At 42.8% G+C, this 72,089-nt stretch overlaps 1 protein-coding gene and 1 long non-coding RNA gene across 2 annotated transcripts in view; both read right to left on the bottom strand.

Moving 5' to 3' along the window:
• LOC115151130 (uncharacterized) overlaps positions 1 to 722 on the bottom strand; it is a 5,821-nt gene extending 5,099 nt beyond the window's left edge. Inside the window, exon 1 of the long non-coding RNA XR_003867220.1 lies at positions 399 to 722. This is a non-coding gene — a long non-coding RNA (uncharacterized LOC115151130). The remainder of the gene's footprint in view (positions 1 to 398) is intronic.
• Positions 723 to 9,169: 8,447 nt separating this feature from the next.
• Positions 9,170 to 51,715, bottom strand: LOC115151131 (charged multivesicular body protein 4b). The gene is made up of 5 exons (XM_029695140.1): positions 51,360 to 51,715; positions 21,521 to 21,698; positions 13,048 to 13,162; positions 12,617 to 12,749; positions 9,170 to 10,852 (listed from the first exon to the last, which is right to left on the bottom strand). The coding sequence occupies exons 1-5, from the start codon at positions 51,541 to 51,543 to the stop codon at positions 10,788 to 10,790; spliced, it is 675 nt and encodes a 224-aa protein (XP_029551000.1). The 5' UTR covers positions 51,544 to 51,715; the 3' UTR covers positions 9,170 to 10,787.
• Between the last annotated feature and the right edge of the window lie 20,374 nt (positions 51,716 to 72,089).

The raw sequence follows: 72,089 nt of genomic DNA on the forward strand, positions 1-72,089 counted from the left end.
AATCCCCTATGGGAAAAAGAATGGTGGAAAAATTATTGAAACCGTTTACTTGTTTGAACGATAGGTTTTATGGGTATTATGACTATTATGACTCTTACTGTGGTAGACTATATAGTGGATAATCTGTGCATTAACAACACGGATAGAACCATGAGCCAGATGTTTCACCCAACGATTTATATATACACTAGAGGACTGATAGGCTTGTTGTGTTGAAGCCACTGTGCCTCCATCTTGGCACTCACCCACCATTGTAAAAAATATTTTGAAAGCGACAGGAATGCATTTATTAATGTCTATATTTGTTTTTTTAACACTTGTATTCTATTACAGATGTAGCAATATTGATGTTACTCATATTGATGTTACACAGGAAACGGAAACCAGTTGTTACTTACTTTATTAATGTGCTGGTCGACAACATGCCAAGTGAAGTTTGCTTAACAATATATCTTTGTCTGTCATGACTACAACACAAAGCATATTGAAACATGGTGGCAGCGGTACTCAAAAGAACCTGTATCTCATCGATGTAAATGAAGAATACATCCCAGGCGACAGTTTGAAAAAGTGCCGCGTTTACAGGCTAGTCATCGCGCCGAACGTCTACGTTAACTGGCTATCGTGAGTGACTCTGTGCTAAAAGCTAGCTGGCTATTGGATACAAGCAGATTCGTGAGTAGCTAACGTTCCATTCTACAACTAAATCGCCATGGAAAATGCACTGAAACCTCCGGGAAAAATAGACTTCGATGATTGTAATTTAGCACTGACCTGGAAAAGATGGAAAGAGGAATTGAATTTGTACATGGCTCTTACAATGAGAGAAAAACCTGATGACTACAAAGTGAAGCTACTGTATTATCTCATTGGAGAAAAAGGCAGAGAGATTTGTGAGACCCTATGTGTGGGCAGTACAAAAGACAATCTCTTTGTTGAAGAAGTAATTGCAGCACTGGATGCATTTTGTGATCCCAAGAAAAATGAAACAATTGAGAGATCATTTTTTAATGCGAAGTCAGGGCCAAGATGAGAGTTTAGACAAATATCTCACTGAAGTGAGGACTCTAGTGGCCACCTGCAAGTTTGGAGTAATCACAGACTCTCTTATCAGGGACAGGATTGTGTGTGGCCTAAGAGAGCGCTTGCTCAGAGAGACTGATCTCAGTTTAGAGAAATGCATACAGATTGGAAGAGCTGCAGAACTGTCATAAATGTGCAGGGCCCTGTAGCAGTGCATGCAATAACACAGGAAGAGAGACCAAAAGGGAGAGGAGACCCTACTGAGGGACAGAGCATTATACAATGCAGATACTGTGGACGGACACATGAGAGAAAAAAAGGAAAAATGCCCTGCATATGGACAAAAATGTAAATCCTGTGGAAAAAGCAATCACTTCTCTACGGTTTGCAAAAGTGCAGGGACCAGGAAGAGAAACAGAGTCCTGGCAATGGAAAATGTGTCAGCTGACTCAGAGAGCAGTGAGGATGTTCTCTGCATCACACTAGGGCCAAAGTCAGAGAGCATCAACGTGTTGCAGGAGAAAACCACAGACCCCAATGCAGCTCTCTTTGCAACCATGCTGATCAGCAAAAAAGTCAGTCAGATTTCAGCTAGATTGCTGTGCTAGTTGTAATGTTATCCCTGCAAACCTCATAAAAGCCAGTCACCCAGAGCCCTGCAGTCACGTATTGGTGATGTATAACAAGAGTACTATGATGCCACTGGGGAAGTGCACACTTAAAGTGATCAATCCACGCAATAAGAAAACCTACCGAGTTGAGTTTATCGAAGTCCACAAGAATATGCACAGATCCATTCTAGGATGCACAGCTATCCAGACAATGGTGTTGATTACTGTGTAACATCACAACATCCTGGCCATCGAGAAAACAACATGATCCTGGACTAAAGAGCAAATTAAACAGGAGTACTCTGATGTATTCCAGGGAGATGGATGCTTACACGGCAAACTGAAGCTCGAAGTGGATGATCGACTGGAGCCGTCCAGCTGCCAAAGAGAAGAGTTGGATTAGCAGCCTGGTGGTTGTAGACATCCCTCTAGTGGTGTGGGGGCTGTGCTTTGGCAAAGTGGGTGGGGTTATATCCTGCCTGTTTGGCCCTGTCCGGGGGTATCATCGGATGGGTCCACAGTGTCTTCTGATCCCTCCTGTCTCAGCCTCCAGTATTTATGCTGCAGTAGTTTATGTGTCGGGGGGCTAGGGTCAGTCTGTTACATCTGGAGTATTCTCTTGTCTTATCCGGTGTCCTGTGTGAATTTAAATATGCTCTCTCTAATTCTCTTTCTTTCTCTCTTTCTTTCTTTCTTTCTCTCTCTCGGAGGACCTGAGCCCTAGGACCATGCCTCGGGACTACCTGGCATGATGACTCCTTGCTGTCCCCAGTCCACCTGGCCATGCTGCTGCTCCAGTTTCAACTGTTCTGCCTGCGGCTACGGAACCCTGACCTGTTCACCGGACGTGCTTGTTGCACCCTCGACAACTACTATGATTATTATTATTTGACCATGCTGGTCATTTATGAACATTTTAACATCTTGACCATGTTCTGTTATAATATCCACCCGGCACAGCCAGAAGAGGACTGGCCACCCCTCATAGCCTGGTTCCTCTCTAGGTTTCTTCCTAGGTTTTTGGCCTTTCTAGGGAGTTTTTCCTAGGGAGTTTTTCCTAGCCACCGTGCTTCTTTCACATGCATTGCTTGCTGTTTGGGGTTTAGGCTGGGTTTCTGTACAGCACTTTGAGATTTCAGCTGATATACGAAGGGCTATATAAATACATTTGATTTGAATTTGATCATAGTGAAGAAACCGTCTGGAAAAGTAAGAGTGTGCATTGATCTGAAACCTCTCAACAGGGTGCTCAAGAGGAGCCATTACCCACATCCCACTATTGAAGACATACTGCCAGATCTGAACAGAGCACGCGTGTTCTCTGTGATGTAAAAAACGGATTTTGGCATGTGGAACTGGAGGAGGAATCCAACTATCTCACCACGTTCTCTACTCCCATGGGACGCTACAGGTGACTGCGCATGCCAATGGGAATCAGTCCAGCCCCAGAGACCTTTCAGAGGAAGTTAAACCAGGCAATGGAATGTCTTCCAGGAGGCCAAATCATTGCAGATGGCATCCTGATTGTGGGAGAAGGAGACAATGATGAAGCGGCGACTCTGGACCATGACAAAACCTGAAAATGCTCCTGGACAGATGCAGGAAGCTCAATATCAAGCTGAATCCGGAGAAGCTGCAGCTCAGGCTGAAGGAAGTGCCCTACATTGGCCACCTGCTAACATCAGAGGGGTTGAAAGTGGACCCAGGAAAAGTGACAGCCATCAAACAGATGCCTAGGCCTACAGATGTGCAGGGGGTGCATGGTAAACTACCTAGCCAAGTTCTGCAGCCACACCATGGAGCTCTGAGAGCCACTGCGACAGCTAACACACAAGGACTCACTGTGGGAGTGGTCAGAGAGACATGAGCAGGCTTTCAATAAAATCAGGGATACCATTGCACAGACCCCTGTGCTGAAATACTACAACCCAACAGAGCAGCTTGTACTACAGTGTGATGCTTCAGAGAGTGGGTTAGGAGCAGCCTTGATGCAGGGAGGACAACAGTCCCGTGTGGCTCAGTTGGTAGAGCATGGTGTTTGCAACGCCAGGGTTTTGGGTTCGATTCCCATGGGGGACCAGTGCAGGGGGAAAAAATGTATGAAATGTATTTACTACTGTAAGTCGCTCTGGATAAGAGCGTCTGCTAAATGACTAAAATGTAAATGTAAACCAATATCATACGCCAGCAGAGCCCTGACAGAGACTGAAAAAGGGTATGCACAGATAGAGAAGGAGCTGCTTGCAGTGGTGTTTGGCATGGAGAGGTTCCACCAATTCACACATGGACGAACTGTGGAAGTGCAGTCAGATCACAAGCCTCTAGAGAGCATCATGAAAAAGCCTCTCCTCAGCGCACCAAAAAGACTACAACGCATTTTCATGAGACTCCAAAACTATGAGGTCTGTCTCCGATGAGTTCCTAGAAATGCATCGGTGCTGGCCGACATCCTGAGCAGGGCGTATCTCACAAAACAAGAAAACAGAGGCCCTGTGGAGGTCGAAGTGGAATCAATCAATATGATACACTACCTCCCTGTGTCAAGCGAGAGACTAAAGCACATCCAGAGCTGGACCGGGAGCTCCAGACACTGAAAAATGGGATCCTGCAGGGGTGGCCTGAAGTGAAAGGACATGTACCCTTGGAAGTAGCCATAGGAACAGAGGGATGTCTGAGAAGAGCTTGCGAGTGTGTCTAGCACCTGCACTGCATGGGGTATGAAGCAGCAGAAAGAAACGTTGAGGCCACACGAAGCACCAAAGCTTCCCTGGGAAAAAATAGGGACCGACGTGTTCCAGTTCAACGACAGAGACTACACATGGTCCCAGTTGATTATCTCTCCAACTTCTGGGAAGTGGACCATTTGGAGAACGCACAGTCGAAAACGGTCATTCGAAAACTGAAGACACACTTTGCACGCTATGGGATACCTGACATCCTTTACTCAGACAATGGTCCCCAGTAGTCTTCAGATGAGTTCCGAAGTTTCAGTAAGGCTTGGGACTTTACACACAAAACAGCAGCCCTGCAATGGTGCTCATGGGAAGACGTACAAAGACTACTTATAATGAGTGAAAATCTTCTGAGACCGGGGATGGCAAACTGTCAGCTGGAGAAGTTCAAAGAAAGACAACAGAAACAGGCAAAGTACTACGACACCTCTGCTAAGGATCTCACAGAGCTGCAATGAGATGACAGGGTGAGAGTTCAGCCACTCACAGGACAGAAACAGTGGTGGCAGAGGGCCACAGTAGTCTGACCTGTGGAGCAAAGGTCCTACAAGGTGAAGACAGAACAGGGACAATTCTTCAGGAGGAACAGGCAACACCTGAGGAAGAGCAGAGAAATAGAGGGGCAGTTCCCCACTGTTGAGGAGCCTGGCACAGAACCAGTAAACAGAGCACCAGCTGACGCCCAGCAGCGTGCTGAACACAACCGAGAAGTGAACGCTGCACCTCAACAAGAAGATCCAAACATCTCATGTCAAGCACCTCCTGATGTAATCAACACTCCACACACAAGGTCTGGTTGGGCCAGCTGAAGACCTATACACCTGAAAGACTGTGTGAAGGTAAAAATAATAATAATTAATGGACAGTCAGAGACAGTAAACAAACATTCAGTTCACATTCCAGTTTATTGCAGACGTGGACTACAAGCCAAAGTTAGGTGGAGTCTGCCTTTGTTGTAAAAAAAAAGAAAAAAAAAAAGAACATGTAGCAATATTGATGTTACACAGGAAACGGAAACCAGTTGTTACTTACGTTACTAAATGTGCTGGTTGACAACATGCCAAGTAAAGTTTGCTTAACTATATATCTTTGTCTGTCATGACTATTACACAAAGCATATTGAAACAACAGACACCTTTATGCATACTATTAAATAATTTTATGTGATCTAGCTTTGTCCCTCAACTAGCCATTTAAATTACCATTAATATTAAACTTTTAATGTTAAACATCTGTAACATTAAAAGTAAAAGTCCAGATTTTTTATATAAATGGTCATTTAAATGGCTAGTTGCGGTACGTGGCTATATGTGACCTAAATAAATAAAAATATATATATTTACTTCAATACATGTAATTTTGTCCTTTTTTCAACATTTAATTGAAATTCCTACTTGGGAGTGCGAATATGTCTGACCGGCGGCTTCAAAGCCTCTCAATGGCACATACATAGTATCAGTAATCCAGGGTTTATATACAGTACATTTGAAAAGTATTCAGACCCCTTGACTTTTTCCACCTTTTGTTACGTTACAGCCTTATTCTAATGTATTAAAAAAATAAAAGATCCTCATCAATCTACACACAATACCCAATAATGACAAAGCAAAAACAGGTTTTTAGAGATGTTTCTACAACTTGAACCTTCCAGAAGGACAACCATCTCTGCAGCACTCCACCAATCAGGCCTTTATGGTAGAGTTGCCAGATGGAAGCCACTCCTCAGTAAAAGGCACATGACAGCCCGCTTGGAGTTTGCCAAAAGGCACCTAAAGGACTCAGACCACCATGAGAAACAAGATCCTCTGGTCTGATGAAACTGAGATTGAACTCTTTAGCCTGAATGCCGATCGTCACGTCTGGAGGAAACCTGGTACCATCCCTACAGTGAAGCTTGCTAGTGGCAGCATCATGTTGTGGGGATGTTTTTCAGTGGCAGGGAATGGGAGACTAGTCAGGATCGAGGGAAAGATGAATGGAGCAAAATACAGAGAGATCCTTGATGAAAACCTGCTCCAGAGCGCTCAGGACCTCAGACTGGGGAAAACGTTCACCTTCCTGTCACAAGACCCACTGGTTGATGCTTATTTATAAAACCATCTTCGGCCTAACTCCCCCCTATCTGAGATATCTACTGCAGCTCTCATCTTTCACATACAACACCCGTTCTGCCAGTCACATTCTGTTAAAGGTCCCCAAAGCACACACATCCCGGGTCGATCCTCGGCTAGCGACTGGGCTGCAAAAAACACTCAAACTGGACAGTTTTATCTCCATCTCTTCATTCAAAGACTCAATCATGGACACTCTTACTGACAGTTGTGGGAGCTTTGCGTGATGTATTGTTGTCTCTAACTTCTTGCCCTTTGTGCTGTTGTCTGTGCCCAATAATGTTTGTACCATGTTTTGTTGCTACCATGCTGTGTTGTCATGTGTTGCTGCTTTGCTATGTTGTCGTCTTCGGTGTTGTGTTGTCTCTCTTGTCATGATGTGTGTTTTGTCATATAGGATCTGCAGAGAATAATAGGAGAAACTCCCCAAATACAGGTGTGCCAAGCTTGTAGCATCATACCCAAGAAGACTGGAGGATGTAGTCGCTGCCAAAGGTGCTTCAACAAAGTACTAAGTAAATGTTCTGAATATTGTAAATGTGATATTTCAGTTTTATATTTAACAAGTTTGCAAAAATGTATACAAACTTGTTTTTGCTTTGTCATTATGGGGTATTGTGTGTAGGTAGATTGATGATTTAGAATTTTTTTAAAATCCATTTTAGAATAAAGTTGTAACGTAACAAAATGTGGAAAAAGTCAAGGTGTCTGAATACTTTCCGAATCCACTGTATGAGGACACCCCTTCAAATTAGTGGATTTGGCTATTTCAACCACACTATTTCACACACACTGTTGCTGACAGGTATATAAAATCGAGCAGCCATGCAAACTTCATAGACAAACATTGGCAGTAGAATGGCCCATACTGAAGAGCTCAGTGACTTTCAACGTGGCACCGTCATAGGATGCCACCTTTCCAACAAGTCAGTTCATCATATTTCTGCCCTGCTGTTATTGTGAAGTGGAAACGTCTAGGAGCAATACCACTCAGCTGCGAAGTGATAGGCCTCACAAGCTCACTGAACGGAACCGCCGAGTGCTGAAGTGCGTAAAAATTGTCTGTCCTCGGTTGCAACACTCAGTACCGAGTTCCAAACTGCCTCTGGAAGCAACGGCAGCACAAGAACTGTTCGTCGGGAGCTTCATGAAATGGGTTTCCATGGTCGAACAGCCACACACAAACCTAAAGATCACCATGCACAATGCCAAGCGTCGGCTGGAGAGGTGTAAAGCGTGCCGCCATTGGACTCAGGAGCAGTGGAAATACGTTCTCTGGAGTGATGCATCTGGCAGTCCAATGGACGAATCTTGGTTTGGAGGTTGCCAGAAGAATGCTACCTGCCCCAATGCATAGTGCCAACTGTAAAGTTTGGTGGAAGAGGAATAATGGTCTGGGGCTGTTTTTCATGGTTCGGGCTAGGCCCCTTAGTTCCAGTGAAGGGTAATCTTAACGCTACAGCGTACAATTACATTTTAGATGATTCTGTGCTTCCAACTTTGTGGCAAGAGTTTGGGGAAGACCCTTTCATGTTTCAGCATGACAATGGCCCTGTGCACAAAGCGAGGTCCAAACAGAAAGTTTGTCGAGATCGGTGTGGAAGAACTTCACTGGCCTGCACAGAGCCCTGACCTCAACCCCATTGAACACCTGTGGGATGAATTGGAACGCCGACTGCAAACCAGGCCGAATTGGCCAACCTCACTAATGCACTTGTTGCTGATGGAAGCAAGTCCCCGCAGCAAAGTACCAACATCTCGTAGAAAGCCTTCCCAGAAGAGTGGGGCTGTTATAGCAGTAAAGATGGGATCAACTCCATATTAATGCCCATGATTTTGGAATTAGATGTTTAACGAGCAAGTGTCCACTTTCTTTTGGTCATCTAGTGTATCATAGTAATTTGAGGGTCCCGTATTTACATTTACTATGTTATGTCTAGTCCATGAATTCATGCTGGCATTCTGCCTCAGAACTGCATTCCTTTACTGCATCTCCCATTCCTCTCAAGCTTCAGGTGACTCTTCAATTGATGTTTTCAAAAGATCAGGAACCAGCAGCCAGGTGTAACAAAAAAGCTGGTAGTGTCCAGACGCATCATTCAAACAAAAACAATTAGCCAGCTAGCTAGCTAGCTAGCCAGCCAAGCCAAAAATAGTTGATCTGCCAGTCCATCAGCAAATCTGTCAAAACCACCAGAAATATCCAGTAAAACTTAATGTCATCAGAAACAAAACAGCTGATTAAAAAAAATTATGAAACACTTCATCTAAAATAATTATATATGAACATATTTACAGGAGTGCTCTGCTTAGGCTGCTACTAGTGCACCATGGCAACTACAGAACTAATGACATGGATGCTTTATTTAAGGGCCTTATGAATATCACTTATCACAACATGACACTCATGGAGGTTTATGTCTGCTTTATGTATGCAACTTTCAAAGGAAGTGCTACCCAAAATGATACCTTGAGGTATATTACAGTAATGGAGCTTATAAAGCTGACACTGCCTCAGAGCTTTTTTCACAAGCAACACAGTGGTATGCAAACAAAGATATTGACAGGGCTGTGCACAAGCTCATTGGAAGACTGAACTAATTCTTTATATTTTGGGAAAATAAGGTTAAGGTAATAAAACATCAGTACTACTGTAGTTCCATGCCATTCCAAACAAAAATTGTATTAAATCTTTTCCATTTTTTCCATTTATTTTTTTATACATGCTACATAATCTCAGACTTTGTCAGCAGATGACTGTGGCCTAAGAATAGCCCTTGCACAACCATAACCCTTGACCTAACACTTACTATTACATGAACCTTGGCCCTCTCAATAGTATAGATCTCATCACAAGCTCTTGCCATAACTCTGACCAACAGTACTTGATAAAGGAATGCACAGATATTCTTAGTATTTTTTTTTTTAATTAACAAAAAAAGCACGTAATTTGTCAAAAGGTTTAATTTAGGCATACCATTAGAACAAGGGCAAGTTGTGATAGGCAGGGTAGGAAGACAGACCAAACAAAAAAAGGAACCAGACTGCAAAAAACAGCCCCTTATACAAATACACAGAGCATGTCAGACATAACAAAATGCGGTCATAAAACATTAGTTAAATTTAGACAGAAAAAATTGATTTGGGAGAAAAATGTAAAATTTGAAAACATCTGAAGCACCACGGTGAACTATAAAATAGTGGGGTAAGTTCACAAACTCAGAAAAGCCATGATGTTAGGTTTATTTGACTGCCTGGAGTTTAAATACAATCAATTATCTCTTCCTACACACAACAGCATATCATAAAACAAAAAAATTACATAACTCTGAAAAGCCCAAACCCTAATATATATTTTTTTTAAAACCTCCTCTAGTGTTAATGTCTCTTAAAGATGAAAGTGAACAAACACACTCAGAGGTACGCATACTGTCACTCACACAGTCACTTCAGTTGCACAAACCAGAACAGATATAGTACAAACATATTTCAAGAGAAATGTCATTGTGTTTGCAAAATGTAACTAGTTGTAGGTTCGGTTAGATTCATTCACTTCAAAGATACATAAACGTGTGAACCATTACCCAGAGAAGAACTTCAAGGACACCATGTGGAGTTTTCCTCATAGATATCTGCCTGTTTGAAAGCCAGAGTATCTGGAAGGATATAGTTAAATAAATCCAGTCAAAAGCTCATTTAAACCCAACAGCCCTGCAAATGGGAATCAAATTCTCCACGCTGGAAATTGATATTAATAAATATAATGTAAAATAGGTATATTTTAAATGTATATTTTTACAAACAGATTCAAGAACAGCTGATTGCCATTTGAACACATGACACTGATATTGTGCATAAACAACAAAAATGAATACAGGATATTGTAATATCTTGTTGCACTACACATTAACGGTATGAGGTATTAGAAATTCTACATGGAGGTTTTGAGGAGTCATTTTTATACTTTCTCTTCAAAATATATTCTGTGGGCTAAGAGGAGGAAATGCAACAATGCTTTACAGAAGAGAACGAGGTGAGGGACGCACAGAAAAACACACATTTTTAATTAGCCTTTTCTGTTTGGTTGCTCCAGAGATTTGGGGCTTTTGGTGGTGAAAGGTACAACATGCCATTGCCCCTCTATAGGAGACTGAGCTTGGCATTAAGCGAAAGGTTGTCAAGTTGATGTTTAGTCTTTTTTTTTTTTTAAGTCTCTGTTTATTCTATTCCTTCCCCAAATACGAAAACACATCACACTAAACCATAGTCTTTCTTTTCCACCTATAGCAGCTATGGAGTAACAGCAGTGGCTAGTTGGCGGCCCATGCTTCCAAATCCTTCATGTCTTCCTCGTCTTCCTCTTGCTTCTTCTGTACTGTAAGAATTAACCACATTCATTTAATAAAGTAAGTAAGATTTTTCAATCTGCCTATAAATAAAGACTGAGGTAGCATATGCTACAATGTCTGACAATTACATTGATTTTAAAGTGTTTCATGTTGGGTATCGCACCAAATTATTATTGTGTACATTTTCTCTCTCCCTCCCTCCCCATCTCCAGACAGTATTTTATAAACAAAGGCATTGCAATGGTACATTAAATTCCTGGCAGTGATCTTAAGGGATATTAGCTAGCTTTAACCTGTTTGGGGTAGGGGGCAGTATTGAGAATTTTGGAAAAAATATGTTCCCATTTTTAACTGCCTCCTACACCAACTCAGAAGCTAGAATATGCATATTATTGTTCAGGTTTGGATAGAAAACACTCTGAATTTTCTAAAACTGTTTGAATGGTGTCTGTGAGTATAACAGAACTCCTATGGCAGGCAAAAACCTGACAAGGTTTCAAGCAGGAAGTACCCTGTCTGACAAGGAGTCGTGCGTCTTGCATCTTTTTATTGAAAAGTAAGGATCTTAGCTGTAACGTGACAATTCCCAGGGCTCCAATAGGCTCTCAGAGCCCGCGAAATAACTGAAGGTTTACGAGGGAGCCTCAGGTTGAAACAGATTATCGCCTTTTGTAAGTGGATGCTCAGAGGACCTTTGAATGATGCGCGTGCATGAGTCGCTTCTGAGGAGAAATTTTATTCGGCTGTTTAGGCTCAATGCATACTCCCGGTCGGAATATTATCACTTCTCTACGACATAAATGGCATAAAAATTGGTTTTAAACAGCGGTTGACATGCTTCGAAGTACGGTAATGGAATATTTAGACATTTTTGACACGCCAATGCGCCATGCGCGAGACCGGGAAGAAGCATTCTAGAACTCACGAACAAAACGTCGCTGTTTGGATATAACGATGGATTATTTGGGACCAAACCTACATTTGTTATTGAAGTAGAAGTCCTGGCAGTGTATTCTGATGAAGAACAAGCAAGGTAAGAACATTTTTCTTATAGGAAATGTGATTTTGGTGGATGCTGACCTGGGTGGGTATCTAAATAGCTAGCCCTGTAATGCCGGGCTATGTACTTAGATTATTGCAAAATGTGCTTCATCCGAAAAGCTATTTTAAAATCGGACATATCGAGTGCATAGAGGAGTAATGTATCTATAATTCTTAAAATAATTGTTATGCTTTTTGTGAACGTTTATCGTGAGTAATTTAGCAAACTGTTAGTAAATTCAACGGAAGTTTGCCGGGGGTTATGCGTTTTCTGAACGTCACATGCTAATGCAAAAAGCTGTTTTTTGATATAAATATGAACTTGATTGAACAGACATGCATGTATTGTATAACACAATGTCCTAGGTGTGTCATCTGATGAAGATCATCAAAGGTTAGTGCTGCATTTAGCTGTGGTTTGGGTTTATGTGACATGATATGCTAGCTTGAAAAATGGCTGTCTGATTTTTTCTGGCTGGGCACTCTGCTGACATAATCTAATGTTTTGCTTTCGTTGTAAAGCCTTTTTGAAATCGGACAGTGGGGTTAGATTAACGAGATTCTTGTCTTTAAATAGCTGTAAAATAGTCATATGTTTGAGAAATTGAAGTAATAGTATTTCTAACGATTCAAAAATCGCGCCACTGGAATTTCAGTAGCTGTTACGTAGGTGGGACGAAATCGTCCCACATACCCCAGACAGGTTAAAGGAGGCTAAGCTTGAGTGGCTAAGCCAAAATATCCATTACCTGCTGGTCTTGCAGCAGAGGGTACATTTGAGGGTACATTTGGCAGCGGTACATTCTCTGTGCTTGCGATTTCTAGCAGGTTTTTGTCTAGTTCCTCTTGTTCCAGTTCTTCCAATTCTGCCAAGAGATCATCCTAAACAAACAAATAAAACATCATTAAGGGCTAGACAAGTCTATATATCCAAAGAAGATAAGGATACATTTAATAACAACAACGATAGTAGATGACTGCAGTCTGATTCGGTATGAGTTCTTGCTATCCGTGATCTTTGGGACGTCCCTACCCCATTGAAGTTGACATTTAAAATGGTTAAGGTTAAGGGTTGAAGTTAGGGTTCAGGGGAGGGATGTACCAATGATACCGAATTGCACTAACCCTTCGGTACGGAAAAATTGAGACATGCGCACTCAGCTTCTTAGCTTTAGCTTACTTCATCAAATTCCTCTCCGAACCCTACGGGTTTAGAAATAGCGTCAGAGATTTCTTGTGCCAGCTCCTGCTGCTCTGTGATGTCCTGCATTAAGTCGTCCACTTTGTCTATGTCCCTGTGGGCAAAAATAACAAAATACCATTTCATTTGCAATGGACATCATTCATAGCAAATTCAGGAAAGAAAAATAGTGGCATTCTGAAAGATTTTCTAGCACCAGCCATTTATGGACATTACTACACCATGAGCTGCAATGATGAAATTCCCAAACATTTACAAGATTTAGGATAGAGATATGGTAAATGAAAATCAACCTCACAGCAGAAATTGGTGTTTTATTACATTTTTATAATGCAAAGTGCCTGTCACAAATGTGAAGTATTAAAAGAAAGTTGCATGCTCTACAGTGCATCCAGAAAGTATTCACACCGCTTTATTTTTACAACATTTTGTGTTACAGCCTGAATTTGAAAATGATTAAATTGAGATTGTTTGTCACAGATCTACACACAACACCCCATAATGTCAGTGAAATTTTGTTTGACATTTTTCAGAATCAATATAAATGAAAAGCTGAAATGTCTAAATAAGTTCAGGAGTAAAAATGTGCTTAACAAACCACATAAGTTGCATGGACTCAATAATAGGGTTTTTTGAATGACTACCCCACACATACAATTATCTGTAAACCCTCAATCAATTATTGAATTTCAAGCACAGATTCAACCAAAGACCAGAGAGGATTTTCAATGCCTCGCAAAGAAGGGCATCGATTGGTAAAAATTCAAAAAGCAGACATTGAATATCCCTTTGAGCATGGTGAAGTTACTAATTAGGCTTTGGATGGTGTATCAATACACCCAGTCACTACAAATATACAGGTGTCCTTCCTAACTCAGTTGCAGGAGAGGAAGGAACATGCTCAGGGACTTGACCATGAGATCAATGGTGATTTTAAAACAGTGTGTAAGTGTTGTGATATGAGAAAACAACAACATTGTAGTTACTCCACAATACTAACCTAAATAACAGAGTGAAAAGTAGGAAGCCTGTACAGAACACAAATATTCGAAAACATGCATCCTGTTTGCAACAAGGCACTTAAGTAAAACTGCGGCAAAGAATGTTGGAAAGAAATTCACCTATTGTCCTGAATGCAAAGCGATATGTTTGAGGTAAATCCAAAACAACACATCACTGAGTACCACTCTCCAAATGTTATGCTTGTCATCAGCAAGGACTATGGAGATTTTTAGGGTAAAAAACAGAATACAGCTAAGCACAGGCTAAATTTTTCTAATTTTCTAAGTGCCAAAAAAAATGAGAGAACCATAGTGATTTCAATATTGTTTGGTTTTGTTGCACTACATGTAATGAGGACATGAAAAAGGGGTTCTTATGGTGTAACTGACCCTGTTCATTTGTGATTAATTTAGGATTTAGAATTGACCAAATCTCTGGACATTTTTCAGAGGAATATTATTTTAAGTCAGAGAGGAATTTTGCAAGAAACTACATAAGATTTATTTTGGTTAATATTCATTATTTATTTATAAAAATAAATAAAAATGTGTGTGGGGGGGGGTTGAAATTGGAATCCTTTGCTCCAGACAAGGGCAATTCCAGGCATACAGCTGACATCTGAAATCTTCATCCCTAACTACAACGTTTTCAGACAAGATAGAACGACCAAAGGGGGCAGTGTTGCAATCTACTGCAGAGATAGCAGGACAGAACTCTGCAGGCTATCCAGGTCTGTACCCAAACAATTTGAACTTCTACTTTTAAAAATCCACCTCTCTAAAAACAAGTCTCTCACCGTTGCCGCCTGCTATAGACCACCCTCTGCCCCCAGCTGTGCTCTGGACACCATATGTGAACGGATTGCCCCCCATCTATCTTCAGAGCTCGTGCTACTAGGTGACCTAAACTGGGACATGCTTAACACCCCAGCCATCCTACAATCCAAGCTTGATGCCCTCAATCTCACACAAATTATTAATGAACCCACCAGGTACAAAGCCACAAACACTGGCACCCTCATAGATATCATCCAAACCAACGTGCCCTCTAAATACACTTCTGCTGTTTTCAACCAAGATCTCAGCGATCACTGCCTCATTGCCTGCACCCGTAATGGGTCAGCGGTCAAACGACCTCCACTCATCACTGTCAAACGCTCCCTGAAACATTTCAACGAGCAAGCCTTTCTAATTGACCTGGCCCTGGTATCCTGGAAGGATATTGACCTCATCCCGTCAGTAGAGGATGCCTGGTTATTTTTTTTAAATGCCTTCCTCACCATCTTAAATAAGCATGCCCCTTTCAAGAAATTTAGAACCAGGAACAGATATAGCCCTTGGTTCTCCCCAGACCTGACTGCCCTTAACCAACACAAAACTATCCTGTGGCGTTCTGCATTAGCATCGAACTGCCCCCGCGATATGCAACTTTTCAGGGAAGTTAGAAACCAATACACACAGGCAGTTAGAAACGCCAAGGCTAGCTTTTTCAAACAGAAATTTGCTTCCTGCAACTCAAACTCTAAAAAGTTCTGGGACATTGTAAAGTCCATGGAGAATAAGAACACCTCCTCCCAGCTGCCCACTGCACTGAGGATAGGAAACTCTGTCACCACCAATAAGCCCACTATAATTGAGAATTTCAATAAGCATTTTTCTACGGCTGGCCATGCTTTCCACCTAACTACCCCTACTGCATTCAACAGCACTGCACCCCCCAGAGCTACTCGCCCAATCCTCCCCCATTTCTCCTTCTCCCAAATCCATTCAGCTGATGTTCTGAAAGAGCTGCAAAATCTGGACCCCTACAAATCAGCTGGGCTTGACAATCTGGACCCTTTCTTTCTAAGATTATCTGCCGAAATTATTGCAACCCCTATTACTAGCCTGTTCAACCTCTCGTGTCGTCTGAGATTCCCATAGATTAGAAAGCAGCTGCTGTCATCCCCCTCTTCAAAGGAGGTGACACTCTTGACCCAAATTGCTACAGACCTATATCCATCCTACCCTGCCTTTCTAAGGTCTTTGAAAGCCAAGTCAACAAACAGATTACCGACCATTTCGAATCCCACCGCACCCTCTCCGCTATGCAATCTGGTTTCAGAGCTGGTCATGGGTGCACCTCAGCCACGCTCAAGGTCCTAAACAACATTGTAACCGCCATCGATAAGAAACAATACTGTGCTGCCGTATTCATTGACCTGGCCAAAGCTTTTGACTCTGTTAATCACCACATCCTCATCGGCAGACTCAGTAGCCTTGGTTTCTCAAACGATTGCGTCGCCTGGTTCACCAACTACTTCTCTGATAGAGTTCAGTGTGTCAAATCGGAGGGCCTGCTGTCCGGACCTCTGACAGTCTCTATGGGGGTACCACAGGGTTCAAGTCTTGGGCCAACTCTTTTCTCTGTATACATCAATGATGTCGCTCTTGCTGCTGGTGAATCTCTGATCCACCTCTACGCAGACGACACCATTCTGTATACTTCTGGCCCTTCTTTGGACACTGTGTTAACAACCCTCCAGACGAGCTTCAATGCCATACAACTCTCCTTCCGTGGTCTCCAACTGCTCCTAAATACAAGTAAGACTAAATGCATGCTCTTCAACCGATCGCTGCCTGCACCTGCCCGCCTGTCCAGCATCACTTCTCTGGACGGTTCTGACTTAGAATTTGTGGACAACTACAAATACCTAGGTGTCTGGTTAGACTGTAAACTCTCCTTCCAGACTCACATCAATCATCTCCAATCCAAAGTTAAATCTAGAATTGGCTTCCTATTTTGCAACAAAGCATCCTTCACTCATGCTGCCAAACTTACCCTCGTAAAACTGACCATCCTACCAATCCTCGACTTCGGCGATGTCATTTACAAAATAGCCTCCAATACCCTACTCAACAAGCTGGATGCACTCACTCTGTACGCTCTCGTTGGCTGGCCTTCGCTTCATAATCGTCGCCAAATACATTGGCTCCAGGTCATCTACAAGACCCTGCTAGGTAAAGTCCCCCCTTATCTCCGCTCAGTGGTCACCATAGCAGCACCCACCTGTAGCAGGCGCTCCAGCAGGTATATCTCTCTGGTCACCCCTAAAGCCAACTCCTCCTTTGGTCGTCTCTCCTTCCAGTTCTCTGCTGCCAATGACTGGAACGAACTACAAAAATCTCTGAAACTGGAAACACTTATCTCCCTCACTAGCTTTAAGCACCAGCTATCAGAGCAGCTCCCAGATCACTGCACTTGTACATAGCCCATCTATAATTTAGCCCAAACTACTACCGCTTCCCCTACTTTATTTATTTATTTATTTTATTTTGCTCATTTGCACCATATTATTTATATTTTAACTTTCTTCAAATAACAAATATACCATTCCAGTGTTTTACTTGCTATACTTTATTTACTCTGCCACCATGGCCTTTTTTGCCTTTACCTCCCTTATCTCACATCATTTGCTCCCATTGTATATAGTCTTATTTTTTTCTATTGTATCATTGATTGCATGTTGTTTTTACTCCATGTGCAACCCTGTGTTTTTGTATGTTGTCGAACTGCTTTGCTTTATCTTGGCCAGGTCGCAATTGTAAATGAGAACTTGTTCTCAACTTGCCTACCTGGTTAAATAAAGGTGAAATAAATAAAAAATAAAAACATGGAAATGAATAATATTGAAAATATTTAGAAAATTCCAAAAGCTAAGCTTTCCCCTCATACAATTCCCCTAAATGTGAATTGTCCTGACATTCAAGAATCCCTGATGCAGTGCATTTGGAAAGCATTCAGACCAGTTGAGACCCAGTGACTTTTCCCCCATTTTGTTCATTTACAGCCTTACTCTAAAATGTATTAAATAATTTCCCCCCCATCAATCTAAACACAATACCCTATAACAACAAAGTGAAAACAGTTTTTTTGCACATTTATTAAAAATAAAAAACTGAAATACCTTATTTCCATAAGTAATCAGACCCTTTGCTATGATACTCGAAATGTAGCTTTAACTTAACAGGTGCATCCTGTTTCCATTGACCATCCTTGAGATGTTTCTACAACTTGATTGGAGTCCAGCTGTGGAAAATTCAATTGATTGGACAATGGATCAGATCAGCTTGGCAATGGCTGACAATAACCAGACCTTCTCTCACCCGCAGAGGGGAGGAGGGAACTGGTGTGGGGGTTTTGACACCTCCACACCCGGTCGTAAATTTAAGTAGAAGGCGCTTTCTCCCCCTTAAGTATCAACAAAAGGAATGACTATGTTTCACAGACAGTTTTCCCTTTTCAACTCTAACACGGTCAAACGTGGATAATGGAACAATATTTCTAACATAATGTGGGGAATGGTCCATGGGGAACTATAGAAAACTCATATGGGTTTTCATTTTGTGATGTCATAAAAAATTGTAGGGACAAAATACTGTAACTTGGAATGTATATCCCCTTTATCTGTCATGTTTCCATCCAATACGTTGTGCATTTAATATGAAAAATGATTAAAGTATTTTTGTTAAGATAGGAATGTGATTTTAGGGGAGATAAGAGAATCCATCTCAGAGAGCATGTCAGACTGACGAAACAATCCCCTTTTGACGAGGGTGCATAAAAAGCATTGCCAAGATTAGACCAGGAAATGTGAGGCGGGTCATGACACCTGTCTATATAAGGTCCCACAGTTCACAGTGCATGTCAGACCAAAAACCAAGCCATGATGTCAAAGGAATTGGCCGTAGAGCTCAGAGACAGGATTGTGTCGAGACACTGATCTGGGGAAGGGTACCAAAACATTTCTGCAGCATTGACGGTCCCGAAGAACACAGAGTTCTCCATAATTCTTAAAACCTGTTTGGGATTGGGGGCAGTATTTTCACGGCTGGATAAAAAAACGTACCCAATTGAATCTGGTTACTACTCCTGCCCAGAAACTAGAACATGCATATAATTAGTATATTTGGATAGAAAACACTCTAAACTTTCTAAAACTGTTTGAATGGTGTCTGTGAGTATAACAGAACTCATATGGCAGGCCAAAACCCGAGAAGATTCAATACAGGAAGCGCCCTGTCTGACAATTTGTTTTCCTTCTGTTGCATCTCTATCGAAAATACAGCATCTGTGCTGTAACGTGACATTTTCTAAGGCTTCCATTGGCTCTCAGAAGGCGCCAGAAAGTGGAATGAGGTGTCTGCAGTCTCTGGGCGAAGAACAGCAGGAGATTTTGTTGCTGGTCAGCCTGGGAACAGTGACACTGGAGATGAGGATTCTTCATTTTTTTCTTTCAGCCTTTGAATGAATACAACGTCGCCCGGTTGGAATATTATCGCTATTTTACGAGAAAAATAGCATAAAAATTGATTTTAAACAGCGTTTGAATGCTTCGAAGTACGGTAATGGAATATTTTGAAATTTGTCACGAAATGCGCTCGCGCGTCACCCTTCGGATTGTGACCTGAATGCACGAACAAAACAGAGCCATTTCAATATAACTATGGATTATTTGGAACCAAAACAGCACTTGTTGTTGAAGTAGAAGTCCTGGGAGGTCATTCTGACGAAGAACAGCAAAGGTAATCCAATTTTTCTAATAGTAAATCTGAGTTTAGTGAGCACCAAACTTGGTGGGTGTCAAATTAGCTAGCCTGTGATGGCCGAGCTATCTACTCAGAATATTGCAAAATGTGCTTTCGCCGAAAAGCTATTTTAAAATCGGACACCGCGATTGCATAAAGGAGTTCTGTATCTATAATTCTTAAAATAATTGTTATGTATTTTGTGAACGTTTATCATGAGTAATGTAGTAAATTCACCGGAAGTTTGCGGTGGGTATGCTAGTTCTGAACATCACATGCTAATGTAAAAAGCTGTTTTTTTTTATATAAATATGAACTTGATTGAACAAAACATGCATGTATTGTATAACATAATGTCCTAGGAGTGTCATCTGATGAAGATCATCAAAGGTTAGTGCTGCATTTAGCTGTGGTTTTGGTTTATGTGACATTATATGCTAGCTTGAAAAATGGGTGTCTGATTATTTCTGGCTGGGTACTCTGCTGACATAATCTAATGTTTTGCTTTCGCTGTAAAGCCTTTTTGAAATCGGACAGTGTGGTTAGATTAACGAGAGTCTTGTCTTTAAAATGGTGTAAAATAGTCATATGTTTGAGAAATTGAAGTAATAGCATTTCTAAGGTATTTGAATATCGCGCCACGGGATTCCACTGGCTGTTGAGTAGGTGGGACGATTTCGTCCCACATACCCTAGAGAGGTTAACATCGACGGGGCTGTAGTGGGCGAGAGCTTCAAGTTCCTTGATGTCCACATCACCAACAAACTATCATGGTCCAAACACACCAAGACAGTTGTTAAGAGGGCACGACAACACCTGAAAAGATTTGGCATGGGTCCCCAGATCCTCAAAGTTCTAGAGCTGCACCATCGAGAGCATCCTGACCGGTTGCATCACCGCCTAGTATGGCAACTGCTCGGCATCTAACTGTAAGACACTACAGAGGGTAGTGCGTACGGCCCAGTACATTATTGGGGCCAAGCTTCCTGCCATCCAGGACCTATATAATAGGCAGTGTCAGAGGAAGGCCCAAAAACATTGTCAAAAGACTCCAGTCATCCAAGTCATAGACTGTTCTCTTTGCTACCGCACGGCCAGCGGTACCGGAGCACCGAGTCTAGGACCAAAAGGCTCCTTAAATAGCTTCTACCCCCAAGCCATACGATGGCTGAACAATTAATCAAATGGCCATCGGACTATTTACATTGACACCCCCCCCCCCTGCTGCTACTCGCTGTTATTTATCTATGCATAGTCACTTCATCCCTACCTACATGTACAAATTACCTTGACTAACCTGTACCCCCACACATTGACTCAGTATCGGTACCCCCTGTATATAGCCTCGTTATTGTTATTTGATTGTGTTACTTCATTTATTTTTTACTTTAGTTTATTTTGTAAATATTTTCTTAACTCTTTCTTGAACTGCACTGTTGGTTAAGGGCTTGTCAGTCAGCATTTGACGCTAAGGTCTACACTTGTTGTATTCGGCGCATGTGACAAATAAAGTTTGATTTGATATTTCCGTTTTTTATTGACTTGTCATTATGAGGTATTGTGTGTAGATTGATGAGTGTGTAGATTTAATCAATTTTATAATAGGCCTGTAACGTAACAAAATGTGGAAAAGGTCAAGGGGTCAGAGTACTTTCCAAATGCACTGTATATAGTGTGTGACTTTCTTTTCATACAGTTTACTCTCTGTTAGTCAACACCTCTACAAACATTTGTGGGTGCATCACCTCGTGCTTTTTACTAGACAAATATGAAGTAGAACAATGTGGGCCTGGGTCAACAGAGGCACTCTGTTGCATTCTTGGAGGTGTGTGTGTGTGTCTTTCATGGAACATTTGTGAAACAGAAGTGGCGGTGGCCCTTACATGTTTTCATGGGCTGCCTTCATGGCCTTGGCAGCAAAGCCCATGTTCTTCAGCACTTCGGTGTTGGTGTTGGCGTTCTCTAGCGCCTCCCTCTGGAACTCGATGGTGGACAGCGTGCCATCGATCTGGCCCAGCTGCTTCTCGTACCGTTTCTTCCGTTTTAATGCCTGCAGAGCAGCTAGATACAAGAGGAGAGGAAGGAGAGACAACTGTGAGAGGATATGTGGGGTGGGAATACTAATAGAGCAGCATAAGCCTATAGCTCTGCAAGAGGAAATACAAAATATAACGCTGTTCATTTGATTTGTTTAACTCTGTATTCACTGGGAGACCTTGTATAGGCTTACAATAGGTATTTAATTGAGATGAGACATTATCTGAAGTATCTTAGACGTGATACGATGCTTTAACTGCGTAGCTTGTAGATTTCTGGATCACATCTTACCTTGAACCTCCCTAGAACTCATTTCAGACATGTTTCAAATAGCTGACTAAACTCAACAATATATACAGTACTAGTCAAAAGTTTGGACACACCTACTCATTCAAATGTTTTTCTTTATTTTTTACATTGTACAATAATAGTGAAGACATCAAAACTAGGAAATAACACATATGGAATCATGTAGTAAACAAATAATGTTTAAAAAAAAATCAAAATATATTTAATATTTGATATTATTCAAAGTGCCACCCTTTGCCTTGACAGATTTGCACACTTGGTATTCTCTCAACCAGCTTCACGAGGTAGTCACCTGGAATGCTTTTCCAACAGTCTTGAAGGAGTTCCCACATATGCTGGGCACTTGTTGGCTGCTTTTTCTTCACTCTGCGGTCCAATTCATCCAAAACCATCTCAAATGCGTTGAGGTCAGGCAATTGTGGAGGCCAGGTCATCTGATACAGCACTCCATCACTCTCCTTCTTGGTCAAATAGCCTTTACACAGCCTGTTTTTGGTCATTGTCCTGTTGAAAAACAAATGAGTCCCACTAAACCCAAACCAGATGGGATGGCGTATCGCTGCAGAACGTTGTAGTAAACATGCTGGTTAAGTGTGCCTTGAATTCTAAATAAATCACATTGTCACCAGTAAAGCACACCCACACCTCCTCCTCCATACACGGTGGGAACCACCAAAGGACAGATTTCCACCGGTCTAATGTCCATTGGTCGTGTTCCTTGGCCCAAGCATGTTTCCTCTTATTATTGGTGTCCTTTAGTAGTGGTTTCTTTGCAGCAATTTGACCATAAAGGCCTGATTCACGTAGTCTCCTCTGAACAGTTAATGTTGAGATGTGTCTGTTACTTGAACTCTGTGAAACATTTATTTGGGCTGAAATTTCTGAGGCTGGTTTCTCATGAGAGCCAGTTTCATCATAACGCTTGATGGTTTTTGCAACTGCACTTGAAGAAACTCTCAAAGTTCTTGAAATTGATTGACATTTCTTAAAGTAATGACGGACTGTCGTTTCTCTTTGCTTATTTGAGCTGTTCTTGCCATAATATGGACTTGGTCTTTTACCAAATAGGGCTATCTTCTGTATACCACCCCTACCTTGTCACAACACAACTGATTGGCTCAAACTCATTAAGGAAAGAAATTCCACAAATGAACTTTAAACAAGGCACACCTGTTAATTGAAATGCATTCCAGGTGACTACTTCATGAAGCTGGTTGAGAGAATGCCAAGAGTGTGCAAAGTGGTTATCAAGGCAAAGGGTGGCTACACTGAAGAATCTAAAATATATTTTGATTTGTTTAACACTTTTTTGGTTACTACATGATTCCATGTGTTATTTCATAGTTTTGATGTCTTCGCTATTATTCAACAATGTAGAAAAAAGTAAAAATAAAGAAAAATCCTTGAATGAATAGGTCTGTCCAAACTTTTGACTGGTACTGTAGATTGTTTCTCTCTCTCTGATGTCAGAAGACCGGTAGCCTTCACGTGTAGCATGTTGTTTTTGTCAGCCAATCAGAGCAGCACTACTGTCAAAATTTGTTCCATGTGTAGAAAGTGAAGTGAGAGCTCAATGAAAAATGGGATTAAAATTCAGTTAGCTCAGCTAGCTTCGTTAGCTCAGCTAGCTTCTCTAGGTTATTCGGATTTGATGTAGTCAGGACAGGCATTGTCAAATGGGATGATACAAAACATTAAATTGGCATGGCTTAGTTGGCTACTGCGTCTCTCCCTCTCCTGTCCACTCTGCTCCTCTCTCTCTCTCACACACACACACACACACAATCCCATCCCAGTGGTGTAAATTACTTAAGTAAAAATAATTGAAAGTACATTTTAGTCATTTAGCAGATGCTCTTATCCAGAGCGACTTACAGTAGCGAATGCATACATTTCATACATTTTTTATCCGTACTGGTCCCCCGTGGGAATCGAACCCACAACCCTGGCGTTGCAAACACCATGCTCAACCAACTGAGCCACACGGGACCCTGTTGAAAGTACTACTTAAGTAGTTTTTTGGGGTAATCTGTACTTTACTATTTATATTTTGGACAACTTTTACATTACTACATTCCTAATGAAAATGATGTACTTTTTACTCCATACATTTTTCCTGTCACCCAGAAGTAGTAGTTACATTTTTAAATGCTTAGCAGGACAGGAAAATGGTGCAATTCACACAGATCAAGAGAACATCCCTGGTCATCTCTACTACCTCTGATCTGGCAGACTCACTAAACACAAATGCTTCGCTTGTAAATTATGTCTTAGTTTTGGAGCGTGCCCTGGCTATCCATAAATTTAAAAAACAAGAAAATGGTGCGGTCTGATTTGCTTAAGGAATTTGAAAATATTTATACTTGTACTTTTGATAATTAAGTATATGTAAAACCAAATACTTTTACTCAAGTAGTATTTTACTGGGTAACTTTCACTTTTACTTGAGTCATTTTCTATTAAAGGTATCTTTACTTTTACTCATGTATGACAATTGGGTACTTTTTCTGCCAATTGTCATACCTCCCCCACTGCAGCATGAGTGGCATGCCTCTCCCTCACTTTCCTTTATGTGCACGCTACATAGACACACCCGTTCCATACTGAAGCCGTTTCCACCAGAAAGGAAGACTTGCCTCAACATAGCCTCTGCACAGGCTTTCAACAACATTATCTTTCGTCATGATTATGCGTCCAATTGTAGCATAATCATGATAGGACAAAGGTTAACATCGCCCAACCCTAGTACATGATACCTTTAGGCAGAGGTGAGACCTAGTCACTATTATTCAAGTCACAAGGCTCGAGTCCCAAGTAGGACAGGTCAAGCCTTGAGTCAAGTAAATCATGCATTCTTAAGAGGGAGGCGAGTCAAGTTTTTTCAAGTCAAGTAAAAAAAAATCTATACATGCAATGACTTGTTCAACAACAAATCTTTTTTGAGGCTACCAGACAGCCCTTTTCGTTATTTTGTACTCAACACATTTTGATTCTGTGATTGTAAAATAGGGACCTGCATTCTGCATGAAATCAGCAGAAGGCTCATTGTGTAGATTTACTTACTTGTCTTGGTAATCCAATGATGAAAGTTGATTTACCAAATATACACGTGCAATATCTCAAAATAAATAGCCTCTGTATTAGGCTTACCCTGTCCTATTTGAACAGACACAGGTAGAGGGCAAGACTGCACAGTGTCCCCTTGAGAAACCAAATTGAATCTGTCAAACAGGTACATAAGCACTTAGCCCCTGCCAGGACCATACAATTACCCAATTACAACCAGTACACTGATTCTACAATGTAAAAGGAAATTTCCACATAGCATTAAACATGTATGGCAATTTAGCAAGCTAGCTAAATAGGACAAATTAGCTAGCAACTGCAAGATAGCTAGCTAAATTGCCATACATGTTTAATGCTTTTTGACCACCTGTCCCCAACTGAATATAATTGGTTCAGAGTTTATTTTGATATTTTAACCTGTGTGTCGTGATTGTGTTTGGTGTGTGGGGACAAAATAAATTTGCGCACGATGGCGTGTGGCCGGTTGGGGTACGGTGTAAGTGTTGCAATAAATGTCAAATCAAATCAATTTTTATCTGTCACATGCTTCGTAAACAGGTGTAGACTAACAACAATGTATAGAGAAAAAAAATCAAAGTAATAAGAAAAGTAATAAATACACAATTAGAAATGATAACTTGGCTACATACATGGGGTACCAGTACCGAGTAGATGTGCAGGGGTACGAGGTTACGGAGAGGGAATGATGAAACGCTAGCAATTATTGTAGGATTAGATGGAATATACACTGAGTGTACAAAACATTAGGATCAGCTTACTAATATTGAGTTGCACCCCCTTTTGCCCACAGAACAGCCTCAATTCGTTGTGTTCCATAGGGATACTGGCCCATGTTGACTCCAATGCTTTCCACAGTTGTGTCAAGTTAGCTGGATGTCCTTAGGGAGGTGGACCAGTCTTGATACACATGGGAAACAGTTGAGCATGAAAAACCCAGCAGCATTGCAGTTCTTCACACACTCAAACCGGTGCGCCTGGCACCTACTACCATACCCTGTTCAAAGGCACTTGTTGGATTCTAGCTTGAAATATATACTTATTCATGTTACTATACTTGAACTACTTTACATGTAAAATGTTATCGTTAAATCTCATGGATCCTATGGAGAGGGCCAAAGGCTAACAGTCTGGTTTCAGTCACTGATAAGGTTGGAGAGCTGTGGATTAGGGAGGGGTGAGGAATGTGGGCCGAGGTCAGGTCAGATGAAGTGACAAGGAACAGTTCTATTACACACACACACACACCACCTAAGTTTCTGCCTTGCAACAGAGATGTATTGGCTGTATAGATGTGCAAGGAGGAGACTCAGCCTAATAGGAGGGTATAAATACTTGTACTGATGGGAACATGTCTATGTCTTTTCAGCTGTTTGACCCAGTGGGTAAATAAACTTGGTTTGAGCTTTGACTAGTTGTCCGTTAGTTTTTCCGTTTGCCAAAACCTAAAATACTTAAATATTGTCTTGCCCATTCACCCTTAGAGTCTCAATTGTCTCAAGGCTTAGAAATCCTTCTTTAACCTGTTAGGGCTAGGGGGCAGTATTTACACGGCCGGATAAAAAACGTACCCGATTTAATCTGGTTACTACTCCTACCCAGTAACTAGAATATGCATATAATTATTGGTTTTGGATAGAAAACACCCTAAAGTTTCTAAAACTGTTTGAATGGTGTCTGTGAGTATAACAGAACTCATATGGCAGGCAAAAACCTGAGAAGATTCTGAACAGGAAGTGGCCTGTCTGACAAGATCTTGTTTTTCTTGTCTCTGTTTATTGAAGACTGAGGATCTTTGCTGTAACGTGACACTTCCTACGGCTCCCATAGGCTCTCAGAGCCCGGGAAAAAGCTGAATGATGTCATTCTAGCCCCAGGCTGAAACACATTTGCGCTTTTGGCAAGTGGCCGATAAGAGGATAATGGGCTTAGGCGCGTGCACGAGTCAATCCCGTGCTTTATTTTCTGTCGTCTATTTACCTAAACGCAGATTCCCGGTCGGAATATTATCGCTTTTTTACGAGAAAAATGGCATAAAAATTGATTTTAAACAGCGGTTGACATGCTTCGAAGTACGGTAATGGAATATTTCGAATTTTTTTGTCACGAAATGTGCCGTGCTCGTAACCCTTATTTACCATTCGGATAGTGTCTTGAACGCACTAACAAAACGCCGCTGTTTGAACATAACTATGGATTATTTGGGACCAAACCAAAATTTGTTATTGAAGTAGAAGTCCTGGGAGTGCATTCTGACGAAGAACACCAAAGGTAATCAAACTTTTCTAATAGTAAATCGGAGTTTTGTGAACGCTAAACTTGCTGGGTGTCTAAATAGCTAGCCCTGTGATGCCGGGCTATCTACTTAGAATATTGCAAAATGTGCTTTCACCAAAAAGCTATTTTAAAATCGGACATATCGAGTGCATAGAGTTCTGTATCTATAATTCTTAAAATAATTGTTATGCTTTTTGTGAACGTTTATCGTGAGTAATTTAGTAAATTGTTAGTAAATTCACCGGAAGTTTGCGGGGGGTATGCTAGTTCTGAACGTCACATGCTAATGTAAAAAGCTGTTTTTTTTTATATAAATATGAACTTGATTGAACAAAACATGCATGTATTGTATAACATAATGTCCTAGGTGTGTCATCTGATGAAGATCATCAAAGGTTAGTGCTGCATTTAGCTGTCTTCTGGGTTTTTGTGACATTATATGCTAGCTTGAAAAATGGGTGTCTGATTATTTCTGGCTGGGTACTATGCTGACATAATCTAATGTTTTGCTTTCGTTGTAAAGCCTTTTTGAAATCGGACAGTGTGGTTAGATTAACGAAAGTCTTGTCTTTAAAATGCTGTAAAATAGTCATATGTTTGAGAAATTGAAGTAATAGCATTTCTAAGGTATTTGAATAACGCGCCACAGAATTCCACTGGCTGTTACGTAGGTGAGACGATTTGGTGCCACCTACCCTAGAGAGGTTAACCCGTCTCCTCCTCTTCATCTACACTGTTTGAATTGGATTTAACAGGTGACATCAACAAGGGATCATAGCTTTCACCTGGTCAGTTTATATCATGGGACGAACATGTGTTGTACAGTCAGTGTAGATTTGCCACATGTGCATTTAAATGTGTGAAAGAAAGCAACAGCAAGCATTTCAACAAGAGAACAAAGCGCTCTCCACTGGCGGGAGTTTGGAGAGTGCAAGTGGAGAGACATGCCTATGGTGCGTCTTCACCACAGTAATAATTCATTTTAACAACAAATTCCAAATGCAAACTTCAAAAGGAAATGATATATTTCAAGCAATTCTGAGATGCTAAAGGACCAGTAGGCCTATGCTAGTCATTTTTAGCTTGATGCCCCATTGCTGGTGAGCTTCCAAAGTAAACAATTAATATTACCAAACAATTGTTGGAGCTGCATATTTATTTATTATGGCAATCCTCTCACCCTACAATTTGACCTTTGCGCTGCCCCCAATCATATAGCTGCAAAAAAGGCAAAAAAAACAACAATCTGTTTGCTAGCTCACCCGAACTGTGTTGATTGACACTATACTGGTCCTATCAGAGAGCAGAGAGAGTAATCCATGGACTCTTCACCACAAAATGTTACAAAACAGGGCCAGATAATTTCAAGTCATTAGTCTCAAGTCAAAGTCAAGTCCGGAGGCTCCAAGTCAAGTCTCTTCTCTATCAAGTCTTTACATGTAGCTACATAGTTGTCTTTGCTGTCTTTGTATCTAAGATAATTGTGTAGTTTTAGAGTAATTATCGGGGTTAGCTAGCCAGCTATTTTCGTCCTCCGCGACGCCGTTCTCCAAACTTAGTCAACACTGCTAGCTAGCCAACTTCTACCGACTAGCAGCACTGTAGAAACTAATACATTACAACGGAACGATTTGATTAGTGTAGTGTTACCTAGCTACACAGTTGTCTTTGTCATAGTTTGATAATTGTGTAGTTTAGAGTAATTATCGAGGTTAGCTAGCCAGCTATTTTCGTCCTCCGCGACGCCATTTTCCAAACCTAGCCAACTTTTACCGACGAGCAGCATTGTAGAAACTAAATACATTACAAAGGAACGTCTTGTTTAGTGTTATGTTAGCTAGCTACATAGTTGCCTTTGTATCATGATAAAGGTGTAGTACTGAAACTATCGAGGTTACGTAGCCAGCTACACTTTCAAACAAAGTCAACAACGCAGCCACTGCTAGCTTGCCTACTTCACCAGCCAGGAGTACTGTATCATTTTAGTCAATAATATTTTTGCAACGTAAGCTTAACTTTCGAGACGTGTAGTCCACTTGTCATTCCAATCTCCTTTGCATTAGCGTAGCCTCTCCTGTAGCCTGTCAACTATGTGTCTGTCTATCCCTGTTCTCTCTCCTCTGCACAGGCCATACAAACGCTTTACACAGCGTGGCCGCTGCCACTCTAACCTTGTGGCCATCGCGCACACAACCCACGTGGAGTTCCAGGTCTCCGGCAGCCTCTGGAACTGCCGGTCTGCGGCCAACAAGGCAGAGTTCATCTCAGCCTATGCTACCCTCCAGTCCCTCGACTTCTTGGCGCTGACGGAAACATGGATTACCACAGATAACACTGCTACTCCTACTGCTCTCTCCTCGTGTGACCACCTGTTCTCGCATACCCCGAGAGCATCTGGCCAGCGGGGTGGTGGCACTGGAATCCTCATCTCTCCCAAGTGGACATTCTCTCTTTCTCCCCTGACCCATCTGTCTATCTCCTCCTTTGAATTCCATGCTGTCACAGTTACCAGCCCTTTCAAGCTTAACATCCTTATCATTTATCGCCCTCCAGGTTCCCTTGGAAAGTTCATCAATGAGCTTGATGCCTTGATAAGTTCCTTTCCTGAGGATGGCTCACCTCTCACAGTTCTGGGTGACTTTAACCTCCCCACGTCTACCTTTGACTCATTCCTCTCCTCTTTTGACCTCACCCTCTCACCGTCCCCCCCTACTCACAAGGCAGGCAATACGCTTGACCTCATCTTTACTAGATGCTGTTCTTCCACTAATCTCATTGCAACTCCCCTCCAAGTCTCCGACCACTACCTTGTGTCCTTTTCCCTCTCGCTCTCCTCCAACACTTCTCACTCTGCCCCTACTCGGATGGTATTGTGCCGTCGCAACCTTCGCCCTCTCTCTCCCGCTACTCTCTCCTCTTCCATCTATCCATCCTATCATCTCTTCCCTCTGGGCTTCACAGGCTGCCAGTAACCTAAATCACCTAAATCAACCATTTATAGGATCATCAAGAACTTCAAGGAGAGCGGTTCAATTGTTGTGGAGAAGGCTTCAGGGCGCCCAAGAAAGTCCAGCAAGCGCAAGGACCGTCTCCTAAAGTTGATTCAGCTACGGGATCGGGGCACCACCCGTAGAGAGATTGCTCAGGAATGGCAGCAGGCAGGTGTGAGTGCATCTGCACGCACAGTGAGGCGAAGACTTTTGGAGGATGGCCTGGTGTCAAGAAGTGCAGCAAAGAAGCCACTTCTCTCCAGGAAAAACATCAGGTACAGACTGATATTCTGCAAAAGGTACAGGGATTGGACTACTGAGGACTGGGGTCAAGTCATTTTCTCTGATGAATCCCTTTTCCGATTGTTTGGGGCATCCGCAAAAAAGCTTGTCCGGAGAAGACAAGGTGAGCGCTACCATCAGTCCTGTGCCATGCCAACAGTAAGGCATCCTGAGACCATTCATGTGGGGGATTGCTTCTCAGCCAAGGGAGTGGGCTCACTCACAATTTTGCCTAAGAACACAGCCATAAATAAAGAATGGTAACAACATATCCTCCGAGAGCAACTTCTCCCAACCATCCAGGAACAGTTTGGTGACGAACAATGCCTTTTCCAGCATGATGGAGCACCTTGCCATAAGACAAAAGTGATAACTAAGTGGCTCGGGGAACAAAACATCGATATTTTGGGTCCATGGCCAGGAAACTCCCCAGACCTTAATCACATTGAGAACTTGTGGTCAATCCTTAAGAGGCGTGTGGACAAACAAAAACCCACAAATTCTGACAAACTCCAAACATTGATTATGCAAGAATGGGCTGCCATCAGTCAGGATGTGGCCCAGAAGTTAATTGACAGAATGCCAGGACAGATTGCAGAGGTCTTGAAAAAGAAGGGTCAACACTGCAAATATTGACTCTTTGCATCAACTTCATGTAATTGTCAATAAAAGCCTTTGACACTTATGAAATGCTTGTAATTATATTTCAGTATTCCATAGTAACATCTGGCAAAAATATCTAAAGACACTGAAGCAGCAACCTTTGTGAAAATGTATATTTACGTCATTCTCAAAACTTTTGGCCAAGACTGTACTTTGGTGCAAAAAGTCTGCTCTGCTCAAACCTTCTCCAACCTATCTACCTATTCTGCCTCCTCAACCCTCCTCTCCTCCCTTTCTGCATCCTTTGACTCTCTACGTCCCCTATCCTCCAGGCCGGCTCTGTCCTCCCCTCCTGCTCCGTGGCTCGACGACTCATTGCGAGCTCACAGAACAGGGCTCCGGGCAGCCGAGCGGAAATGGAGGAAAACTCACCTCCCTGCGGACCTGGCATCCTTTCACTCCCTCCTCTTTACATTTTCCTCTTCTGTTTCTGCTGCTAAAGCCACTTTCTACCACTCTAAATTCCAAGGATCTGCCTCTAACCCTAGGAAGCTCTTTGCCACCTTCTTCTCCCTCCTGAATCCTCCTCCCCCCCCTCCTCCCTCTCTGCGGATGACTTCGTCAACCATTTTGAAAAGAAGGTCGACGACATCCGATCCTCGTTTGTTAAGTCAAACGACACCGCTGGTCCTGCTCACACTGCCCTACCCTGTGCTTTGACCTCTTTCTCCCCTCTCTCTCCAGATGAAATCTTACGTCTTGTGACGTCCGGCCGCCCAACAACATGCCCGCTTGACCCTATCCCCTCCTCTCTTCTCCAGACAATTTCCGGAGACCTTCTCCCTTACCTCACCTCGCTCATCAACTCATCCTTGACAGCTGGCTACGTCCCTTCCGTCTTCAAGTGAGCGAGAGTTGCACCCCTTCTGAAAAAACCTACACTCGATCCCTCCGATGTCAACAACTACAGACCAGTATCCCTTCTTTCTTTTCTCTCCAAAACTCTTGAACGTGCCGTCCTTGGCCAGCTCTCTTGCTATCTCTCTCAGAATGACCTTCTTGATCCAAATCAGTCAGGTTTCAAGACTGGTCATTCAACTGAGACTGCTCTTTTCTGTGTCACGGAGGCTCTCCGCACTGCTAAAGCTAACTCTCTCTCCTCTGCTCTCATCCTTTTAGACCTATCTACTGCCTTTGATACTGTGAACCACCAGATCCTCCTCTCCACCCTCTCCGAGTTGGGCATATCCGGCGCGGCCCACGCTTGGATTGCGTCCTACCTGACAGGTCGCTCCTACCAGGTGGCGTGGCGAGAATCTGTCTCCGCACCACGTGCTCTCACCACTGGTGTCCCCCAGGGCTCTGTTCTAGGCCCTCTCCTATTCTCGCTATACACCAAGTCACTTGGCTCTGTCATATCCTCACATGGTCTCTCCTATCATTGCTACGCAGACGACACACAATTAATCTTCTCCTTTCCCCCTTCTGATAACCATCTCTGCATGTCTGGCAGACATATCAGTGTGGATGACGGATCACCACCTCAAGCTGAACCTCGGCAAGACGGAGCTGCTTTTCCTCCCGGGGAAGGACGGCCCGTTCCATGATCTCGCCATCACGGTTGACAACTCCAATGTGTCCTCCTCCCAGAGTGCTAAGAACCTTGGCGTGACCCTGGACAACACCCTGTCGTTTTCCACTAACATCAAGGCGGTGACCCGATCCTGTAGGTTCATGCTCTACAACATTCGCAGAGTACGACCCTGCCTCACACAGGAAGCGGCGCAGGTCCTAATCCAGGCACTTGTCATCTCCCGTCTGGATTACTGCAACTCGCTGTTGGCTGGGCTCCCTGCCTGTGCCATTAAACCCCTACAACTCACCCAGAATGCCGCAGCCCGTCTGGTGTTCAACCTTCCCAAGTTCTCTCATGTCACCCCGCTCCTCCGCTCTCTCCACTGGCTTCCAGTTGAAGCTCGCATCCGCTACAAGAGCATGGTGCTTGCCTACGGAGCCGTGAGGGGAACGGCACCTCCGTACCTTCAGGCTCTGATCAGTCCCTACACCCAAACGAGGGCACTGCGCTCATCCACCTCTGGCCTGCTGGCCCCCCTACCTCTGAGGAAGCACAGTTCCCGCTCAGCCCAGTCAAAACTGTTCGCTGCTCTGGCACCCCTATGGTGGAACAAGCTCCCTCACGACGCCAGGACAGCGGAGTCAATCACCACCTTCCGGAGACACCTGAAACCCCACCTCTTTAAGGAATACCTAGGATAGGATAAAGTAATCCTTCTAACCCCCCCCCCTAAAAGATTTAGATGCACTATTGTAAAGTGGTTGTTCCACTGGATATCATAAGGTGAATGCACCAATTTGTAAGTCGCTCTGGATAAGAGCGTCTGCTAAATTACTTAAATGTAAATGGAAGTCGAGTCTCAAGTCATCATGTGACTCGAGTCAGAATAGAGTCCAAGCCTCTGGAGTGTGATGGTAGGCCAGCTCAGAAGGCCCGCCTACCTGACCAATCAGATGAGGGTGTGTGATGATATGAACTTGCGTATGCCGCCTTGGGTTAAGTTTGATGACCAAATAACTAAATAAATTCAGAAACAAGAATTAGGAACATCACTAAAGTTCATAACATTAAGAAAGCACAAAGGTTTTGTGCTAAAGGGTGGGTAGTCACTCTCCCAACTGAGTTTAAAAGTCTCCCATTCAATGGTGTTTTCTTTCAAGTTGTGGGTACAAAGAAGTATTTTGCCACAATGGGAAAGACACCCAACAAACAAAAGCCAAAGATAAATATTCTGCTGAAATGAACAGGTAAGTTCAAAGACAGATCACTGTAATTTATAATATACACTTTTACAACATTCATTTCATTTTAATAATGTTGCAGCACTAACAATGGAAGTTTCCCCTTACACTGTTAAGAGCCTTGAGTGTCTAGAAAAGTGCAATGTAAGTCCAATCAGTTATTATTAAATATTTTGACATCTTCCATAGCTTGAAGAACATGCTTTTGTACAGAGACGGAAACGGGTTAAAAAATACCAAAAAGGTGGACTGCAGGACTATAATAAACGTCGCCCACATTATCTGCTTTCCTGGTTTTGAAGCGATACTTCGGGATTTTGGTAATGAGGCCCTTTTACTACTTCCCCAGAGTCAGATTAATTTTTATGTCACTGAATGCGGTTTGAAGGAAGTTTCAAACTAGCGCAAGAGCAATTTTTTTTTATATATTTTTTTTTATTTCACCTTTATTTAACCAGGTAGGCTAGTCGAGAACAAGTTCTCATTTACAACTGCGACCTGGCCAAGATAAAGCATAGCAATTCGACACATACAACAACAAGAGTTACACATGGCATAAACAAAACATACAGTCGAAAAAAAGAAAACAAAAAGTCTATATACAGTGAGTGCAAATGAGGTAAGAAAAGGGAGATAAGGCAATAAATAGGCCATGTAGGCGAAATAATTACAATATAGCAATTAAACACTGGAATGGTAGATGTGCAGAAGATGAATGTGCAAGTAGACATACTGGTGTGCAAAGGAGCAAGAAAAATGAATACAGTAAGGGGATGAGGTAGATAGCCCATCTGTAAACAGCCCATCTATGTACATGTGCAGTGATCTGTGAGCTGCTCTGACAGCTGGTGCTTAAAGCTAGTGAGGGAGATATGACTCTCCAGCTTCAGTGATTTTTGCAGTTCGTTCCAGTCATTGGCAGCAGAGAACTGGAAGGAAAGGCAACCAAAGGAGGAATTGGCTTTGGGGGTGACCAGTGCGATATACCTGCTGGAGCGCTTGCTACGAGTGGGTGCTGCTATGGTGACCAGTGAGCTGAGATAAGGTGGGGCTTTACCTAGCAGAGACTTGTAGATAACCTGTAGCCAGTGGGTTTGGCGACGAGTATGAAGCGAGGGCCAACCAACGAGAGTGTACAGGCAACAGTGGTGGGTAGTGTATGAGGCTTTGGTGACAAAATGGATGGCACTGTGATAGACTGCATCCAACTCGTTGAGTAGAGTGTTGGAGGCTATTTTATAGATGACATCACCGAAGTCAAGGATCGGCAGGATAGTCAGTTTTACGAGGGTATGTTTGGCAGCATGAGTAAAGGATGCTTTGTTGCGATATAGGAAGCCGATTCTAGATTTAAATTTGGATTGGAGATGCTTAATGTGAGTTTGGATGGAGAGTTTAGTCTAACCAGACACCTAGGTATTTGTAGTTGTCCACATATTCCAAGTCAAAACCGTCCAGAGTAGTGATGCAAGATGGGCGGGCGGGTGCGGGCAGCGATCGGTTGAAGAGCATGCATTTAGTTTTACTTGCATTTAAGAGCAGTTGGAGGCCACCGAAGGAGTGTTGTATGGCATTGAAGCTCGTCTGGAGGTTAGTTAACACAGTGTCCAAATAAGGGCCAGAAGTATACAGAATGGTGTCATCTGCGTAGAGGTGGATCAGAGAATCACCAGCAGCAAGAGCGACATCATTGATGTATACAGAGAAGAAGAAGAAGAGAAAAAAAAAAGAGTCGGCCCGAGAACTGAACCCTGTGGCACCACCATAGTGACTGCCAGAGGTCCGGACAACAGGCCCTCCGATTTGACACACTGAACTCTATCTGAGAAGTAGTTTGGATAAGAGCGTCTGCTAAATGACGTAAATGGAAATGTAGTTGGTGAACCAGGCGAGGCAGTCATTTGAGAAACCAAGGCTGTTGAGTCTGCCTATAAGAATGCGGTGATTGACTGAGTCGAAAGCCTTGGCCAGGTCAATGAAGACGGCTGCACAGTATTGTCTTTTATCGATGGCGGTTATGATATCGTATAGGACCTTGAGCGTGGCTGAGGTGCACCCATGACCTGCTCGGAAACCAGATTGCATAGCGGAGAAGGTACGGTGGGATTCGAAATGGTCGGTGCTCTGTTTGTTAACTTGGCTTTCGAAGACTTTAGAAAGGCAGGGTAGGATAGATATAGGTCTGTAACAGTTTGGGTCTAGAGTGTCTCCCCTTTGAAGAGGGGGATGACCGCGGCAGCCTTCCAATCTTTAGGGATCTCAGACGATACAAAAGATAGGTTGAACAGGCTAGTAAATAGGGGTTTTAACAATTGCGGCGGATCATTTTAGAAAGAGAGGGTCCAAATGGTCTAGCCCTGCTGATTTGTAGGGGTCCAGATTTTGCAGCTCTTTCAGAATATCAGCTATCTGGATTTGGTGAAGGAGAAATAGGGGAGGCTTGGGCAAGTTGCTGTGGGGGGTGCAGGGCTGTTGACCAGGGTAGGGGTAGCCAGGTGGAAAGCACGGCCAGCCGTAGAAAAATGCTTATTGAGATTCACGATTATCGTAGATTTATCGGTGGGGACAGTGTTACCTAGCCTCCGTGCTGTGGGCAGCTGGGAGGAGGTGCTCTTATTCTCCATGGACTTTAACCTCTCTAGGGTAGGGCGCAGTATTTGCACGGCCGGATAAAAAACGTACCCGATTTAATCTGATTACTACTGCCCAGAAACTAGAATATGCATATAATTGTTTGATTTGGAAAGAAAACACCCTAAAGTTTCTAAAACTGTTTGAATGGTGTCTGTGAGTATAACAGAACTCATATGGCAGGCAAAAACCTGAGAAGATTCCTTACAGGAAGTGCCTTCTCTGACCATTTCTTGGCTTTCTACACTCTCTTTATTGAAAACTGAGGATCTCTGCTGTAACGTGACACTTCCTACGGCTCCCATAGGCTCTCAGAAGGCGGCAGAACGGGGAATGATGCCTTTGCAGGCCCAGGCTGAACAGTAGCGCATTTGGATAGTGGTCGATCAGAGAACAATGAGACTGGGGGCGCATGCACGAGCTGACACCATGTTTTTATTTTTTCGTCAAACAGGGTTTCCCGGTCGGAATATTATCGCTTTTTTACGAGAAAAATCGCATAAAAATTGATTTTAAACAGAGGTTGACATGCTTCGAAGTACGGTAATGGAATATTTTGAAATTTTTTGTCACAAAACGCGTCGGGCGCGTAACCCTTCGTCACCCTTCGGATAGTGTCTTGAACGCGGAATTGCGTGGCGCAAAATACAAATACCTCATAAATGCTATAACTTCAATTTCTCAAACATATGACTATTTTACACCATTTTAAAGACAAGACTCTTGTTAATCTAACCACACTGTCCGATTTCAAAAAGGCTTTACAGCGAAAGCAAAACATTAGATTATGTCAGCAGAGTACCCTGCCAAAAATAACCACACAGCCATTTTCAAAGCAAGCATATATGTCACAAAAACCAAAACCACAGCTAAATGCAGCACTAACCTTTGATGATCTTCATCAGATGACACTCCTAGGACATTATGTTATACAATGCATGCATGTTTTGTTCAATCAACTTCATATTTATAACAAAAACCAGCTTTTTACATTAGCATGTGATGTTCAGAACTAGTATACCCACCGCAAACTTCCGGTGAATTTACTAAATTACTCATGAATAACGTTCACAAAATACATAACAATTATTTTAAGAATTATAGATACAGAACTCCTTTATGCAATCACGGTGTCAGATTTTAAAATAGCTTTTCGGCGAAAGCACATTTTGCAATATTCTGAGTAGATAGCCCGGCCATCACGGCTAGCTAATTTGACACCCACCAAGTTTGGCCCTCACCAAACTCACATTTACTATAAGAAAAATTGGATTACCTTTGCTGTTCTTCGTCAGAATGCACTCCCAGGACTTCTACTTCAACAACAAATGTTGTTTTGGTTCTAAATAATCCATAGCTACATTGAAATAGCTCCGTTTTGTTCGTGCGTTGAGGTCCCTATCCGAAGGGTGACGCGCTAGCGCATTTCATGACAAAAAATGTAAAGATATTCCATTGCCGTACTTCGAAGCATGTCAAACGCTGTTTAAAATCAATTTTTATGCGATTTTTCTCGTAAAATATTGATAATATTCCAACCGGGCGACGTTATATTCATTCATAGACTGAAAGAAAAACATGGTGTCCTCTCGTGCAGTGTCACTTTTCTCGGCCTGACCACTCACAAAAACTCCTGCTGTTTTTCGCCCAGAGACTGCAGAGACGTCATTCCACTTTCTGGCGCCTTCTGAGAGCTAATGGAAGCTTTAGAAAATGTCACGTTACAGCAGAGATGCTGTATTTTTGATAGAAATGCCCTAGAAGTAGAACAAATTGTCAGACAGGTCACTTCCTGTATGGAATCTTCTCAGGTTTTGGCCTGCCATATTAGTTCTGTTATACTCACAGACACCATTCAAACAGTTTTAGAAACATTAGAGTGTTTTCTATCCAAATCTACTAATTATATGCATATTGTCGTTTCTGGGCAAGAGTAGTAACCAGATTAAATCAGGTACTTTTTTATCCACTGCACTGTCCGCCCCCGTCTTTCTGTTTTTCCCTCTATTTACAGACATGCAGATTCCCGGTCGGAATATTATCGCTTTTCTACGAGATAAATTGCATAAAAATTGATTTTAAACAGCGGTTGACATGCTTCGAAGTACGGTAATTGAATATTTAGAAATTTATTGTCACGAAATGCGCCATGCGCGCGACCCTGATTTACCATTCTGATAGTGTCTAGAACGCACGAACAAAACGTCGCTGATGGAACATAACGATGGATTATTTGGGACCAAACCAACATTTGTTATTGAAGTAGAAGTCCTGGGAGTGCATTCTGACGAAGAACAGGAAAGGTAAGACCATTTTTCTTATAGTAAATCTGATTTTGGTGAAGGCTAAACTTGCCGGGTGTCTAAATAGCTAGCCCGTGATGGCTGGGCTATGTACTTAGAATATTGCAAAATGTGCTTCATCCGAAAAGCTATTTTAAAATCGGACATATCGAGTGCATAGAGGAGTTCTGTATCTATAATTCTTAAAATAATTGTTATGCTTTTTGTGAACGTTTATCGTGAGTAATTTAGTAAATTGTTAGTAAATTCCCCCGGAAGTTTGCGGGGGTATGCTAGTTCTGAACGTCACATGCTAATGTAAAAAGCTGGTTTTTGATATAAATATGAACTTGATTGAACAAAACATGCATGTATTGTATAACATAATGTCCTAGGTGTGTCATCTGATGAAGATCATCAAAGGTTAGTGCTGCATTTAGCTGTCTTCTGGGTTTTTGTGACATTATATGCTAGCTTGAAAAATGGGTGTCTGATTATTTCTGGCTGGGTACTCTGCTGACATAATCTAATGTTTTGCTTTCGCTGTAAAGCCTTTTTGAAATCGGACAGTGTGGTTAGATTAATGAGAGTCTTGTCTTTAAGCCAGGTGAGGTCTCCGCATGTGTGTGGGGTGGGACAAAAGAGCTATCTAAGGCATGTTGAGCTGGACTGAGGGCTCTACAGTGAAATAAAACAATAACAACTAGCCAAGACAGCAGTAGACAAGGCATATTGACAGAGAGGCATAAAGCAAACCCAGGTGTTGATCAGGAGAGCTAAGACAACAACGGGTAAATGGCGATGTATGGGCAGAGCGGGTCAGTTCGGTACATACAGGACCTGAGTTCGAGGCTGGGGCCGACAGGTAAACAAAATGACGTACAGTGTTATTGAAACAGTCCAGGGGGCATCAGCTGTGTAGCCAAGTGATCATAGGGTCAAAAGAGCAGCAATAGGTGAGTCAGGATGCTGTTCGGTAGTCACCACTACGCTAGGCGAGCAGGGGACACAGCATTCAGAAAAGCCAGCGGGCCAGGACTAGTAGATGGTTCTTCAGCAACATTGTAACAGAATAGCCTGTTGAGACCACATTGGGCGATCACGTCGGCAGTCCAGTCGTGATGGGTCGGTGGGGCTCCGTGTCGACAATAAAGGGTCCAGGCCAATTGACAAAGGAGGTGTTGTAGCCCTAGAATTAGCTAGTATATGGGCCTAGCTTGAGGCTAGCTGGTGCTTGCTTCGGGACAGAGGCGGTAGCTAACAGGAGCTACTTGTTTGCAGCTAGCTAGCTGTGATGATCCGGTGTAATGATCCAGAGCGGCAGGAATCCGGTGATTGGTAGAGAGAAGCAGTCCGATATGCTCTGGATTGATATCGCACTGAGCAGACAGGCATGATATCACGCTGAGCAGACAGGCAGGAGTTGTCCGAGCTGGCTGGCTGGTGACCGAGAAAAAAAGGTGAAGACCGCTAGCCGTGGCTAAAAAAGACTAGTAGCTAGTTAGCTGGCTATCTCCTGATGGAAGTTCCAGTTGTAAGGAATAAAAATAGCAGATCCGTACCACATTGGGTGAGGCGGGTTGCAGGAAAGTATATTTAGTTCGTAAGATATATACGGAGATGACCGGCTATTTACACGAGATAAGACAAGGAAACACACAAGTCCTACTGCTACGCCATCTTGGATCTCTAAATAATCAACTGATAAAAGCAGCAGAATCAGATAAAATAAACAGGTAAAAATACACCTTATGGAACAGCTGGGACTGTGAAGAGACACATACAAAAAAAACGACACACATACGCACAAGCGCTATCACACACGTACATTGTAATATTGTTGTATGGTGGTATTATACATTTTGTATTGTAGATATGTAGTGGTGTAATAATGTTATATGATGTACTGTTTTATATTTTCTATATATGTATCTATATATCTTTTATATGTAATGTAAGTGCCTTAACTTCTCTAGGGTAGGGGGCAGTATTTTCACGGCCAGATGAAAAACGTACCCAAATTAAATGGCCTACTACTCGGGCCCAGGAACTAGAATATGCATATTATTAGTAGATTTGGATAGAAAACACTGAAGTTTCTAAAACTGTTTGAATTATGTCTGTGAGTATAACAGAACTCATATGGCAGGCAAAAAACCTGAGGAAAATCTAACCAGGAAGTGGGAAATCTGGTGCTTGTAGTCCTTTCAAGTCATTGCCTATCCAACACACAGTGACTTAGGGTTCATTTTGCACTTCCTAAGGCTTCCACTAGATGTCAACAGTCTTTAGAAAGTTGTTTGAGGCGCCTATGGTGAACAGAGAGCGAACAAAGGAAGTTGGAAGTTGTTGACTCAGGAAAGCACATGAGTTCATTGGTGCGCGTTCACGTGATGAGGTAGCTGTGTTCCAAAATGTTTTTCAAGACATTGTAATCGTCTGGTTGGAATATTAGAAGTTTTAAGTTAAAAAGGCCCTAAAGATTGATGATATACAACGTTTGACATGTTTCAAAGAACGTAAATATAACTTTTTTTGACTTTTCGTCGTGACATTTTGGCTGCGCTTCCTACATTTGGAGTAGCTTACTGAACGCGCAAACAACAAGGAGGTATTTGGACATTAATGATGGACTTTATCGAACAATACAACATTTATTGTGGACCTGGGATTCCTGGAAGTGCCTTCTGATGAAGATCATCAAAGGTAAGTGAATATTTCTAATGCTATTTATGATTTTAGATGACTCCAAAATGGCGGGTATCTGTATTGCCTAGTGTATGTTTCTGAGTGCCGTACTCAGATTATTGCAAAGTGTGCTTTCCCCGTGAAGCTTTTTTGAAATCTGTCACAGCGGTTGCATAAAGGAGATGGTTATCTAAAATTCTTTGAATAACAGTTTAATATTTTATCAACGTTTATGATAAGTATTTTTGTAAATTGTTGTGCTGATTCAACGGAAGTATTGGAGGCAAAATATTTTCTGAACATCACGCGCCAATATAAAATGCTGTTTTTGGATATAAATATGAACTTTATCGAACAAAACATACATGTATTGTCTAACATTGAGTCCTAGGAGTGTCATCTGATGAAGATCGTCAAAGGTTAGTGCTTCATTTTAGCTGAATTTCTGGTATTTGTGACCCCTCTCCTGCTTGGAAAATGGCTGTGTGTTTTTTCTTGTGTTGTACCTGTCCAAACATAATCTAACTTTATGATTTCGCCGTAAAGCCTTTTTGAAATCGGACAATGTGATTACATTAAGGAGAAGTGTACCTTTAAAATGGTGTAAAATAGTCGTATGTTTGAGAACTTTGAATTATGACATTTTGTTGTTTTTGAATTTGGCGCTCTGATTTTTCACTGGCTGTTGAATCGTGTGTCCCACCTGCCCGAGAGAGGTTAATGTGTTTGGACCCCAGGAAGAGTAGCTGCTGCCTTGGCAACAGCTAAGTGGGATCCCTAATAAATACAAAAAACAAATAGACTGAGAACTGGATAGAACCTGTTCTCACTTGTACTGTTTTTCTAAGAAAGTGGAGCCAATTACCTCTTATCTCTTTTGTAAGCTTACCTCCCCATAGGAGGGGTAAACAGCTATTTGTGTAGATGAAGTATATAAAGACTGAGTGACTTGTAAATAATCATGTTCCTCCTAGGTATACCCAGAGAGTTAATTTTCTCACAATTGCTTGAATAAACTCATAAAAACAGACATTTTTGCCTGATCCTTGGAACTAGTTTTTCCTCAACAGAAGGATCTCCTCCTTTATGTAGGGGGATTACATCATGTACCGCTTTCCAGATGTTATGGATTACACCAGAAAAAAAATGGCCAAGAAAAAAAATAGGTCAATGGTTGAATCAGCCCATATGGATTTTTAAACATCAATCTTTATCAAAGCACTTAGTATATCATAGACATCAAATGGTTTAAATGAAAATAAAGTATGCAATCTGTTCTCTATAATCTGTTCTGAGGTGACTAAAGGACTCCCTCTAGTGGAATGAGACATTTTCAGAGACTATCCTTTCAAACAGGTGGCCAGCTGAAGCAAAATTGTTATTTATTGGGTTAGTGTTCACACATGGCCGTAACTCCATGTTACAGTGGTTGTTTATGGAAGATAGAGGCGGCAACCTGTGCTAATTAGCTATCTTGCACGGTCCGATCACCTGTGTGTAAGCGTAACTGGAGAGGAACTGTAGTTTGTTAACTGGAAGCACACACATCGTATGGATCTGTGCAAAATGTTACAGTAAGTGTATATTTTTTACTTGAAAGATTCCTTCTCGCTGATCTGAAAAACATGGGACATATCAGCATCAAATCAAATGTATTTATATAGCCTTTCTTACATCAGCTGCATATGTTTCGAAAACCATTTCGCAAGCGATGACTGACGTTTCTTAACGTTAAAACACAGCATCAGAATTGTATTTCAGACGCAGCCAACTGTTGGCTAAGCTAACGGCTGAAAAGGGTTAAAGAGCTAAGTTTACTCAGGCAGCCCAATTCCAACTAAAACAGGTTCTCATCAAGATGTTAAACAAGTTAAATAAATTACCTTAGTAAATGCAAGATAAAGTAACAGGGTTGAAGTTTATCTTAAATTAGCCAAAGATCAGCCAATTTCTAAATGTATAATGTATGTGAACATTGCTGTGAAATTGTGTACGTTATGTTTCACTACATTGGATCACTCCAATATATTGATATATTGGTATCACTCCGCGGCGGAGGGATACATCCGAGGTGAGGATTTACAGATTTACTCCCGTGTACACATGCGTCACGTCTGGGGTCTGCCCCTATATATAGAGCCCATGGCCGCGACACACATTCTTTCATTTTCTCGGCGGACGTCCTTATGGTTTGAGGTACAAACTTTCTGAAATTCGCTTGGTAAGTGTAATATCTTGCGTGAAAGTATACTCACTGGCTGTTCGCAGCCTGGACCAGCTGGCCACAAGGCCAGCCCTCTTCTTGAGTGCTCCACTCGCTGCGCGCGGTTGATCTGTATCTTCCGCCCGTGGTTTGTCGCGCTTGTGTTTCATTAGCGTTACACTACGACTCCGTGTACATTGATATATTGGTGGCTCTTGCTGCCACAAACTGTAATTTACCTTACACAACTTGCCGACTGGCTTGTTCTATGTGTGTGTTGTGAATTGCCTTAACATGTCCCGTGCTGTAAATGCGGGTTCTCTACTAATTATCCTGCAGGGTTTTTTCTTTCCCCTGCAGAGTGTGAGTATCGTGCTGGGCTTTCCACTACATTGAGACATTAACTTTAGAGTTCCTTAAGGTGCTGTTTTTACTGCTTGGATATTAAACTGGCTAGGTAATATTGCAGTTGGTGTAAAACAAAAAAACAAATAAATCAAATCTATTACCTTGTTGCTGTTTTTCCCACAGGGGTCTCCCCCTGTGTTTGCAGAGGTACTGGGTAATTTATCCTCACCGGGTTCCTATTCCTCCAAGCGGGTCACGACATAGCTCTCCCAGGGCGTCGGACCCCTGCTCCGCGGCCTTGTTGGTTTGGCTGATATTATGGCTTCCCATTGTGACAGGTGTGATGGTGGCATCCCCCTGTGGATCCGCCTAACTTGTGTATGCACTGCCTGGGATTGAGCCACGCGGAGAGGGCGGTGGAGCGCCCTAGTGGACACCTGTTTTGTGTGGTGTTCTCAGAACGCCTGCACCTGGCACGATTGGAGAACATGCGCGAGTGGGTCTGCCAGGCTCAGGCTGGGGACGAGCTCCCTCCCCCAGGAGTGGTGCGGCAGCGAGCTGTTAGTCCCTCTACTGGGCACAGTACCACTCTCAGGAAGCATGGCCAGAGCCACCGCAGGCAGAGCCCATCTGCTGCCAGTCCTGGACAGGCGCATACCCTGCGTCAGGAGGTTGATCGCTTCGATGGCGACGACACCTGTTGGCCAGTGATAGGCTGTTCCTGGGGGACGGTGCTGGCACAACACCACCATGAGCAGGGCTACCAGACTGACAAGCCATCAGAAGCTGCCAGCGGATCTTCATCGCTCCCAGCAGCTCGAGAGGCTATGAGGAGCCTACTCACTTGGGTAGGCACTGCACTGGACATCAACTGGTGGACGGTGATGACTCTGCATCTGTCCCCATCTCTGCTGAATTCCACGATGCCTTGCAGGAGAGCTGGGCCTCTGCCAGGGCGGAACCCGCGACTGAAGGTGGGACCCAATCTTACGGAACAGGAGCTCCGTCTCTGGGGTCAGGGACATCATGCGTCTCTATGCGCAGTGCATACAGTTGAAGTTGGAAGTTTACATACACTTAGGTTGGAGTCATTAAAACTCATTTTTAAACCACTCCACACATTTCTTGTTAACAAACTATAGTTTTGGCAAGTCGGTTAGGACATCTACTTTGTGCATGACAAGTAATTTTTCCAACAATTGTTTATAGAAATATTATTTCACTGTATCACTATTCCAGTGGGTCTGAAGTTTACATACACTACATTTAAACAGCTTGGAAAATTCCAGAAAATGATGTCATGGCTTTAGAAGCTTCTGATAGGCTAATTGACATCATTGGAGGTGTACCTGTGGATGTATTTCAAGGCCTACCTTCAAACTCAGTGCCTCTTTGCTTGACATCATAGGAAAATCAAAAGAAATCAGCCAAGACCTCAGAAAAATATTGTAGACCTCCACAAGTCTGGTTCATCCTTGGGAGCAATTTCCAAACACCTGAAGGTACCACGTTCATCTGTACAAACAATAGTACGCAAGTATAAACACCATGGGACCACACAGCCATAATACCGCTCAGGAAGGAGACGCATTCTGTCTCCTAGAGATGAACGTACAGTCGTGGCCAAAACTTTTGAGAATGGCACAAATATGAATTTTCAGTCTGCTGCCTCAGTTTGTATGATGGCAATTTGCATATACTCCAGAATGTTATGAAGAGTGATCAGATGAATTGCAAAGTCCCTCTTTGCCATGTAAATGAACTGAATCCCCAAAAAAACATTTCCACTGCATTTCAGCCCTGCCACAAAAGGACCAGCTGACATCATGTCAGTGATTCTCTCGTTAACACAGGTGTGAGTGTTGACGAGGACAGGGCTGGAGATCACTCTGTCATGCTGATTGAGTTTGAATAACAGACTGGAAGCTTCAAAAGGAGGTTGGTGCTTGGACTCATTGTTTTTCCTCTGTCAGTCATGGTTACCTGCAAGGAAACACGTGCCGTCATCATTGCTTTGCACAAAAAGGGCTTCACAGGCTGCCAGTAACCTAAATCACCTAAATCAACCATTTATAGGATCATCAAGAACTTCAAGGAGAGCGGTTCAATTGTTGTGGAGAAGGCTTCAGGGCGCCCAAGAAAGTCCAGCAAGCGCAAGGACCGTCTCCTAAAGTTGATTCAGCTACGGGATCGGGGCACCACCCGTAGAGAGATTGCTCAGGAATGGCAGCAGGCAGGTGTGAGTGCATCTGCACGCACAGTGAGGCGAAGACTTTTGGAGGATGGCCTGGTGTCAAGAAGTGCAGCAAAGAAGCCACTTCTCTCCAGGAAAAACATCAGGTACAGACTGATATTCTGCAAAAGGTACAGGGATTGGACTACTGAGGACTGGGGTCAAGTCATTTTCTCTGATGAATCCCTTTTCCGATTGTTTGGGGCATCCGCAAAAAAGCTTGTCCGGAGAAGACAAGGTGAGCGCTACCATCAGTCCTGTGCCATGCCAACAGTAAGGCATCCTGAGACCATTCATGTGGGGGATTGCTTCTCAGCCAAGGGAGTGGGCTCACTCACAATTTTGCCTAAGAACACAGCCATAAATAAAGAATGGTAACAACATATCCTCCGAGAGCAACTTCTCCCAACCATCCAGGAACAGTTTGGTGACGAACAATGCCTTTTCCAGCATGATGGAGCACCTTGCCATAAGACAAAAGTGATAACTAAGTGGCTCGGGGAACAAAACATCGATATTTTGGGTCCATGGCCAGGAAACTCCCCAGACCTTAATCACATTGAGAACTTGTGGTCAATCCTTAAGAGGCGTGTGGACAAACAAAAACCCACAAATTCTGACAAACTCCAAACATTGATTATGCAAGAATGGGCTGCCATCAGTCAGGATGTGGCCCAGAAGTTAATTGACAGAATGCCAGGACAGATTACAGAGGTCTTGAAAAAGAAGGGTCAACACTGCAAATATTGACTCTTTGCATCAACTTCATGTAATTGTCAATAAAAGCCTTTGACACTTATGAAATGCTTGTAATTATATTTCAGTATTCCATAGTAACATCTGGCAAAAATATTCAAAGACACTGAAGCAGCAACCTTTGTGAAAATGTATATTTGAGTCATTCTCAAAACTTTTGGCCAAGACTGTACTTTGGTGCAAAAAGTGCAAATCAATCCCAGAACAACAGCAAAGGACCTTGTGAAGATGCTGGAGGGTACAAAAGTATCTATATCCACAGTAAAACGAGTCCTATATCGACATAACCTGAAAGGCCGCTCAGCAAGGAAGAAGCAACTGCTCCAAAACCGGCATAAAAAATCCAGACTACGGTTTGCAACTGCACATGGGGACAAAGATTGTACTTTTTGGAGAAATGTCCTCCGGTCTGATGAAACAAAAATAGAACTGTTTGGCCATGATGACCATCGTTATGTTTGGAGGAAAAAGGGGGAGGCTTGCAAGCCGATGATCACTATCCCATCGGTGAAGCACGGGGGTGGCAGCATCATGTTTTGGAGGTGCTTTGCTGCAGGAGAGACAGGTGCACTTCACAAAATAGATGACATCATGAGGCTGGAAAATTGTGTGGCTATATTGAAGCAACATCTCAAGACATCAGTCAGGAAGTTAAAGCTTGGTTGCAGATGGGTCTTCCAGATGGACAATGACCCCAAGCATACTTCCAAAGTTGTGGCAAAATGGCTTAAGGACAAGAAAGTCAAGGTATTGGAGTGGCCATCACAAAACTGACCTCAATCCTATCGAAAATTTGCGGGCAGAACTGAAAAAGCGTTTGCAAGCAAGGAGTCCTACAAACCTGACTCAGTTACACCAGCTCTGTCAGGAGGAATGGGACAAAATTCACCCAACTTATTGTAGGAAGCTTGTGGAAGGCTACCCGAAACATTTGACCCAAGTTAACCTGTTGGGGCTAGGGGGCAGTATTTGCACGGCCGGATAAAAAAACGTACCCAATTTAAACTGGTTACTACTCTTGCCCAGAAATGAGAATATGCATATAATTAGTAGATTTGGATAGAAAACACTCTAAAGTTCCTAAAACTGTTTGAATGGTGTCGGTGAGTATAACAGAACTCTGTTTAAAATCAATTTTTATGCTATTTTTCTCGTAAAAAAGCGATAATATTCCGACCGGGAAACCCTGTTTACGTTCAAAGACATGGTTCAGAAAACATGATGTCGCCTCGTGCACGCGCCTCAGTCTCATTGTCTTCTGATCGACCACCATCCAAATGCGCTAATGTTTTTCAGCCAGGGCCTGCAAAGACATCATTCAGCGGTTTGCCGCCTTCTGAGAGCCTATGGGAGCCGTAGGAAGTGTCACGTTACAGCAGAGATCCCCTGTTTTGGATAGAGATGATCAAGAAGGCCAAGAAATGGTCAGAGAGGGCGCTTCCTGTTTGGAATCTTTTCAGGTTTTGGCCTGCCAAATGAGTTCTGTTATACTCACAGACACCATTCAAACAGTTTTAGAAACTTTAGGGTGTTTTCTATCCAAAGCCAATAATTATATGCATATTATAGTTTCTGGGCAGTAGTAATAACCAGATTAAATCGGGTACGTTTTTTATCCGGCCATGCAAATACTGCCCCCTATCCCCAACAGGTTAACGCATTGCCCCCTTTTCCCCTGTTCCAGGCTGTGCTGGACAGGACCAGGATGGCAGAGCATCATCTGCTTCTGGTGGCCCCATACTGGCCCAGACAACCCTGGTTCAGCCTTCTCCTGTCCCTGTTGTCTGGGACACCTTGGTAACTTCCCCTGAGGCCGGGGGAACTCTGTGGCATCCGAGGCCACACTGCCTCAGTCGGTGGTCTTGGCCACTGAACGGCGCTAATGGTCCATGTTAGGACTAAAGGAGGGTGTGATGAACACCATGCAGAGCGCAAGGGCACCGGCTACAACCGCAGCATACCAGTTGCGCTGGCGGTTGTTTTGCTCTTGGTGCACTGGTATTGTGGTGGTGCTTGAGTCATGCGGGGTGCAGTATGTCCTCCAATACCTGCAGTCTCGCTTGGATGAGGGTTTAGCAGCCTCAAAACTGAGGGTATTTGGCCGCTAAATCTGTGCTACCGGATGGACCCTGGTGGAAGGAGTATATCTCTCTGTCCCAACCCCTCATTCCTCCCATAGGTTCTGTCAGACAGGCATGTGAACATCCCTTTTATCCTGTCTACTTATGACCCCCGGCAGTGGCGGGGGAGGCCTGCGAGAGCACTGGCTGCCTACGTGGAGTGGACACAGTCAGTGAGAGCAACACACCAGCTCTTTGTCTGCTATGGTGAGAGAGTCCTGGGGGCTGGGCTATCAAAGCAGAGGCTCTCTCACTGGATCGTGGACACGATTACGACAGCATATGGCCTGGCTGGCATGCCAGTGCTGGGATCTGTAGTGGCACATTCAACACGAGTTGTGGCTGCATCCTGAGCTCTACTGAGAGGAGTGCCCCTCACTGAGATCTGTGCCGCGGCCAGCTGGGCTTCCTCTTGCACCTTTGCTAGGTACTATCGGGTAAATGTGGCACCTCCCAATTCAGTTGCTTCAGCAGTCCTGGGCGTCGCCTCCCCTTCCGGGGACTGTGCCGGGACCCACATTCCATATTGATGGCCCCTGCGTCTCGGTCCCGCGCTGGGACTTCGCTGCTGGCTGGCCAGGTCCCTCTAGCACCGACTAATCTGGTATGGGTATATTGGAGTGTTCCAATATAGTGAAACATAAAAGGTTACGTATGTAACCACGGTTATGTGAGCTATATGGATCACTCCAATCCTCTATGGTGCTAGAGGCGCCTCAAAAATGATGTAGAGAACGTGTGTCGCGGCCATGGGGTCTATATATAGGGGCGGACCCCAGCCGTGACACAGGTGTACATGGGAGTAAATCCTCACCTCGCATGTATCCTTCCGCCGCGGAGTGATACCAATATATAAATATATTGGAGTGATCCATAAAGCTCACATAACCGTGGTTACATGCGTAACCTTCGTTTTACATGTAGATTACTTGTGGATTTTGAAAACAAAAATCAAGATGTGTCAATTTGTTTGTCTACATGCCATTTTAAAAAACAATGCAGCTATTTGAGTAGGCCTAAACATATTTTGGGTTAAGACAAGTAACTAGGAGTGAGGGCAAACATAAGATTGCAAGCTGAGTTTGAATAAGGCATCTGATTACCACTTTGCATTTGGAACGGTTAGTTTAATTATACCTAATAACCAAATCATTGATGGATCACTAGATAAAATAAAATGTCTCTCCTCTTCCCCTGCACACGTCATCACACTCCCTCATCTGATTGGTTGTTTACTGCGAACCACAAGCAGAAATAAACGTCATCATACTCCTTGAACTGATTGGTTGAGTAGGCAGGCCTTCTGACTTTGTGGCTGTGGTATCTAGTGACGACCATTTCTATTGGAGAAGCAGTTTCTGCTTATCTCGATACTATATTGCAGGGGTTGGCAACCCAGTTGCTGGAGTGTCGCAGGTACTGCAGGATTTGGTCTGACTAGGCGCCACTGAGCTAATTGATTAGTTCAGTGATCGCTTAAAAATCAACGTACCTGGTCCCAAGTGGCGCAGCGGTCGGTCTAAGGCACTGCATCTCAGTGCTAGAGGCATCACTACAGACCCTGCTTCGATCCCGGGCTGTATCACAACCGGCCGGTTCTTAACTGACTACCCTAGTTAAATAAAGATTAAATAAAAACGTTCCAGCTTGGTTAAATCAAAAACATGAAGTGCCTGTGGAACTCTTGGACTAGGGTTACCTACCCCCACTATACCGTCTTTGCTTGAAGTTAGCTAAATCCATTACATTTGTACGATATAGCCTATTGACTTTGTGGCTGTGGTACTTCGTTCTTCCTGTGAAGTTGTTGGATAAAAAACTAGCCAGTTAGCTAATCATACCGTGTTCACGTGCTAGTCGGAACTAGGACATTTCCGTCTTGGAAACTCGTTTTAGAAACACGAGCTCCGAGTTTCCCGGTTGAAAGTACCAGAATCAACTATTGCTATAGTATAGGAAGCTCTGTGCAAATACAACGTTCATTTTAACTAGTCGGGAGGTTCCGAGTTTACGATAGTAGTTGAACACGGCATGATAAAACCGTATTTCTCATAGGTCTCACCTCTTTTATTTTTTGTGCCATTCTTTTTCGCAGTGATGAGTTCCTGGTCAATCTTTTTCTCCAAAAATTCCTGTTTCTTCGTCAACATTTCCTCAGTGTCTCGAAGTCGCTGGATCGCCTCCTGAGGGCTAGCCGATTTCCCACCTTTACCTCCAGCGCCAAATAACTTCCCCAACAAAGACATATTTGCGCTGAATAACAACAGTAACTGATACTACGAATTCGATAGCAATTAACAGCATTCAACTAGTCTCGTATCTTCTCTCTCGCTGTCACTCGCCCAGCAGAGCTGCTGTTGTTGTTTCTTCTTCCTCTTTCCCACCAGGCCTCGTGATGTCACCAGGGCGTGGGTCAATGACGTAATGAGAATGTTGTTCCTATGTTAATGATCCCTTTACAGTATTCCTCCTTCAGAAAGAAGATCACTGATCTGCCAGTATGGGTACACAATTTGTTACTTTTATTTTAAATGTTTTACTTATCTATTTTTTACTCAACACTATTATTTTTAAATGCATTGTTGGTTAAGGACTTGTATGTAAGCAATTTCACTGTAAGGTCTACACCTCACCCAAATTATTAGGGTGAGGCACATGGGTTACTAACATCTTACTACACAACATACACTTAGTATTACTTTCTTAGCTACAGTATACATATCTCCCTGGCATATTACACAATTTATGCAGCAGCATACAAAACATTTTTGGACTCACCTTGTTGTGCTGTGCTCACTTTAACAGGAAGGTGGCTCAGCGGTCCTTCGTGGGAAAATTCTGTCATCAAAGTCTGGCATTCTCTGGATTTATGGTGCTTTCAAAAAAACTGGGAACTCGGAAAAAAACAAGGTCGAATCATGATGACGTCATTGATCTTCAGGTCATAGCTCTAGAAAGTAGCCGGATTTACAATTCCGAGTTGGATGACCGTTCAAAACTTATTTCCCCAGTCGGAACTCGTTTATTCCTGACTTCCCAGTTGTCTTGAACTCACTGAAGTCAAGTTTTTGCAGTTCCGAGTTAAAAGTTGTTTTGAGCACAGCACAAATCATGCTTCATTGACAGCATGGCCAATGTTGAATGTTTATGATTTTAAACTTCGAAAAGAGCCCCTTATCCCAGATTTGGGACCACACAGCCACTGTCACTGATTTCTTCCAAACCACTCATTGTTGTATTTGCGATTTCCAACTTGTTGTGTAGTGTTTATGTCCAATGGCCGATTAGCACCGGTACATTTTATCTATAATTTCTCTTAATTATTTATCTTCATATGACAAAGATTTTCCAGTAGATTGTTAACTTGATTCATGATGATGACTGCTAGCTAAGATTTTGAAAGTATGATGTTGACATGATTTACCTTTTACATTTTAGTCATTTAGCAGATGCTCTTATCCAGAGCGACTTACAGTAGTGAATGCGTACATTTCATAAATGTTTTCTCCGTACTGGTCCCCGTGGGAATCGAACCCACAACCCTGGTGTTTCAAACACCATGCTCTACCAATCAAAGCAACTGTACATATAACGTGATTTGACATCATTTTATCTGTGGACAATGACATTGAGCCTTCTTGGATGGGCACTTCTGATGTAACTCTATGGCATCACCCAAGGGGCTAGAATTTTCTAAGTCTACCCTTAGACTTGGCGGTAACGCAGTGTCCCCATGAGTGACAGAACACTGAGCCAATCATGGCGCAATGCTCCATATTTTCTGCTGGCTTGCCCCACTACCACAGAAAGCACTGAAACACCTGCATTATGGAGCTGCCTTACTCAAGAAAACAAAAAAGAGATCATGTTTGTATGTGGCTTTATTAACTCAATGATATATATTTTTTACATTGTTTGTAAAACTGATATGTGACACATATTAAACATGCTAAAAATGTGGGCACAAAACAGGTGGGGCTCTGCCACTGCCCAGTTGCATAAAAATAATATTTTTTTAACTTTAAGTCAGTTGCACAAAACATTTTAAGGTGAATCCTCCCTTTAAATGAAGTGAAAAAGTTAAGGGTGCCCATGGGGTCCCCTAACCCATAATTGCTTCATTCAGCTACTTAGCTAAACAATGGAAGATGCACAATCAATGGCAACAAAACTAGCTAAAGTTATTACAAGAAACGTGGTTTATTAAAACCTGTTGGGGCTAGGGGGCAGTATTTTCACGGCCGGATGAAAAAACGTACCCAATTTCAACAGGTTCTACTCTGGTCCAGAAACTAGAATATGCATATTATTAGTAGATTTGAATAGAAAACACTCTGAAGTTTCTAAAACTGTTTGAATGGTGTCTGTGAGTATAACAGAACTCATATGGCAGGCAAAAACCTGAGAAGATTCCAAGCAGGAAAGGAAAATCTGGTGCCTGTAGGTTTTTCAAGTCATTGCCAATCGAACACACAGTGACTAAGGATTCATTTTTCACTTCCTAAGGCTTCCACTAAATGTCAACAGTCTTTAGAAAGTTGTTTGAGCCTTTTGCGGCAAACACAGACCGAACAAGAAGGCTGGGAAGCAGGTGACTGAGAAAACCACTTCAATTCAAATCAAATCAAATTTATTTATATAGCCCTTCGTACATCAGCTGAAATCTCAAAGTGCTGTACAGAAACCCAGCCTAAAACCCCAAACAGCAAGCAATGCATGTGAAAAAAGCACGGTGGCTGGGAAAAACTCCCTAGGAAAAACTCCTGAGAAAGGCCAAAAACCTAGGAAGAAACCTAGAGAGGAACCAGGCTATGAGGGGTGGCCAGTCCTCTTCTGGCTGTGCCGGGTGGATATTATAACAGAACATGGTCAAGATGTTAAAATGTTCGTAAATGACCAGCATGGTCAAATAATAATAATCATAGTAATTGTCGAGGGTGCAACAAGCACGTCCGGTGAACAGGTCAGGGTTCCGTAGCCGCAGGCAGAACAGTTGAAACTGGAGCAGCAGCATGGCCAGGTGGACTGGGGACAGCAAGGAGTCATCATGCCAGGTAGTCCTGAGGCATGGTCCTAGGGCTCAGGTCCTCCGAGAGAAAGAAAGAAAGAGAGAATTAGAGAGAGCATATTTACATTCACACAGGACACCGGATAAGACAAGAGAATACTCCAGATGTAACAGACTGACCCTAGCCCCCCGACACATAAACTACTGCAGCATAAATACTGGAGGCTGAGACAGGAGGGATCAGAAGACACTGATCCCTCCTGTCTCAGCTTCAATTCATTGCGCGCATTCACGTGAGACGATACCTGTGGTCCAAAACGTTTTTCAAGACAATGCATGGGTCCGGTTGGAATATTACTGAAGTTTCACGTTATAAAGGCCCTAAAGATTGATGCTATACAACGTTTGACATGTTTGAACGAACGTAAATATTATTTTTTTTTTTACTTTTCGTCGTTAAATTTTTGGCTTGCTTCCTACATTTGGAGTAGCTGAACTGAACGTGCGAACAACAAGGAGCTATTTGGACATAAATTATAAACTTTATCGAACAAAACAACATTTATTGTGGACCTGGAATTCCTGGAAGTGCCTTCTAAAGAAGATTATTAAAGTTAAGTGAATATTTATAATGCTATTTATGCATTTAGATGACTCCAAAATGGCGGCTATCTGTATTGCGATGTGTATTTTTCTGAGCACAGTACTCAGATTATTGCAAAGTGTGCTTTCCCAGTAAAGTTATTTTGAAATCTGTCAATGCGGTTGCATTCAGATGTTAATCTATAATTCTTTGAATAACAGTTTAATATTTTATCAACGTTTATGATGAGTATTTTTATAAATTGTTGTGCTGATTCACCGGCAGTTTTGGGGGAAATACATTTTCTGAACGTCACGCGCCACTGTAAAATGCTGTTTTTGTATATAAATATGAACTTGATAGAACAAAAAATTTATGTATTGTCTAACATAATGTCCTAGGGGTGTCATCTGATGAAGATTGTCAAAGGTTAGTGCATAATTTTAGCTGGTTTTCTGCTTTTGGTGACGACTGTCCTTGCATTGAAAATGGCTGTGTGTAATTTTTTGTCTATGTACTATCCTAACATAATCTAACTTTATGTTTTCGCCGTAAAGCCTCTTTGAAATCGGACAATGTGGTTGGATTAAGTAGATGTTTATCTTTCAAATGGTGTAAAATAGTTGATTGTTTGAGAAATTGAAATTATTAGATTTTTGCTGTTTTGAATTTCGCGCCACGCTATCTTGTCAAGCAATCCCGTTAACGGGATGAGAACGGGAAGGGGTCCCATAGAGGTTAACTTCTGAATCAATTTGGTTATGCTGTCTTGATTGTAGAAGTTTTATTTTGCGCTCACCAAATAAATGCAATCTCTTTTTATGAGAGGTTTAGTCAGTGAATCAGGCCATTTCCACGGTAACCAGATACTCTGTCTGCAGTACATGCCTTCCCTTACAAAAATGTACCATGGTAATACTATGGTACTTTCATTCATACCATGATACTACTATGATATTTTCATTTATACCATGGTATAGTCTGAATCATGGAAATGTACCATGGTTTTAACCTTGAATTATGATGGTACTGCCATTGTACCTAAATATTACCATGGTATTGCATCATTTACACTATGGTATAGATATGAATCATGGAAATGTACCATGGTTTTAGCCTTGAAGTATGATGGTACTCCCACGCACCTAAATATTACCCTGGTATTGCCTCATTTATACCATGGTATAGTTGTGGATCATGGAAATACCATGGTTTTAACCTGCATTAGACATTCTACCATGGTAATGCACAATTATGATAAATGTTACCAATAATTATCATTATGGTACCATCTTTATTAACTGTGTGTTACCATAGTACAATGCTAGTATAATGTATTAAATAAATAACCCCCCAGGTCAAACGAGGTCAGTTGGTTTTATGTTGATTAATTTATGCAACAGTATGGACATGTTTCTGATAAAGTCAGAGGCAGGCTACTATTGTTGGTCCTAGTTTGTCTGTAACATCAAAGAAAAGGTGAAATTGTTTCTGTTAATACAGAAATAGTAATACTTTCTGTATTAATAGTACCGTTTTTGCTCATGTTCCCTGTGTTGCTTGTTTCCGCCCACAGAGTGAGCTGTTCGCTCTAGTGGTTGCTACAGTTGCACCATCGAGAGCATCCTGACTGGTTGCATCACCGCCTGGTATGGCAACTGCTCGGCATCTGACCGTAAGGCACTACAGAGTGTAGTGCTTACGGCCCAGTACATCACTGGGGCAAGTTTCTGCCATCCAGAGGAAAGCCCATAAAATTGTCAGACTCCAGTCATCCAAGTCAAAGTCTGTTTTCTCTGCTACCGCATAGCAAGCGGTACCGGAGCGCCAAGTCTAGGACCAAAAGGCTCCTTAACAGCTTCTACCCCCAAGCCATAAGTCTGCTGAACAATTAATCAAATGGCCACCGGACTATTTACATTGACACCCCCACCCCCCCATTTGTTTTGTACACTGCTGGTACTCGCTGTTTATTATCTATGCATAGTCACTTCACCCCTACCTACATTTACAAATGACCTCAACTAAAAGGTTCCCCCGCACACTGACTCGGTACCAGTACCCCCTGTATATAGCCTCATTATTGTTATTTTATTGTGTTACTTTTTATTATTTTTTACTTTAGTTTATTTGGTAAATCTTTTTTTAACTCTTCTTGAACTGCACTGTTGGTTAAGGGCTTGTAAGTAAGCATTTCACAATAAGGTCTACACTTGTTGTATTTGGCGCATGTGACAAATAAAGTTTGATTTGATTTTTCACGCACACTCACTCTACAGTGGCTCTCGCCTGTGAGTCAGTTGCATGAGAGCAAACTGAACACTAAAGAGAGAAGTTAAACAAATTATTTTAAACGTTATCATCATGGTGAGCGAGTTATAAAGCATAGGATATGAAACACCAAGTTAAGCAGAGTGTAATGAACAGTTTTGACTGGGCTGAGCGGGAACTGTGCTTCCGCAGAGGTAGGGAGGCGAGCAGGCCAGAGGTGGATGAACGCAGTGCCCTTCTTTGGGTGTAGGGACTGATCAGAGCCTGAAGGTACAGAGGTGCCGTTCCCCTCACAGCTCCGTAGGCAAGCACCATGGTCTTGTAGCAGATGCGAGCTTCAACTGGAAGCCAGTGGAGTGTGCGGAGGAGCGGGGTGACATGAGAGAACTTGGGAAGGTTGAACACCAGACGGGCTGCGGCGTTCTGGATGAGTTGTAGGGGTTTGATGGCACAGGCAGGGAGCCCCGCCAACAGCGAGTTGCAGTAATCCAGACGGGAGATGACAAGTGCCTGGATTAGGACCTGCGCCGCTTCCTGTGTAAGGCAGGGTCGTACTCTGCAAATGTTGTAGAGCATGAACCTACAGGATCGGTTCACCGCCTTGATGTTAGCGGAGAACGACAGGGTGTTGTCCAGGGTCACGCCAAGGACTTAGCACTCTGGGAGGAGGACACAATGGAGTTGTCAACCGTGATGGCGAGATCATGGAATGGGCAGCTCCGTCTTGCCGAGGTTCAGCTTGAGGTGGTGATCCGTCATCCACACTGATATGTCTGCCAGACATGCAGAGATGCGATTCGCCACCTGGTTATCAGAAGGGGGAAAGGAGAAGATTAATTGTGTGTCGTCTGCGTAGCAATGATTGGAGTCTGTTTGATTGAGTGTGTGGACAGGTGTCTTTTGCACTTTTACAAGTTCAAACTGGTGCAGTTAATACAGGTAATGAGTGGAGAACAGGAGGGCTTCTTAAAGAAAAACTAACAGGTCTGTGAGAGCCGGAATTCGTACTGGTTGGTAGGTGATGAAATACTTATGTCATGCAATAAAATGCAAAATAATTACTTAAAAATCATGCAATGTGATTTTCTGGATTTTTGTTTTAGATTCCGTCTCTCACAGTTGAAGTGTACCTATGATAAAAATTACAGACCTCTACATGCTTTGTAAGTAGGAAAACCTGCAAAATCGGCATTGTATCAAATACTTGTTCTCCCCACTGTATTTGTAGTTGTCCACAAGTCACAACCGTCCAGAGTAGTGATACTAGTCGGGCGGGCAGGTGCGGGCAGCGAACGGTTGAAAAGCATGCATTTGGTTTTACTAGCGTTTAAGAGCAGTTGAAGGCCATGGAAGGAGTGTTGTATGGCATTGAAGCTCGTTTGGAGGTTAGTTAACAGTGTCCAGAGAGGCGCCAGATGTATACAGAATGGTGTCGTCTGCATAGAGGTGGATCAGGGAATCACCCGCAGCAAGTGCGACATCGTTGATATATACAGAGAAAAGAGTCGGCCTGAGAATTGAACCGTATGGTACCCCCATAGAGACTGCCAGAGGTCCGGACAACAGGCCCTCCGATTTGACACACTGAACTCTGTCTGAGAAATAGTTGGTGAACGAGGCGAGGCAGTCATTTGAGAAACCAAGGCTGTTGAGTCTGCCGATAAAGATACGGTGATTGACAGAGTCAAAAGCCTTGGCCAAGTCGATGAATACGGCTGCACAGTACTGTCTTTTATTGATGGCGGTTATGATATCGTTTAGTACCTTGAGCACGGCTGAGGCGCACCCGTGACCAGCTCGGAAACCAAATTGCACAGCGGAGAAGGTACGGTGTGATTTGAAATGGTCATTGATCTGTTTATTAACTTGGTTTTCGAAGACTTTAGAAAGGCAGGGCAGGATGGATATAGGTCTATAACAGTTTGGGTCTTGAGTGTCACCCCCTTGGAAGAGTGGGATGACCGTGGCAGCTTTCCAATCTTTAGGGATCTCGGACGATACGAAAGAGAGGTTGAACAGACTGGTAATGGGGGTTGCAACAATGGCAGCGGATAATTTTAGAAAGACAGGGTCCAGATTGTCTAGCCCAGCTGATTTGTACGGGTCCAGGTTTTGCAGCTTTTTCAGAATATCTGCTATCTGGATTTGGGTAAAGAAGAAGCTGGGGAGGCTTGGGCAAGTAGCTGCTGGGGGGGGGGGGGGGCTGTTGGCCGGTGTTGAGGTAGCCAGGAGGAAAGCATGGCCAGCTGTAGAGAAATGCTTATTGAAATTCTCGATTATCGTAGATTTGTCGGTGGTGAAAGTGTTACCTAGCCTCAGTGCAGTGGGCAGCTGGGAGGAGGTGCTCTTATTCTCCATGGAATTTACAGTGTCCCAAAACCTTTTGGAGTTAGAGCTACAGGATGCAAATTTCTGCTTTAAAAAGCTAGCCTTTGCTTTCCTGACTGACTGCGTGTATTGGTTCCTGATTTCCCTGAAAAGTTGCATATCGCAGGGACTATTCGATGCTAGTGCAGTCCGCCACATAATGTTTTTGTGCCAGTCGAGGGCAGTCAGGTCTGGACTGAACCAAGGGCTATATCTGTTCTTAGTTCTACATTTTTTGAAAGGGGCATGCTTATTTAAGATGGTGAGGAAATGACTTTTAAAGAACGACCAGGCATCCTCGACTGATTGGATGAGGTCAAAATCCTTCCAGGATACCCGGGTCAGGTCGATTAGAAAGGCCTGCTCGCAGAAGTGTTTTGTGGAGCATTTGACAGTGATGAGGGGTTTGACCGCGGACCCATAGCGCATGCAGGCAATGAGGCAGTGATCGCTGAGATCCTGATTGAAAACAGCAGAGGTGTATTTGGAGGGCAAGTTGGTCAGGATAATATCTATGAGGGTGCCCATGTTTAAGGATTTAGGGTTGTCACTGGTGGGTTCCTTGATAATTTGTGTGAGATTGAGGGCATCTAGCTTAGATTGTAGTACTACCGGGGTGTTAAGCATATCCCAGTTTAGGTCACCCAGCAGAACGAACTCTGAAGATAGATGGGGTGCAATCATTTCACATATGGTGTCCAGGGCACAGCTGGGAGCTGAGGGGGTCTATAACAGGCGGCAACAGTGAGAGACTTATTTCTGGAGAGATTCATTTTTAAAACTACAAGCTCGAACTGTTTGGGCATAGACCTGGAAAGTATGACAGAACTTTGCAGGCTATCTCTGCAGTAGATTGCAACTCCTCCCCCTTTGGCAGTTATATCTTGAGGGGAAATGTTGTAGTTGGGGATGGAAATCTCAGAATTTTTGTTGGCCTTCCTTAGCCAGGATTCAGACACGGCAAGGACATCAGGGTTGGCGGAGTGTGCTATAGCAGTGAGTAAAACAAACTGAGGGAGGAGGTTTCTGATGTTAACATGCATGAAACCAAGGCTTTTTGGTTACAGAAGTCAACAAATTAGAGTGCCCGGGGACACGCCGGGCCTGGGTTAACCTCCACACCACCTGAGGAACAGCGGAGGAGTAGGATGAGGGTACGGATAAAGGCTATCAAAACTGGTCGTCTAGTGCGTTGGGGACAGAGAATTTGGAGCAGATTTTGGAGCAGATTTCTGGGCATGGTAGAATAGATTCAGGGCATAATGTACAGACAGGGGTATGGTGGGGTGCGGGTACAGTGGAGCTAAACCCAGGCACCGAGTGATGAGAAGAGAGGTTGCATCTCTGGACGGGCTAGTTATGCTGGGTGAGGTCATCACATGTGTGGGAGGTGGGACAAAGGAGGTATCTGAGGTATGTTGAGTGGGACTAGGGGCTCCACTGTAAACTAAGACAATAATAACTATCCCAAACAACAGTGTACAAGGCATATTGACATTTGAGAGAGACATTAAAGCGAGGCATAAAGCAATCACAGGTGTTGATTGGGAGAGCTAGCTAAGGCAACAACGGGTAAGACAACAACAACAGGTAAAATGGCGATGAATGGGCAGGGAGGGTCGGTTAACTACACACAAGGCCTGAGTTGGGGCCGACAGATAAACATAAAATAAACAAAATGGAGTACCGTGATTAATGAACAGTCCAGCTGGCATCAGCTATGTAGCCAAGTGATCATAGGGTCCAGTGAACAGCAATAGATGGAACAGGGAAGCCGCGGGGTAGTCGTTACGCTAGCACATGGGAGACACGGCGTTTAAAGTTAGCAGGCCGGGGTAAGTAGAAGCGTCTGCTCCGACGTCCAGCAAAGGCCGGTTGAGGGCAGAGCGGATGGAGTTAAGTCGGCGGACCAGTCGTGGTGGTACGGCGGGGCGAGGTGTCGACAAAGGGTCCAGACCAGATGGCGAAAGAAGTAATTGTAGTTGTAGTAATTTTGTTTGCTAACCGGGAGATGCGCCTGGCTCGCAGCTAACTGGTGCTAGCTTCGGGGCAGGGGCATTAGCCACTATAGCCACTCGGTAGCAGCGATGAGGTAGAGTCCGGAAGGCATCGGCTGAGTAGCCGAGTGATCACAGAGTAGCCCTGGAGGTGGGCCTGGCTCAGGGCTAGCTTCGGGGCTGGGTCACTCGGTGGCAGCTAGCTAGCTGTGATGATCAGGAGTAATGCTCCAGGGTTTACAGCAGGAATCCAGCGTTGTAGTGGAGAAACAGTCCGATACAGGCAGGCTGGCAAGTATTATCCAGGCTGAAAAAAAAACGTCTGGTGTCTGTGCAGAAGGAAAGGCTGCTAGCAGTGGCTAACAATGGCTAAATAGTTTGTAGCTAATTAGCTGGCTAGCTTCTGATTGTGGTTCTGGCTATAAGATCTAAAAAGAAAAATAGAGGATCCGAGTCACATTGGGTAAGGTGCGTTACTGGAAGGTATATTTAATTTAAAAATGGAAAAGAGATTGAAAATAAATTGAAATATATACAAAAAAAATACAAAAAATACAAAAGTACACGAGAGGACGACAAACGTCTGCACTGCTACGCCATCTTGGATACCACCTTGAAGCTGAAGAGATGAAGTGTATAATGGCATTGAACAAAGGCTGGTGCTACATTGTACCAACCATCACAGTTGATGGGAAGCCCGTCCCCGGGGATGCAGGACATCCACACTACACCTTCAGTGACCCCTACTGAGTAATGGCCCACACTGCTGCCCACGTTTGTGCCTTGGGAACACCCTCCCCTTCCTCTAAGGTTGTGTCCCAATTCTATTAAATGGCTTCCTTTAGTCATAATCCTCCTGAGTGACAACTGATTTGAAAGGACTTTCTGTAGGGGAATGAAGGTTGGTAATAGGGAAATACTGCTTTATGAGACTATTGGAACATAGTATCTGTGTTCATCGTAATAAAAATGTTTTGCTACTGGCCAAAAATATATATATTTTATGCAACCGGGCCCATCTACACCTCGCCCAATTTATCAATAGTGTAACTATGCCTATCAGTCAGTAACACTGTGACCTTCAAACCTGTCTCTATTGTTTTAACATTGACCCTCTTTATTTTTCTCCTCTATCCATGACCCACTCCCTACCTCTGTCTGACACGTCAGTCTAGCAGACTGGGGGGAACGTGTGGGAGGAAGAGTCACTGCGTGGTCAGGCTAAGAGCAAGGCACTGTCTGTGTGATAATATCCACCCGGCACAGCCAGAAGAGGACTGGCCACCCCTCATAGCCTGGTTCCTCTCTAGGTTTCTTCCTAGGTTTTTGGCCTTTCTAGGGAGTTTTGCTCTACTGTTTTCATTGGTATTTAGGCCTACCTGGTATGTAGACATTATGAGTACTTTCTGGTACTTGGTAAATCATTTAACACAGCTGATAAATGGTGTCGAGTGATGCTTGATTTAACGAATCCACCAAAAAAGTAAATCTTACATTATTACTATGTAATAACACTTTGCTATGTCATGTCTTAGCAAATATTTTGTCATTTCTATACAGTAAAATATTGATACCCAGGTTTTTAATGTAAATTCTTTCAAATACATTGTGCAAATAAACATGAATTTGTTATAAAAATATTATGAAAGTGCCACAAACAATTGCAAGATACGGCACATTGATATTACTTGGTCAACTATTGCCACCGAAAAATTATACCAAATATAGCAAATAGAACAAACATTGTTTAAAATGAAAATGTTTATACCCTCCTAAAAATGCGTCAAAATAAATATGCACTAGTTCATATACACTTAGTAACAACATCTTTTCAATAACAATGTTGGACCTTAAATGGGCAATCTGCGATTGCTACATCCATTTTGGACTTAAAATTCATGATATATGGCCATTGATTCTTGACGAACATGACTTATTATGCATCATGAGCTTAGTTCATCTGTCGTACCCCACCAGAACCCAAAATATAAGCTTGTTTGAACTGCAGATTGCCCTTTAGCTAATACATGACACTTGTGGGAATACAGCACCATTGAATATAGGAGAATGAAAGAACAGAACATAATATCCTATTAATAAAAAAGTGATTTTCATTGGAGCAGCAAAATCAAGTACCCATTGCGCTAATTTTGTTGGATATAGTATGCAATATGTGTTAAAATGAAATGTGAGAGAGACAGAAGTAAATAAAATCAGATTAAGATTGTGTATTGATTGAGTATTAATCAATATTGAGTTAAATCAAATCTCAATTTGTTTTAGCTGATTGTGCTAATTTCAGAGGACTTTAGAGTATTTGAGACAAAAAAGGAGGGAGCAAGAACCTCGACAGAGACACACCAAGACAAACAAGAGCAGAGTATAAGGGAAAGTCATATATTGAGCAGCAAGGGTGGCGGGGGGAGGGTTCCTCATATGCAGGCGTCGAAAGCCCAGCCAAGCTCCTTCAAAAAGCTCTTCTTCCCACACTGGACCTTTCCGTAGCGCTCCAGCTGCAGCTCGGGCACTGCTGAGCGCCAGCCAATCAGAGCCTGGGTGGTCTGCGGAACAGGGGGAGAGGGCCCCACCTGCAACAAACCTCAGTGTCATTCATGGCCAAGCATTTCCGTCTGCATCCCAAATGGCAAGGGATTTTCTACGTTTTGCAATACTATGTACACTCCCTACTGCATCTTGCCTGCCGTTCGGCCATCACTCATTTAGATATTTTTATGTACATATTCGTATTCATTCCTTTACACTTGTGTGTATAAAGTAGTTGTTGTGAATTGTTAGGTTATATTACTTGTTAGATATTACTGCATGGTCGGAACTAGAAGCACAAGCATTTCGCTACACTTGCATTAACACCTGCTAACCATGTGTATGTGACAAATAAATTTGATTTGATCCGTATGTATTTGAACAGTGAGGCTAAAATAAAAAATGTCTCTATACTCCAGCAGTTTAGATTTGAGATGAAATGTTTCATATGGAGGCGACAGTACAGAATGTCACCTTTATTTGATGATTGTATGAAACTAACAGTCAGGTAAAATAATTATTGGCACCGTTGATAATGGTGAGCAAAAAATATAATATTAGAAATACTGAGCTATATTGTATGCTCCAAAAAAATTGAAAGTTATTTTATACTAACAATGCCTTAGAGAAAGAGATTTTGCTTAACAAGATATATTTTTTTCTCAAAAAAGAGAGGTCCAAATTATTGGCACCCCTGTTTTCAATACCTTTCAATGCCTCACCTACAGAAGCAACCAGGTTTTTGGCTAAAATGTCCTGGTACTGGGTAAAGTTTATGATGCCGTTGAACTTAAAGCAGGAATCCGCAGGTTGTGGGCGCCCTACAAAAAGTCTGCATGACATTGACGTGAAGTTGTTATCGTTAATGTGATGACATGCTATTTATTGAATAATTAACTATGTTTATAATTATGTGATTAAATTAATCCTGTAACCATTAACTCAGTAACCTGGGGCACCATGGAAAAGTTTGTTTAATGGAGGTACCGTGTCCCAAATTCACTCAAAGAATATCAGAATATCAATTTCATAGCAGTCACCAATTAATTTCCTCATCAGTCTCATTCTGAACGTCACATAATTCGTAAATCTGCACAAACCACACAAATGTAATTGATTATTTACTAATAAGCTAAATGATAACATAAGATACACATACACAAGCAGTCTAGGTTATTGGTTAGAACTTAATACAATGGCAACAGGTCCCTAGCGGACCAACACAATATGACACAGATTTAAAGAGAGAGAGAGAGAGAGGGAAAGAGCAAGAGAGAAAAACACACCTGGATACATTTGTAAACTATGCGTAGTTTAGCCCTAACACCTTGCCCCAAACTGTCGCTCTTATGGGTCAGAATTATAATGCATGTATTTACGTATTGGTCTGTGTTGGGTCTCTCTTCATGGACCGAGTTCTGCTTAGTGGGATAGGTTTGGCTGACGCCCTGGCCGACGCCCTGGCCAACGCCGTATTTTGGCTGACGCCCTGTTCTTAATTACCGGGTGTAAGTCTCTGATTGTCCACACGATGTCCTTTCTCTTGGTTGTCTGTTCCCTTGCACTCATTCTGTGAGAATGGTCTTCTTAGGAGGCTAGTCAGCCTGTCGACGCTCCCAGCTTGGGTAGGAGGGCAAGACAACCGATGATTTGAAGAGAATAACCGGTTGGTCCTTCTTGAATTCACTTTCTTAGATACAGTAGCATTGATTGTTAAGAGGTTCCTTTGTCCTCTTCAACCTCGTGTTGCGTTTCGGGGTCAAGACTACTTGTAAACCTCGCCTGAACTGCGTGGTAAACTTAGTCTGGTATGTAAATTCTTAACTCACATGTTTTATACCCCAGGGTAGAAAGGCGTTCCTGTCTTTATGACACACTCTCTGGGTTACCTGGGGCGTAGCTAGTTACGAGGCAAGGTATTATAAATTGCTATGATCTTGTTTAGACAACTAAAATCAGTCTTATTGTCACCAAAACATTCTCTTTCATCTGGATATTTTCTACACAACATAAAGTATGTAAACATCACATACACATTAGGAAAACACTTTAAGTTAGTGTTTCCGTTATAACGTCTTCATTTAACTTTTAATAAAATAACAAAATCAACATTCCATCTATCATTGTTACCACCATTTTGGCTGATGAAATATAATGTCCCAAAGTCCATTTATTGCATGTTACAGTTCTGAGATTCTCCATAAGGAAGGCCCACACAGACATTCCAGTCCCAAACACTAAAGGAAGAGGGATTTACAATGGGTGTGAGGTGTCATAAACCCCCCCCCCCCCAATTAATCCCTCTCCCCCTCTGCGGGAGGGAGAGATATCTCTGTAGAACTGTGCCCCACTCTGAACCTGATCCTCACAGGCCAGGCATGACAACATATTGGTGGAGTATGGGCCATCAAGTAATAGGATGGTTACATTAGCATGACACATGTTACACTGGTTAAAGCACAACACCACATCCTATCTATGTAAAGGACACTGTTGTGGCACTGACTTATTTGGTGGTAATGTCTTCCCCCTCATTTAGCTGTAGTCAACCAGTGGAGGCTCCTCAGAGGAGGAAGGGGAGGACCATCCTCCTCAGTCAAATTTCATAAAATTAAAAAGTGAAACATTAAAAACGTTATCTTTTTTTAGATAAAACTGCACTAAATATATACATACGTCACCAAATAATTGTTTAAAATACACTTTTTTGCAATGAAGGTCTACAGTAACTTCAACAGCACTGTCTGGGCTAGCACCATGGTGTAGCCGGAGGACAGCTAGCTTCCATCCTCTGGCTACATTTTTTTCCACCTTTATTTAACCAGGTAGGCTAGTTGAGAACAAGTTCTCATTTACAACTGAGACCTGGCCAAGATAAAGCAAAGCAGTGCGACACAAACAACAGAGTTACAAATGGAATAAACAAGCAAACAGTCAATAACACAATAGAAAAAAAAGAAAGTCTATATACAGTGTGTGCAAATGGCGTGAAGAGGTAGCGAAGGCCGTAGTAGCGAAGTAATTAAAATTGAGCAAATTAACACTGGAGTGATAGATGAGCAGATGGTGATGTGCAAGTAGAAATACTGGTGTGCAAAAGAGCAGAAAAGTAAATAAAAACAACATGGGGATGAGGTAGGTATTTACAGATGGGCTATGTACAGCTGCAGTGATCAGTTAGCTGCTCAGATAGCTAATGTTTAAAGTTAGTGAGGGAAATATAAGTCTCCAGCTTCAGCGATTTTTGCAATTCGTTCCAGTCATTGGCAGCAGAGAACTGGGAGGAAAGGCGGCCAAATGAGGTGTTGGCTTTGGGGATGACCAGTGAGATACACCTGCTGGAGCGCGTGCTACGGGTGGGTGTTCTTATCGTGACCAGTGAGCGAAAATTTAACCCTGTGGTACCCCCATAGCGACTGCCAGATGTCCAGACAACAGGCCCTCCGATTTGACACACTGAACTCTATCTGAGAAGTAGTTGGTAAACCAGGCGAGGCAGTAATTTGAGAAATCAAGGCTGTTGAGTCTGTCGATAAGAATACGGTGATTGACAGAGTCGAAAGCCTTGGCCAGGTCGATGAAGACAGCTGCACAGTACTGTCTTTTATCGATGGCGGTTATGATATCGTTTAGTACCTTGAGCGTGGCTGAGGTGCACCCGTGACCAGCTCGGAAACCGGATTGCACAGCGGAGAAGATACGATGGGATTCGAAATGGTCAGTGATCTGTTTATTAACTTGGCTTTCGAAGACTTTAGAAAGGCAGGGCAGGATGGATATCGGTCTATAACAGTTTGGGTCTAGAGTGTCACCCCCTTTGAAGAGCGGGGTGACCGCGGCAGCTTTCCAATCTTTAGGGATCTTGGACGATACGAAAGAGAGGTTAAACAGACTGGTAATAAGGGTTGCAACAATGGTGGCGTATAATTTTAGAAAGAGAGGGTCCAGATTGTCTAGCCCAGCTGATTTGTACAGGTCCAGGTTTTGCAGCTCTTTCAGAAAATCTTCTATCTGGATTTGGGTGAAGGAGAAGCTGGGGAGGCTTGGGCAAGTAGCTGCTGGGGGGGTGATAAATTCTCGATTATCGTGGATTTATCAGTGGTGACAGTGTTACCTAGCCTCAGTGCAGTGGGCAGCTGGGAGGAGGTGCTCTTATTCTCCATGGACTTTACAGTGTCCCAAAACCTTTTGGAGTTAGTTTTAAAGAACGACCAGGTATCCTCGACTGATGGGATGAGGTCAATATCCTTCCAGGATACCCAAGCCAGGTCTGCTCGCAGAAGTGTTTTAGGAAGCGTTTGACAGTGATGAGGGGTGGTCGTTTGACCGCGGACCCATAGCGGATGCAGGCAATGAGGCAGGGCCTGAGTTCGAGGCTGGGGCCGACAGATAAACAAAAAATTAACAAAATGGAGTACCGTGATTAATGAACAGTCCAGCAGGCATCAGCTATGTAGCCATGTGATCATAGGGTCCAGTGAACAGCAATAGATGGAACAGGGAAGCCGCTAGGTAGTCGTTACTACGCTTGCACGCAGGAGACACAGCGTTTAAAGTTAGCAGGCCGGGGTAAGTAGAAGCGTCTGCTCCGACGTCCAGCAAAGGCCGGTTGAGGGCACAGCGGATGGAGTTACGTCGGCGGACCAGTCGTGGTGGTACGGCGGGGCGCCGTGTCAACAAAGGGTCCGGGCCAGATGGCGAAATAGGTATTGTAGTTGTAGTAATTTCGTTTGCTAGCTGGGAGATGCGCCTGGCTCGCGGCTAACTGGTGCTAGCTACAGGGCAGGGAAGTTAGCCACTATAGCCACTCGGTAGCAGCGATGATCCGATGCAAAGGTCCAGAGCTTACGGCAATAATCCGGTGGAGTGGTGGATTCTAGCCGTGTTGGGGAAGAGTAATCCGAGTAATCACAGAGTAGGTCGGGAGGTGGGCCTGGCTCAGGGCTGGTCTGTGCAGAAGGTAAAGGCCGCTAGCAGTGGCTAACAATGACTAAATAGCTAGTAGCTAATTAGCTGGTTAGCTTCTGATAGAGGTTCTGGCTATAAGGTCAAAAAAATAGCGGATCCGTGTCACATTGGGTGAGGCGGGTAACTGGAAGGTATTTTTAATTTGAAAATACATTTAAATATATACAAAAAATACAAAATATACAAAACTGGACTTCAATACAAAACCTAGGAGGCTGGTAGGCCTCACTCCTTCCATAGACATACATAATTATGATAACTTCCGGAGGACGTCCTCCAACCAATCAAAGCTTTTGCAGTATGAACTGACATGTTGTCCATGCAATCATAGATGTAGGATCAGCTAATTAACCTAGTGTGTTGTATTGGGATTGTGCCACAGACCATTATGTGTTGAGAAGCTTGGTGACAATGTTGGATAGAGATTAAGAGTGAAGAGTGATAGCATTTTTGGGACATTAATTAAAAATCGTTTTTTTTCAAATTACAGGAGATGGAGGTATATTATACCTTGTTTTCTTGGGTTTAGAAATGTATTCTTGTGTCCAGTTAGTGCACAATTTATTTAAATTTGCAGACGTTTTGTTGAAGAACCCCTTCCATTCTCTGGGGTACAGGAAAAGGTGTGAATTAAAAGCGAGGGTCGACCTCTGCCTGACATCAGTTTCATGAAGAAGGATGAAAAGATGAGGGCGTTCAATTCCAACTGGTATCAAATGTACAGCTGGTTAACAGGGAGCCTATCATGAAGGGATGTCAAGAACTATTCTGAAGGATTTGACAGCTTCCATAAAATGTTGATTATATTCTAAATTGGTCTGGCTAGGCTGCCTATACGTTTTCAATCCAACATTATTACCTGGAATCAATCAATCAACATAATAGTGATGGCAGATGTGTCATGTTTTATAAGGCCTACAGTTGCATTGGCCTGCATGATGCAAACATGCATAAAGCAAGCTCAGCCCTGTGAGTTCTATTGTCTATCTGTTGTTGTGTCTGGGTAGAGGAAATCCCCCTCCTAATCTAGTCTAAATATAATTTAGATGAACAAATATAAGGTAGCTGCAGTTTGAATGGGTTCATTACCCCAAGTGCCAGGATTTTTTTTGTTTTAAACCATGCGACTTTATTAGGAAAAACTGGTCCCATCATAGCCCATATAAAACCTTTTTTACAACTGATTAATCAGTCACACCTTTTAGGGTCCAGAGTTTTCCTACTTAGGTTAACATATAAGGAAAAACTCCAGGCCCCAGGAGGTAAAAATTGCCCCACTGCTCTGGGACCTATGGTGCCACTAGTCTGCTTGCATGTGTCAGTTATCGTCAGGTATGTGGATGATCAGGGCTTTATTCAGGAACGTTACTTGAGCTACTTTGATGTAAGTGTCAAGTGGGCGAGATGCACAGTCTGTGTTTGACTTTATGAATTTTGAGATGTCCCGAGTTTAACTTCATAGAGAAACTCATTGTCCAAACCTACGATGCCGCAGCTGTAATGGAATGTATCTACTATTTGTATTCATAGCTAAGTCCCCTCATGTTACATGATTAAGAGATGATGACTACTCCACTCCCATTGTCAACTTTCTCCTGACATGAACTGAAGCCATGACATCTCATGTGCCAGCTCATCCACTGGCACATTGAATGTTTCCCTTCCAAGCACTGTGAGTACCTCTATCAATTTTCTCTCATTACTGTATGTAGAGTCAATCACATACACAATCACATTATTGCACAAAGATTTTACTCCTTGCTTGGACTAACTCATTCTTAGCTCTTTGGTCTAACTGTGCAGTGTGTTGTGTTGTTGTTTTTTGTCTTCCCAGTAAAAATCCTGTCCTGCACTGGTCAAGCCTCTAAACACCTCAACTCATACCCTCATTCAATCACTGCTGTGATCCCTTTCCAACGCCGTGTAAGTAGCCTTCTCATTTCCCATAATATTGTACTATAAATGTCTTCATTAAATGCTTTAGGTTAAAATAATTAGTCTTTGACAATTTTTGAAAGACACTTTGTGGTCTCCGTGTGTTCCACACCTAATACCATAGGTCTCCCATCCTCAATTGTTCAAGTCACCAGCCTCCACTGTAGTCAAGAGCATTGATGGTGAATTGATGGTTGAATTCATAAACGGAGCGTACATTCTCACTATAATTGACTAATATTCCATCAATGATATGTTATCAAATCAAAATCTGGCATATGCAGAGGACACGGGAATATGACATTGCATTGTACTGTGTACTGTTGAACTAACAATTTGTTTTATGTTTTCCCGCACAGTGCCAACAACTCCCACTGACTGCGAATTGTCCCTCCTGTCCCACCACCAACCAAGCAAGAGTATTTCCAGGAACATCAGTGCAAAGGGATTGGTAGGAAACTTTTGTTCATACTGAATGGCAGACATTACACTCATTACAAGTATCATTCCTTTTTCTTGATGAAACTTGAGAAATTAATATACAATTACTTTGGGTAAAATCAATACTGACAAATTTGTTTGGAAGGGCCATTGACACTTTTTCATCAACCCTCCCGGAGTAACAGAACCATGGATGACTTGGAGTACTTGCTGCATGGAAAAAAACTGACCATATAAATATCTTATGTAAAAATACAAATTTTTATTCACAATTAAAAAATGTACAAGGTAAAAGTGAGTTTCCACCCCCCAATAAATGGGACAATGACAACTGAACACTTGTAAAACTTAAATAGAAACACAAAAAGGAAGGACAAAGCTAGCTACCAGCTTCCAGGAAAAAAGCCAACATGGTGCTGCAGCAGATCACAGGCCAGTACTTGCCACACACAGCAGCTTGGAATCACAACCCTGTTGCCAGGTCCCACACCTGTAGGCTACAAACTTATGTGCTGCTATTGGTTCCCACTTTTCACCCCCTACTAGGAGGCCATCAGAGCCAGTATGAACGCAATGCATCCTTACGCCCCTGCTACATTGAAGGGCTTTAGGGCCACTTTTCTTCCTGTTACACAGTATATCAATTATATGAAATCAGCTTGTTCTTGTCAACTGTTT

The sequence above is a fragment of the Salmo trutta genome, chromosome 16, assembly GCF_901001165.1.
Source record: "Salmo trutta chromosome 16, fSalTru1.1, whole genome shotgun sequence".
NCBI lineage: Eukaryota > Metazoa > Chordata > Actinopteri > Salmoniformes > Salmonidae > Salmo > Salmo trutta.

What these genes read in the sequence shown, in the direction of transcription:
- LOC115151131 (XM_029695140.1), bottom strand. Translation starts at nt 51,543, where the DNA reads ATGTCTTTGTTGGGGAAGTTATTTGGCGCTGGAGGTAAAGGTGGGAAA. An exon ending in TGGCACAAAAAATAAAAGAG is followed by an intron (nt 21,699 to 51,359) that starts GTGAGACCTATG and finishes TCTTGTATCTAG; the next exon opens with CTGCTCTGCAGGCATTAAAA. An exon ending in CTCTGCTGCAAGACCAGCAG is followed by an intron (nt 10,853 to 12,616) that starts GTAATGGATATT and finishes TAATTCTTACAG; the next exon opens with TACAGAAGAAGCAAGAGGAA.